Source organism: Parus major, chromosome 1 (genome assembly GCF_001522545.3).
Source record: "Parus major isolate Abel chromosome 1, Parus_major1.1, whole genome shotgun sequence".
Taxonomy (NCBI): Eukaryota; Metazoa; Chordata; class Aves; order Passeriformes; family Paridae; genus Parus; species Parus major.
In genome coordinates this window covers 80763301-80824248 of record NC_031768.1, presented here as the reverse complement: position 1 = coordinate 80824248, position 60948 = coordinate 80763301, and the positions used below count along the sequence as shown (strand labels likewise).

Genomic DNA, 60948 nt, shown 5'->3' with positions numbered 1-60948 from the left:
AGCTTCTTTGAGCATGCAGATACGTGTTTGTGCTGAATGATAAATGGCTCTGTGATCATTATTTAATGAAAAGCACACGTGACAAATTATCAGGCAAGATACTTTGTTCTTTGCTGTAGAACACATGAAACAGCCCTTAAGATCTGTCAGCCTGCTGGTGCTGTTTGTGTTTTTTTGGAGATGGCTGTATTGGTAACAGTTGGCTCCTGCTAGTCTAGGTTTAGCAGTTAATGGCTATCGAATTCCTTCAGCATCAGTAATAACAGCAGCAGACTGGGGCTGACACAGGAGACAGTGATTTGAAAAGAGGGAAAGTCGAGGTTAGTGATGCAGAAGCACGGTGGGTGCACGCACATGGGACAGCAGGCTTCCCAGAGCTTTTGCTGACAAGGGATGCAATTAGTTAGAGTCAAATCCACTGGGTTTTGCCTTGTTTGTTATCCCTAAGGACTGCTGTTTGTTCAGCTGCCTTACTACTTGTCTTCTCTTTTCTGTGTGAAGGACTGTCTGTAAGTCAGGCTGAAATGTTGAGCTGGCATGATTGCTGCACTCAGAGACTGAAGTCAGTTGGAAAATAGGTGAAATTCTCCAGCTATTGAAGCAGGCTGAGCAAACACACAGGATATGCTGCCCTTTGGGACCTGTGGTGCCATCAGGGTCAGATATGGTTGGAGCCGCTATCACAGAAACCCTCTCCTGGCTGTGGGGCAGAATGAATGCTACAGCCATTTCTGCGCTGGAAAGATGACCCTCTGGAGTAGAAAATGCAAGTAAAGAGATGGTTCCACGTGCTCAGGATTTTCTCTATCCCATCCTCTTTTGAAATTGCAACTATGGATTCAGTTTTGATCGCTTTGGGCTTTCATAAAGGTCTCCTTTGAAATTTAGTCTGAAATTCTGCATTCTTTTAGTGTCCAAGCACCCAATATCTTTATGTGATTGGCTCCTACCACCCCTACCAACAAAGTCCTTTTTTGAGTTAATTCAGTTAGAAAAAGATGTTTCTAGAGGATACTTTGTGAATTCCCAGTGAGCAAGTAAGGAAACTCTCCTTTTCTAAGTGTCTCTGTACATAAGGGCTCACCAGCAAATGCTCTGGAGCCAAAGGAAATACTCTAATCAATTCTAGTAGTGAAAACCCTGTTAAATCAAAATCTTTTCTTCCTCTTTTTATAAACTTTGTTGTCTCAACAAATTTGGGGTTTGACATCACCCTTTTTCCTTGCATCAGTTCTATCCTCTTGTTGCTGTGAGTAATAATTGTTGTAGCTGCTGTTCAAGGATCATCATTTTGAAGAACAGTCATGTCTTACGGTGATGAATGGTGGGGAAACAATAGCTTGATTTCTAATAAGCAAGTAGTGCATCCTAAGCATAGCAGCCTCAACTGGAACTGGTGATGTCTTTAAAATGCAATCATCCAGTTGAGCTGTAGCTAAATGTACCATAAATGTTACTGATCTCACATCTGCCTCAGTTTGGGATTTGTGTTGGCTGTGAAAGCAGGCAGCAGGGTAGTCATGCTGACCATGATGCAGGACTCCCAAAGCAGCACCCTGCCTTGCTCTGACTTACCCCTCTAATCACCACCTCACTCACCTGACCCAAAGTTGCCTTTGCTGTACTGAACCATATCCAGCTGGGATAGATCACCAGCTGTCATCACTCAGAGATGCCATCACAACCTTTCCCCTCATGTGAAGGAGCTGTAACTTAAACCAGAAGTAAAAACTATGCCATGTGACTCACAGGTGTGTGCTTATTTCCGACTGGGAGCCACATATCCAGAAAAAACCATCATCCCTAAAGCTTGCTCCTTCAGATACAGTCAGTGGGATAACTGGGGGAAGGTAACCCAGAGAGAGCAGAAAATGAGATGGCAATGAGTGTAATTTAAGCTCCAAGCGTGGTCAGTGAAAAATTGGCCTGGTTTTAGGAGCATAGCCAGGGTCAACAGCTCAGCTTATCTGTCTGGATGAACAGGAGCTGGGTTTACAATACTCTGAGATTGTCTCTGTTTTCACATTAATAACTTGCAATTGGGACTTGGTGGATGTCACCACATTTTTTTGAACAAGTTATCCTTTTCCAGTAAGTTCAGAAGATAATTTTAGCTCTGGTTAGTGCTACAATATTGCTCAAAAACAGATGCCAGTTTTACATTTGCACCTTTGCTTTTTCCACTTCTGCATTTCTTGGGATAACGTTCTCAAGGACATGCACACTCATGAGTACACAGTGGTGGTGTCCCTGGTGAGAATTTTCTGAACACTTGGTCCTCAGGCAAAAAATGATACGGCCAAAACCTGTGTCAATCATGGTTTTAGCTGTGCATGGTTCCCTGGGGCAGAGGGGATGTTAAAAGTGTTCTTATGCTTTCATGGGCAGCAGTTGAGTGCTCTGGAGTGTCTGGTGTCACATGAATGCAAACCTCGGCACTTTTCAAAGCTTGATCCCTGTAGTACCTCTCATCAATGAATCTGCTCTTCTCTAATTACTGCTCATGCCTCAAGCACTGTGGAGGGATGATCTGATTGCATGAAGCACTGGATCTGATTCCTGCTTTAGTTAGAAAGAAGAGCATCAGAGGCTCCTTTTCTGTGCCACCTTGAGCTTCTTACTATTGACATAAAGTTAATAATTCAATAAACCCCTTCCAGCCAGGACACCCTGTAAGGAATACTTCCCTTCTTACAGGACCAATAAAAGAGATTCAGACATTAAGAATTGATGGGAGTTTGGTGCAAATGAGCTGCTCTCTAGTGAGTAGGTGGGTGCTGCTGTCCATCCAGTGAGACTTGGGGCGGTGTGGAGGAGGAGCTGTGGCTGAGGGGGTGCTGTAAATGTCACCCAGGGCTGCGCTTGCATCGTTGGCACGGAGCTTTAGTAAATGCAGTGTCCCGCAGTGTCCCAGCAGCTGAGTCTTCACAGAAGGGCAAGCAGAGGACAGGGAATGCCAGTTTTACATTTTAATAGAGGGGGAATAAAATACTTGGTCTATGGTGGGGAAAGCTGCTATGCTTTACTGCCATTGCCTCAGTTCTTGCAGACTGTTGGGAAGAAAGGGTTACCACTCACCCCCACACAGAGCCAGCACTGAAGGGGGAAAAACTAACTTCTGAAGCCAACATTTTAGAGGAGAAAAAGCCCTCTAATGAGAGTATGGAGCAAGCCCAGCGCTTGTTACTATGCTGATTGGGAGTGACAAGTATATCTCTGGATATTAGGGAAGTAGTTTAAAATATGCCATAGTTTTTAGCATAATAAGATGCACTGCAGATATGTCACATCCATTTTATTCTCCACAGCTGTTTACAAAAGGGAAAAAACCCACCAAAATCCTGAGATTGGAGCAGCTGCAGTCACTCAGCTGTCAATATGGGACAAGGCTCTTTCTGCTCTTTTATTTCCACTTCACTCTGTTCTGTTGCACATATTTGGCTGTTCTGTGAATTTGCAGATCATGAGATTTTTTTCCAACTGCTTTTGATCTGTACAGAAAGACTCACCCAGCTCTCATTTGAATACATTAATACTTTGAGTAGGCATTTTAATTTTATGTTTACTGGCTTGTTTCCCTTTGTAATGTTATCTAACTGACAAGTTTGTCGTGCTCTGCATTACCTTAGACTTTTGAATCTAAAACATTTCCTCTTTCCTGAAAGCGATGATAATTTTTAGAGATGCTACAAAGGCATCTTCATTTCCTCAGGAGAAAACCTGAATTACCCTCAGCTTTGATTACTATAAAATCAACACTGAAGCACGTAATTTCTTTTACATCATGAACAAAGTATATTTTATGCCATCAACTGTAGTTTGAATTGTAGTTTAAAAATCTGCTTAAGCACTAACAGCAGCATTTTGTTTGTGATTTCCATGCCAGGGAAGTCAAAGCATTAAAGGAATTTTCTGTGTTGGAGTCTTTCCCACAAAGGTCTGCTGTCTTTTCCCCAACAATTGTGAATGTAGCACAATGTACAGAATTTTAGCAAGAACCCTGATTCCTAAACATTTGGCCAGAAGGATGAGGAGAGGATGTGGGTTTTGTTGATCAAGCACAACCATTTCAGTGGAAAAAATGCACTACATCTGGTCAGACAATTGATCTCGTTGGTGGGGTAATGCTGTCTTTGGGGAGGGTATAGGTGTTAGCAAATCACCAAACTGTGAACCATTCACTGTCAGAAGCATTTGGCTTGTGTCTTTAAGTTCTTGTGGTCAAGTGTGGTACGGTGGGCTTGAGAAAGGAATGTGTTTTGGATGACCAGGATGATGAATGTATGATGCTTCACGTTTATTTGTAATGTTCTTTTTATACTTAGAAATTGCTTACATGTGTATCTGTATGTAAATAAATGTTTAATCCTTTCCACTTGGTCTTTAAGGTCTTTCATTTGTTTGGTTTTTGGTTTGGACTGCAAAGCAAAGTTGCCTTAAATACAACACATTCAATTGACGTGATTTAACATTAGACCAGCAAACAAATGGCTACTAAAGATTTTCTGCTTGGGCTGAGCATATTGAGGCTCTTGCACCACTGAGACCTCACAAGAAGAGCACATGTAGAGCTGCTGCCCATGGGAGCCAGGTCCCTTTGAACTAGAAGAGAAAAAAAATTCCAAGTAGGAGAAATTATAGATGTAAGAAATGCCAGCATCAGGCACTAGAGGGTGGCCTTTGACAGAGGCACCATCCACTCACTGACCTTGCAAACCTGTTGCAGGTTAAACTCTTGTCCTAGCAAGATGCTGGATTTGTGTAGTATAAATACTGAATGATGGTTGGATGCTTTGGTCCAACATGTTGGACCAAATGTTTTATTCTTTGATCCAGTCATTTTTTTAAATTTTTTTTTTTTAATGCCATTCCTTCTGTTGGGCCTTCAAATTGCTGTTTTCATTCTCATTGAACTCCACTGGAGTTCCCCAATAACCAGCCTTCCTCAAGGCCTAGAATCCTTTTGGACAAGAACTCCCATTTTAAGATTTTTGTCTTTTGATGAATACATAAAGTTTGTGCTCTGACTCTTTATGGGGATCAGGTTTCCTCCCCTGTGCTCTGCTCCACATCAAAGATGACTCCTGCTAACACACTGAGAAACGAGCTGTGAGGCTTGAAGACACTATGTGTCTTTTATTGCCTCTTCCACTGACCTTGAAGCTCCTTCCTTGGTAAGTGTCTGACATGAGGGCTGGACCATCTGCTCTTCCTTCCCCAGGAAGTTGGCAATTTGAGTCAGTGAGATAACAGAGAGGTATTTGGATAGGGAAAAGTCCCAGTATGCTTCTAGGTAGCAACGAGGCAGAGAGGTGAAGGAAACATCCTTCAGATATTCAGACCTCTTAGGAAGTGAATATTTACTGAAAGAGAGGAAGGCTGGAGTGTGCTGCTTTTGAGGGGTGAAGGCTGGAAAAAACAGACCAAGCTCTTCCTGGGGAAAGGTAAGTGGCAGGTGAAGAGTGGCAGCTCTTCCTTCCAAGGAGTATGTGGGATGTGCAACCTTGTTCAGCAGGTGTAGCAGCAAGGGTACAGCCTGTGCCAGGCTTTGCCGAGGGTGAATAGAATGTGAGCTCACAAAGGCTCCCTGCAAAAAGGGAACAAGCTGCCCAGCAGAAGAAATGCAACGCCGACTAACTACAGGAGTGAAAGCAAGAGAGCTTTTTCTGCCCCTCTTCCATCCTCTCATGGTCAAAGCTCCCTATTGAGCATGTGGGGAGCTCTGCCCAGAAGATGTCACCTTGCTGACAGGGGCCTGTCACACAACAATACTTTCTGCTCTTCACTCTGTGTGCAGTCCTCTCGCACAAAGCACAGGAGATCTGAGTGCCCTGCTTTAATTTCAAAGGTATGGCACAGACAGTCCTGCCTAATTTAAAATCCAGTCTTGATTTATGGATTTCTATGCATAGGGAATCAATCACAAACCCACTATGCCTCTTCAGGAGTTTTATTACCCTCAGAATTAAACATGCTGAGCTTTAGACTTCTTGTACAAGCTTATAATTATAATCACATCAGCCTGCACCAAAGCTATCACTTACCGTAGGATGTGAATGAATTGTCTGCTGAAAAAAAATCACTCATGCTGGACCAAACAGTTCATGTCAAGATGCTGTCAGGTACATGATGTAGAAGCTCTGGCACTGTTTCATAGCTAGCTTCATCAAGTCTCTGGTGTCTCACTCAGATCAGTTCTAATTCCTGGTGACAGAGTGGGTATCTGTCCAGTTCAACACAAGGGAGTGTTTAAAGAGCCAATGATAACTGCAGTACCCTATAAGATATATGAGATATGAGATATCTATATGAGATAACTGCTCAATGATTTGAGTATGAGTAATGCTGTCTTTCACTTCATTTCTTCTACATAAGCTATATATACAGATTTATAATTTCCAGGCAGGTAACATTTCTTATTCCTTTTCCACTTGCCCAAAGAGTTCATCAAGTAGGATTTTTATTTTCAATACATAAAATCTTTTCAATAGGCACAGCACTTGGTAAATGCAGGCACAAGTCCAGACCTTTTCACTTGGCCTCATCCTGGAGCCCTGCCCTACCTTGATAGAAGTAGCCCTGGTGTGGTTTTGGTGCACTGATTTGCTGGGTAAAGCTCAGCTGGACAACTCAGCAGCAGCTTGCAAAGCCCTTACAACTTCTGCTCTTACCGCCTGTCCCTCTGGCTGTGCCAGGAGGCCTTGCATAGGGAGCTCTGTGTCCTTCACATCAGAGCCCTGCCATGTTCTGCAACAGTGCTGTCACTGGCACCACACTTGAAAGTGACTCCATGCACAGGTTACCATGGTCACAGAACCACAGAATGGTTTTGGGTTGGAAGGGACTTCCAAGATCTTGTTCCAATCCTCCTGCCATGGGCAGGGCCACCTTCCATCAGACCAGGTTGCTCAGAGCCGCATCAAACCTGGCCTCACTTCTGGGGATAAGGCATCCACAGCTTCTCTGGGCAACCTGTGCCAGTGTCTCACCACTCTTGTGGTAAAGAATTCTTCCTGCGTATCTAACCTAAATTTCCCCTCTCTCAGCTTAAAATCATCATCAGTTTATCAATTATACATTGTTAAAAATTCTGATGTCTAATTTTGCTCTGTCTCTCTCTTTGCTATAACAAGATGTTCCATTTTCTTCTGTTTATGTCTAGGGTTCAGGGACTGCAGGGTTGGACCTGTCAGAAGAAATCTTGTGCCTCTTTCCACTGCCATCTGCTGTTGCAGGAACAACCAGAACTTTTGTGGTGTGCTTGAGTAACTTGCTGGGGAGAGAGCAAGACGAGATTAGGTCTCTCAGTGATCTCCAGAGCTGTGCTCCATGTCCTTTCAGGCAAATCTTTTTGTGCCTAGATTTCAACAGTAAATAAGGAGGGGAAAAAAAAATAATAACCAAACCAACCAATGCTGACTTGGAAAAGCTTCTTTATAGAAGGAATTTACCTGTGCACCCCTGCTGCATAACCATGGTAAGATTTTCTTGGGTCGGCCTACAGGAATGCCTGCAGCCTCAGCACATCTGCACCCTTGGCAGGAGAGGCTGTACCTTATTTATACCCTGCTCATCCACAGGAGAAGCTTGTTTGATTCCGTTCTCCCTGCCATCCCTGAAAGGGAAAAATATTTGATTAGAAAGTGCAGAACTTAGGCTAGAGACTGAGAAACTGAGAAAGTTTACCTGTAGGTTCTGTGTTCTCCACACTAAAAATCACGCATAAGGAATGAGGTAGTTAAAGTACATGCCCTTATTCCTGAAAAACTCTTCTGAACAAAGAGGGAAGCTTAAGCAGGTGCTGTAGAAATTGTATGAGGCCTCAAACCTAGGAAGATAAAAGCATCCACCTTGCAGCTGAGAAGGAACCAAGTAACCCCTCCCTGTCACCAGTCACAGTGTAAATGGTTCATATTCATTTTATACCTCAGAAGAAAAAGTCACAGCAAGTACTTTTATGTCTGTTTCTGGTTCTATAAGTGTGGTGCATCCCCTCCACCTACCCAGGTCACACTAGGACCTTAAAGCACTCACTCACTACAAAATGTCAGCATTTTCAGGCTGCTTAGATCCTGTGCCACCAGATTCCCACATCCTTCTGCAGGACCTGACTTACACACTTACAAGCAGCAGATCCAAGATTTCTCTGTTCAACGATCCTAAAAGCAGCTGTTTTGTGTTGAGGATACTGAAGACCTTAAGGCAAGGAGAGGAAAGACACTGTCAGGAATCTGCCACTAGCAGTCTGTAACTTGAAAAAGCATGTAGGAAAACTGGGAGCTGCTACCAAGCTCTCAGGATGGCCCCCTTCACCCAACTCAAGGCTGTCACAGGATCCCAAATGGGCTCAGATACAAGGCACCATCAATCTTCAACAAAAACTTGGCCCTTCTCCAGAGAGAGTCATCAGGCAAGAATCTGGAGTGGACATGGATTCCAGTGCTGCTCTTGTGATAAAAAGACAACAGTGAACATTAAAACATTTCACCCACTTGTACTTTATGAAGTGAGATCTATTCAATATTCACACATTTATAAAAGTGTTTATTGCACATTAATTTTTAAGAAAATATAGTTATTACAAATTCTAATTTCCCTCGTCTCTGTGGTACAAAGGTCTGAAAATAAACCTAACTCCTCTTTGCAAGACATATGCCAACAGGTGTATAAACAATTTAACTTTTAAACAGCTCTTTTCTTCCACTGGATCCTTTCCAAACATTTTAAAAAATAATTAAAAAGAACATGGCATAGAAATTTATCTTTCTTAGTATTTTGGCTTATTGGAGAAAGGGATCCGAGCTTGGAGGAACAGCTCAGGAGACCAGACAGTTGGCCCTTCCAACACAACCTCTGAATAATTCCCACCTGAGAGGTGAGTCCTGCCTTCTGAAGGGGAACACGTTTTCAGGACTTCAGGATCCTTTTCAGTTTCATTTAAAAATAAGGTCTTGGTGACACTTGCAGATAAAGGAGATGTTAGAATCCTGGGTTTATCCCCAAGGCTTATTTTCTTATTTTGGATGAGATTGTCATCACTTTCACTGTTCTTTCTGCTTTCAGAAATAGGGTTCCTGCCAGTGTGCCCACAGGCAGATTGTAAGTCAGCAGCCCAGCTAACAGTTTTTAAATTTGAAGATGCAGTTGGTTTCAGCCCTTTGTTTGAAGATGGAGTGATCCACTCCTCCAAGCTGGCAGGCAGTTGGCTGTTAAGAAACTGCTGGGAAGCAGAGCTACCACTTTCTTTGTCTTTCCTGTTCCTTGGTCTCCCACGTTTCACCAACTTGCCGGTAAGCTGCTGCAGCAGAGTGTTCTGAAAGGAAGACCTGGATCGCTTGCATTTGGAATGGTTTTTAGTGGGATTTTTAGGGGTGAAGGTGGTGATAAAAGAGCTTCTTTCCCCAGCAGACCATTGTTTCTGCAGTGGTTTTGTCATAGGAGTTGACTGTGAATAAGGAACAAAGTCCTGAGCACAAACCGAACTGCACTCTGAATCGCAAAAGGAGTAAGTTACAGGTGTGCTGTGCTTGCTAAAAGCATGAGGGGACCTGTGTAAGGATGAGCTCAGTTTTGAACTGCTGCAAGGAGCACCTCCAGGAGAAAGCACTGATTCAGCTGTGACCGTCTCTGTCAGTGTATCTTCCTGTATTAAAGAATTACATGATTTATTTAAGAATTCTACAGGTTTTGCTACCTCTCTTACACTTGCATCAAAGAGATCAGCAGAAGCGTTGTAGCTGCCTTCAGGGAAGATGTTGCTACATTGCAGCTCTTTCCTACTAATGCTTCTGAAGGTATTATCTGACAGTTCTGTCAATGGTTTTAATTCTCTTTCATATATCCTTCTTGCATTGCTTGCAGTTGGTGGATCAGCAACCTGGGGCCCTGTGAGTGTAAAAGCCGTTTTTTGGCTTGGTGTAGAATAGTTTTCTTTATTTTCACAAGCAGCTAAACAGCTTTCACATGCAGAATGCACACAGGTGGCTGTCTTACTCTTTTTTAAGCAGGAGGTTTCTCCACGCAGCCCAATAAAAGACCAAGATGAATTTGCAGGGTCACTATTTGCTTCTTTGGACTGCATGCATCTGCTCTGAGAAACAGAAGGCTCTGGTGTAACTGGCGAGGATGCTCCACCTTCCTTGAGGGTTGAAGATAGATCACTAGAGGAAGACTCATATTGTGAGACATCACTCAGAGGGTCTGCATTTGACTGAAGGCAAGCAAACACTGTAGTCTCCCAGCTATTGCTCCCTGCTGGTGGCAAAAGCCTTCCTGAGACACTGGCTGTAGGCAAATCACCTACAGCTTGCCTGGAATACGATTTGTTAAGATTTACACCCAACTTGGTACTTTCAAGATGGACGTGTTTGCCTGCATCAAGGCTGGGTGATGCTACAACACTCCTGCCATCCTCTATTCTGGCTAACAATTCATTTAGGCTTTCTGAGAATGGGAGCTCTTCCCAAAGCATAGAGTCCATCTGAGACACTCTAGCTACATTTATGTGATTAGGAGCTGAGGCATCTTTCTTGCAAACAAGGGAGTTGTGGGATTTTTCTGAGTAACAATAATTTCTACTATTAGTTTTTGGGTAATAGTTTTTTACCTCAGATTCCAAGGGATGCTGTAACAACTTGGAACTGTTTCCATGTGAACACTCGGTGTTTGAAGAGGAAACTCTCTCCAATTTATCAGTTGCAGAGATACCGTCAGTCCGACTAAGCTGTGAACTTGATTCATTATCCTTCTCTTTATCCCCTTCCTTCACAGAAGAGATCAGGAACTGTGAGTCCCAAAGAGTTTGATTGTTGAGGCTTACACTGCCCAATTCTGCAGAGACAGGCCTCTCCTCTTGTTCATGCTGTTCACTAACCAGCTTTCCCACTTCCAGAGTGGGAAAGTCTTCCGCTGTTACCCAAGCAACAGATGAAGTCAGACTCAAGGATTGCTGCCAGCACCCTAAAAAACTTTCCCTGCCACTAGACTGAACAAAACAGGAGCTCCTGCTCAGGCTAGACAAGCTGCTGAGCTCACTGAGAGGTTCATCTATGGGAGTTGATGACACATCAGGTAAATATGAGCTGTTATTACAGCTCCTGAATTTTGCCGACTGCAGGAGACGATCTAAGTAGCTGATAACAGTAAAGCCAGTAACAGCAGCATTTGGCGGGAAAATCTGGCACGCTATGAGGTTTTTCGTACTTCTATTGATTCTGGAACACTTCTGCAAGATGCTGCTGGCAGCAGAATGCCCTCCATCTTCCCTTGCACAACCCTGGGGGAAGGAAGAAAACAAAAAAACAACCAACTTAGAGAAGAAAAAAATAACACATGTCTTCTAAGTCAGGCGTAAATTTCAGTCTCGCTTTTTGTCAGGATCTGCAGGGAAGAGAATACAAAACAGTCTGTCACACAAGGCACTCCCTGGGAAATAAATCCTGGCAAGGGCTGTAAAGGGCATCACAGTGAGAGGTTCTTTGCTTGTTGCAATTACAGAGTTTTGTGGCTGGAAAAACAACCAAGAACTCTGAGAAAGGACTTCACAGAAAATTTTTTCCTCCCTTTAGGGCACTGGATGCTTCCGGGCTTCCTCTAGTGCAGTTCAGTGTGAATGGCTGGCAGCCTAAGGCCAGTGCTTTGCTTTCATCCAGGAGGCACTGGGCAGCACTTGAAACAAAGCACTCTGGTACCAGATACTTGACTTGGCAGCTCAGCTGCCAAAGCCAGCATGGTACTTTCTGTGCACTACATCCGTGAAAGGGAAATAAGCTACAACCTTTATCTGGTCAGATTTTTTTAGAGAGCAGTGTTTGAAAGGTACTTTAACTGTAATTCTTTATAAAACCTGCTTCTCTCTACACAGAAATTACCTGTGAAAAATGACATTAAATGGAGAGGAAATTAGATCATATTTTAAGAAGTGGATAAACCCTTTCTCATCTACCCCTCAAGGTCTGGCAAAGCCAGAGAGGCCAAAAAGCAGATATAGTTATCTCCAACAACTGTCCTCCTCCCTGAGTCTGTGCAAGGTTTGAGGCTGAAGCCAAGGACAACACCCTCCTAGTTAAGTCTTTAAAAAGTATGTTATGCTGACTCTGAATATTATCTGGGATGGTACAACTGTATACACAGCTGAACGTGACTATACAGAAATGTCTGCAGCCAAGACAATTCAAACAAACAGTCTTTGAATGTGTGTGCAGGAACAGCCACAAGGCTGGTAATATCTAGGGTTAGTTATTTTTCTCAAGGCATCAGGCCCACAGACCTGGTCAAGGGTTCCACACAAGGAAACTTAATGGATTAAGTCCTCCAACTTCCATTACTTAAGATTCTGTACATCAGGAGAAGTCTCAGTTCAGACACAAACCTCATCACGCTTGTGGGAGAGGCAAAACACTTGCCAGGTAGGATTTAGTTCACAAATTTTGTAATATGAATGACTCACATAAGCACCACACAAAGAGAACTTTAAAGACTGTTTCTATAGAAATATGGCTAAGAACTAATATTTCAGAGTGTGTTAAACACATAAAAGAGCCACCAATGCAGATGTTGACCAGCTGTACTTTAACAACATTTTGAAAATGCTCTTATATCCGGAAATATTAAAATGCAACAAAGAGATGTGCTTCTCCTTACATTTCAGACTGGAAAGGAGAATACACAGCATGGGAAAGGTAGTGCAGTGCTTGGAAAGAGAGTCTGTTTCTTGCTCCAACCATACATGTTTTTTTTACAGACTCCAAGCTGTTACTGATATGCACAGGAGCTGGCATTGCTCAGGCTCTCCAAAAAGCACCCTGACAAGCTGTTAAGCTGACTACTGCCATTCAAGATGATTTTTGGATGTGACTCATTTTAAAAACCACAGGAGTCAGGAAAAAGAAGCAGAATCCTTCTCATGTCCTAGCCTTACATTTTCTCAAACTTCAAAAAGATGTTGTACATGCAGCTTTGATAATTCAGTTGAGACCTCTAACTGGCTACAGAAACTCACTAAAAGGCCATAATATAGATTAAAAGTTACCTTCACTCCAAATAGAAACCTTTTTCCAATGAAACAGGTTTCCACTGCTTGAACTAGTGCTCTTGTAGATGACTCTGTGTTTGTTTCTCCTGACAGCTGGTTAAAGTCTTGAAGATACCTAGAATAAAAACATATGGAAGTATTGGCCCCACAGAGGAAGAAGCCTTACACAGCATTTTAGCTGCATAATAGCGCTAATGAGGACTCATGTTAAGGAAAAGATTTTGTGGTAGCTTCAAATAAAGATAGAATAAGAACAGGAAAACCATGAACCTATAAATTCAATTTTTTAGTTCACTTAACTTGTTAGTGAGATAAAGTCAATGAAACAACCACTCTGAACAGGTTTAATACACAGATGACTTTCAGGTGTTCCCCACGTGGTTGTGATTTTTCTGCTAACACAGTGACTGTAAAATGCTGTCAAGATGCTGCTATTTCTTACACATCCTTCCTGCCCAGCCTTTACAGCATGGTAGTATCCATGTTAGACATGGAAATAACTGCTTTTCACAGCTGACAGCAGTACAGCAGTGTAGGGCAGAATGCCTGCCACGAGCATGTCATTAAAGCTGCTAATATGGCATTACAAACAATTCATCTTTGAGCCAGTGATAACACAAGGCATTGGAAAATAACAGACTAGAAAAGAAGCAGGGATCTGCTTCTGAATATCCCATCCAAGCAGCTTCACATTTCAGAAAATCTGAACCCTATACTGTGGGTGGTCAAGCTTAGAGAACTAAGAGACTTCCTTAGAAATCCCTTCTTTCTTCAAGAAAATTTGGTCATATTGCCAAATAGTCACAAGGTGCATTCAAACTGTTAAAAAAGAAAACCCAGAGGCTCTATGTGGAAAAGCCAACTTACTTAAACAAAGGAAATTCAATCATCTCAAAAAAAAAAAAAAAAAAAAGAGAAAGGACACAAGGAAGAAGCCAAACCAACCAACCAATGAGGCTCACTTAACAGGTAGTAGCTGCATTCAATAGACAAGTGGAGGATTTCTTCTACTACCTAGAAGTAATCCATCTCAAAACATCAAGATTTCAGGAAGAAACAAACTTCAGCACTTTCTCAAGGTGATGGGTACCAAGGAAATGCTGGAAGGGAGCACTTTAGCAGCTACTTTTCACTCATCTTCCCACCATCTAGGCTCATTGCAGCTTTTTAAAAAGACTGTATAAATAGCAGCAGCTATATGGTCAGACAATCTATTCCTTACCTCTGCAGATTTTCTGCGGTGACCCCAAAGAATGGATCTAAGCAACTTCCAAAAACAGTGATGTCAAACAAATCAGCAATGTCAGCAATCTTTAGGGACAATCTATATCTGTAGCTTGCATCTTTAGCTTCACCTGTGCAGCCACACTTTAGACAGTTGAACCTGACAAAAGACAGGAAAAGGATAAAAAAGACTGAATACGTGAACTTCTGTTAATCATTGCTGAGGTAAGAATTTATCTGCAGCCATAAGTATTACTACTATAATGTATCAAATATTCAATAAAAAACTTCAGGATTTTTTTTCTTATTCTTTACTCCTTGAGGCATTAATGTCACCAAAAGCTCAGAGATGTGTGTATAATGACAGAATGACTCTGGCTTCTTTCACTGATTTATTAAATGCTAGCCTGTTGTCAAATTGAAGGGACAGTGGGCTTTGAGAGACTGTTGGAGTGCAATTTTGAATTTCCTGAGCTCATTTTTTTCACATTTAATTCTGGTTTGGGATTTTTTTTCCTGCAGCTTGAGTATAAATACATAGGTTTAAAAAAATAATCAGGAAACAGCACTGTTATCTTGTACTTCGGCATCTGAAACAACAGATACCTTTGTTCTACAAAGTCAGCTCCTTCCATTTAGTGCTGACATTCATTGATTTACTGTTATTGTGTGTGTCAGAGATTTCACCCACCACTGCAATTAAAAAAGAAAGCTCATACATTTCTGGACATGCACTCAGTGAAGAGTCATACAGGACTACCAGGTGTGCTGCACATATAGGCTGAGATGGAAAAAATTAAAATCAGGATTTGATCTGGAGGGGCTGAATTTTTACCACTTTATTTAGTGTTCAGCTAACAGAGATCCCCAAGTTAATTGAAATCAGTAAATGATCCCCAAAACGGGACATACCTCCTGGAATCCAGTATCAGCCTAGAAAAGCAGTTTTGACAGGCAGGATAGATGAAGCAGGAATTCTGGATGGAAATCACAGAGGCAGCTAAGACTCCCTGCACACTATTCATGTGCTCACAGTATCACCTGAAACGAGTAAATCGAAATGAGATGTTAACATTAACTGCTTTCAGTTGAGTTATTTTAACATTTTGAATAGCAGTCTTCAGCAAATGATGACCTCTGTTTGAAAATAGAAATTCTATTAACTAACTTTTAAAAAAGAAGAAAAAAAAAAGATAAAGTTGTGTAATATGAAGGAACTGTTTATGGCATTTGCATGCCATTGCACACAGATGATGCAAATTCTCACTTGCATTTAGGGATTTTTATTAGCATTATCCTTGGGCACAGCACTACAGAAAATCACTTTCTAATTATTTTCCTTAATTTAGAGTGAAGTCAAAATGGGGTTAAAAACGGAAATGATTCTGCACTTGTAATTGTGAAAATGCTTCAACACCAATGCCTTGGAAAGAATACTCTTGGGAAGAAAAATCTTGGAAATGGCTCACAACAGCAGCAACTGTATTTGCTCCTATATTACATTCTTTGAGCTAAAGGGGAAGCTCCTGGTCAACAGAGGCTGTACAGATTTGACAAAAACCCAAAATATTTCAATAAATATGAATTAATTTTTATTCCAGATTGCTTCCCTGAAGATTTATTTTAGCTTTATTATACTCTACTGCCCAAACCATCAAGTTTTAGGAGACCTCCCCCATTTTAGACAGACAACTTTTTTCTCAGCAGGCGTCAGAAACATGTAGACAACAATAGTAGAATCTTGGAATGGTTTGGGTTGGAAGGGACCTTAAAAGATCACCTAGTTCCAGCCTCAATGCTATGGGCAGGGCTCCAACTTAAATGACCAAAATGTTCTCTACAGCTGAATCAAATGACTCCTTAGAAGTTCATACTTGCAAAAGCTCTTTTATCACAGCCTAGCTAAATATAATCTCTCTCTGATATAAACTGCAGAATAGGAAGGAATGCCACATCTTCATCCCAAAATTCTCTCTGAGAGACAAAAGACCAGAGAGATAGAGGATACTGAAGTATGGCTTTTACAGTTTAAAAAAGATCCCACGTTCTATAATCAACAATGATGTTTTGTTCATATTTTGCCACCAGGAAGTTAAACTTACAGGCTATTCCTTTTCCCTTTGGGACACCTTTCTCAGCATCCTGGTAAAAACAAGATCTGTAACACTGAATACTAGAAAAATGTGACTAAACTCATTACTCTGAGTAGTTCAGATGAAAAAAAAACCACAAAAAACAAACTGTAATAGGGGGCCAAACATAATGAGAAAAAACCATCTCTTTAGAACGCACACATTAACAGAGACTCATTTGACTCAGTATATTGAATGGTGCATGCCTTCAACTCTTACCAAAAGGGAACTGTTTTGTTCTGGTTACAAAGATTTTGTACAAGACAACAGCAAAAAGTACACGGAAAACACATCAATATATAGGAAAGGAGTAATAAAGTTAAGTCTGAGCTTTTTATTGCCAAAAAAGGTGGGCTTGGAGAAACTAGCAGGTGCTTCATTCCCACCTGTTTTCAACTCAGAACTCTAGAAACAAAGTTTAGCTTTTGTTATCTGCACTTTTAAAAGGCATTAAAAACACACAAAAAACCCAAAAAAGCCACAAACGCACACCCCAGGAAACAGAGAACACTGTAAGTATTAAATTGAAATACGGGAGATAAAGCACAGCGTGTAAGTTCTCACACAGGCTCTGTCAAGAGCGAACAGACTCGAGATCTCCACCTCTATTTCCCTTTGGAAGAAATACAGAAGTCACTACCCGGACTCAGATTGAAAGAGGCTGGCACGAATAGATCCCTTTTACTTGAACTTTTTGTAATAAAGCAAACAACCCAAACCTCAGCGGCCGGACGCGGAACCACAGAGCCCTCCGCGCTCGCTGCCTGTCAGCGGCCCTGCTCCCAGCGCGGTTCCTGGTGCCCTCTGGTGCTGCCTCGCTGTCTCCCTAAGGAAAAACAAAGCACGTGTCGTTAACACATCTCACTCCTGTTTAGCCCCCTGAGCCTCCCCAAGGCCGATAGCAAGCGGCCGGTGCGGTTCGACTCACCCGGGCGCGGGCCGGGGGTGCAGCGGGGCCTCAGCGGCCCGAGCGGTCCCGCAGCCTGAGGGCAGAGCGGAAGGGCGGAAGTTCGACTACAGAGGGCTGTGGAGGGGGCGGGACGAGACGGCGCTCAGCCAATCGTGACGCAGTCCGAGGGTCGAGCGGCCCCTCTCGCCCAATCACAAACCGATAAAGTCTGCCGCGCCCCCGGACGGCGCGGAGCGCCGAGACGGGCAGATCACGTGCTTTGGACAGCCAATCGCTGCCTCCCCGCGGGAGGCCGCGCGGCCGAAACACCTATGGAAGCCGCCTCGGCCAACCGCGAAGGCGCGCGCGAGGTAACGGCCGGCCGACAGCCAATCGGAAGGCGCCGCTGCTTAGAGCCCGCCCCTGCACGTGTGGGGCTGGCCCCGCCCCCAGGACCCCGCCGCTCCCTTCGGGGCCACTCGGGGCAGTCCCGGGCGGGGGAGTCGGGCCCCTATAAAGCCGCGGGGCCTGTACTGCTCCTGTTCCGCCTCCCGCTCCTCCAGCTCCTGCTGCCCGCGGCGATGCTGCGGCTCCTTCTGCTCCTGCCGCTCCTCAGCGCGGCCGGCACCCTGCCCACCCCGCTCCGCCGCCACCGGAGCGCCTCGTTGCTCGTCGGCCCCTACCTGACGCGCTACCTGAGCCAGCAGGTGGGAGCCGGTGGTGGAGGGAGGGAGTTTCCTTGGGAAATTGGGGGACGTTTTCCGCTGTCATGAGTCTCACCCGAGCCACAGTCGGGACACGACTATTCGAGGTTTTTAAAGAAACCCTGAATTCTGGATCCCTTTGGTAAAACATTCCAAGCCTTGAGTGTTCTGGTTAAGTGCAGCTGTTTAAATCATCAGGTCGTTTGCTCTCTTTTGTGTCCCTGTATTGTGCCCTGGCCCTGGGGTCCGTATTCCCGCACACGCTATACCCGTGTCAGCAGCCGGGGGCTGCGCTCCGCCGCTGCACCCGATGGTAGTGGCAAACAGCAGTCGTGCGGGGATTTTCTTGGTTGGTTGGTTTGTTTGATCGCGGAATGGTTTGGGTTGGGAGGGAGCGTAAAGATCCATCTAGTTCCACCTTCCCCCCCTGCCATGGGCAGGGACACTTTCTCCTGGATAGTGCTGCCGTTTTGGTTTTTGCCTTTTTGTTCTATATTGTCTCTATATATTTGTAGCTCTGTAGCCTACTGCTTTAGTGACTAGCTTTCCCAATAGTTTGCCATGGTCTTTCCCTAGGCAAAAAGACAAAACAAAATCCAAAGCTCACAGCTCCAGAGGTACGAGGCCCCACTCCTATCTTGCTTCTTCCTGGGAGCCAAGGCTGAGAACAGCTCTTCGAGATACATTTCAAGGACAAAGTACAACTAATGCAGAAGAGGGGCTCCAGAGAAGGGGCTTGACCTGGGGGGGAATTGCGTTGCCACTTGTCCTCCTAATTAGTGTTTTTTATCAATTATACTAATTTCCTAAAACTTAAAAATGTACTCCCCAATGGGGAGGTGGGCTTTTGTGAAGCTCTTTCCATAACTGTCCTGAAAACCTTCAATAAAAATTTGCTTCTATATTGCCCCTAATTATATTGCCTCTAATAATATGCTATTATTTAGTAAAACAGATCCCTTGTTCATAGGTTTTCATGAAAACAGTGAACAGCTCCTTTGGTGTGTCAAGGAGTGTCTGCATCGTCCCCTATTCTGTACCTGAAACCTTCTGGCAGGTTTCTCAGGGGAGGCAGTGGTTCTTTTCACTGGGAGGCATAGTAAGAGAGGAGGTTTTTTCCTAGTATTGGTTTGTTTAGAATCAGGCTTGTAGCATGCATCTAAATTTCATGCCCTGGTCTAGTTAGGGAGTGGGGGAAAGGAGAAGGTGTTTAATTTACACACATAGAATTGTTTAGGTTGGAAAAGACTTTTCAGATTATCCATTAATCCAGTACTGCTAAGTGCACCACTAAACAATGTCCCCAAGTGCCACGTCTACACCTCTTTTAAAGCACCTCCAGGGCTGTTGATTTGACCACTTCTCTGGGAAGCCTGTTCCAACAGTGAATAATTTTTTTTTGTTGTTAATATCCTGTCTAAACGTCTCTTGGTGCAACTTGTGGCTGGGCATCTTGGATGATGTGTGGATTGAATATCTCCTCTTTCAGCTTTGTACAAAGTGGAGTTATGATGGAGTGAGCAAAATAGGAAGATTATGCTGAGAGAGAGAATAGACATGAAGAAAACAGATAACCCTTGTAAGATTATCCTGAAGAGCTATGGAATAATTTTAGGGTCAGGATCCCTGTCATTTGAGATGGGAGATGGGAAAGGATTTTAGTGAGAAATCCATCCACTGAGATTACAGTCTTCCTTCCGTGGACAGTGTTACTGCTTTTGGGAATCCTTCTGTTCCAGGGGTCTCCCTGCATAAATCATGGAATTTCTGCATCTTGAAAACATTTCTGCCTAATGTTCACTTGGTTAATGATTTGAGATTTGTGTCCCTGCATTAACTCCTCTATCAGCCCTGGAGCTTGTATTGTGAGCATACGGCAGATACCTTCTGCGGTGTGTGGCCAGTGTTGGCCCGGATATCAGTCCTGCAGTAGTTGTGTAATTAACCCTAATTGTTGTGGCACACTGGTTGTTGCACATTGTTATCATAGTATCAGTGATACTAATTCTGTGCTGTGGTCTGAACCACCCTTTGTTACCATCTGTTACACTTCTGTCCTCATCTCCTCCCGGGGCTGTGGCTTTTCTCCTCAGCTCTGGCACAGACAGCCCGGGTGTCATCCGGCTGCCAGCCAATCTGTGGATTTTGGGATGTAGATAGGTATTGAGAGAAGGGAGGAAAGAGTCACAGGAACAACCTATTGTAAATATTGATGCCACATCTTTTTCACCCCTCTGTCTCTTCCTCTCATGCTTGAAAGCAAAATCATGCTGGCTGAGTGTCTGCCTCAGGAAAGAGGGAACCCATTCACAGGCCTGGAAATCCTTGCTTTCTTTGACCAAAGACTTACTAGCATTGTTGAACAGAATCTGAGAGGTGTGTTCATCAAAGATTTTAATTCTGCTGCCTGGATCTTGAAAGATACAGAGGCAGCATGAGAGGTCTAATCACATGGAGAGCATAGGACGCACTTAACAGTAGCGCTGTGTGTAGAACTGATAGCATTCAGCCCTGATGAAACATGTATTCAGTGCTGTTGTCTGGGAATTTGTAATTGCATTATTATTCTGTAATGCAACATAAAAACTATGATTAACATGTTAAATAAGGGGTGGTGATACTTTGCCACCTTTCAGGATTGTTGAAGTTTAATTAATTACATTCTGTTTCTGCCTGTGTTCCTTGCTGCCAAAGTCTTTATTCTTAGCTTAGGTTCCTGTTTTGATTCTTGTTTCTCTCTTTGGTGGTTTTCATCACAAGTTGAAATAATTTATCTAAAACCGTTCAATATAAAAAAAAAATACTTCATAGTACAATATTCTAACAGCAAAATACTGTGCTGTCACAAAGGAAATGTTTTTTATACCTATTAATATTAAAAATACCTTTAAATAGTCTTTAAATATTTAATATTTCTACAGAAGAAAACTCTGTAAGTGTGATTAGATTCCTTCTGTGATTTGTTGCCTAAAAAGTTACTTCTTGATCACTGTGAATAATTTATTATTGCTGCACAGTGGAACCTCTGGGAATGACAGTCTGTAGACATGTAACATTGTTTGAGGGTTTAGTGTTAGCTTTTACTGTGAATCAGTGACATTTAAGTCTACTTTCATAAAAATGGAGAAATAACAGGGTCAGAGTTTAGCTCAATGCTCATTTGCATTAAACTTCCTCCTGTTTAGCATTTTAAGTGTCAGGCATCTGTGATGATGGGGCTAAAGTCTAGAATATTGAGAAATCAGTCAAGCAGTGCTTGTGTCAGTGTGACTAGCATCTTAGCTTGTATGCTGACCTGTGTATGTATTTAATATCTTTTATTTTTTTGTCTTAGAGGTGAGATTTATTTTCCTCTCCCTTCAAAAGTAACTGATGTATTTCAGCCCTCTACTCCTCCTATATATGAGTGAGATTACCCCAGTAAAAAAGTACCTCATGCAGACCTAGAAGAGATGGCCCTTGGGGGGAGAAACTCTTCCATCACCCATGTCTTTAATACATTTTGTCTGTTTTGGTGATGATGATCTCCTTTATAGCTTTTTCTGATGTACTAATGTGACATTTGAAGGCAAGTCTGTGGTAATTCGTTTGCCTGCTAAGCAGCTGGTTGTGATTTGTGTGTTAAATTAATCCATCCAAAATGGAACTTTACAGAGAATGATGTGTAGAATGTATAGAGCTGTATATGGAGCACCACTGTTGGGATGGCTTCTTTGTAAGCAGCTGTGTCTGTGACCACAGTTCAAATCATTGGAATGACTTGGTGAGACATCCGAGATCCATCTAGTTCTCTTTACCCAAGTAGAAATAATCTTACAGCATACTGAGGAGGGTCTGGAGTCAGTCAGTCCTGACATTTGGGGAGCCTTATCTTGTACCTTTGTATCTCTGCCTTTGGCACACATATCAGTGTTGGAAAAACCACAGCCTGAGAACTTGTGGTGCTTTATGTGCAGGACTGCTGAGAGCATGATGCCTTAAAATTCCTGATATTTGAAGGCTTCTTAGTGATAAACTCATCTTAGAAAAGAGTGGATGTGCTATCTCTTCACTCAATTTGATAATTGATGGTTGTGTGAGACTCTGTGCTGGTGAACCCTTCACCTCAATCATAATTGCTATGAATTTGTCTGAGAACCAGTGTAACAAGTACAAATTAATTTTTGTTTAGGAACTTACTGAGCCTGGTTCTTCAATCAGATTGTCATTTGTCAGATTGTCAGTTGTGTCACCCCTTGCAAAAGAAGGATTCTGATTACATTTCATAACTTCCTAGGTTTCACACCTATGTCAGTATCTCATAATAAATTCACATGCAAGTCCTTGTGCTCAGAAATGCATCCACATATATTGTGTGTACATAAAAGGAAGATATGTTGAAGCTTCAAAGTGATGAAGTTTAAAAAGCAATGCAATTTGATCCTTTCTGGCTTTATCAGGGGTCTTTAATACCCTATTTTCTATTACAGACTGAAATTCTGAGGTATAGAAAATAAAAGCCCTCATTGAAAATGTGAAAATTAGAATGGATATGAATTTTTTTTAAACCTAATGAAGCAATTTTCAATCATTGGTCGAAAACTTGATGAGGAAGATATAGACATAGATTAAGGTTATAATTTGTAATTCTGGTTAGCATATTATTTAGCATCTTATTGTGACTCAGGTTGGTGTCTCAGAATAGTAACAGATGTCGGGAATGGTTAAGATGGGTTTGTTTTTTATGCCTGGCACCATAACACAATAGCACTTTTGGCTTCTGGTGAAGGAAAAAACAAAGTGCTTTTTACAGAGCCCCTTGGTACCAATTAAAAGTTATGCCGGTGTTTAGAGAAAAAGTGATGCTGGTGTTTGTCTCTGAGGTGAATTACTTGGAATATGTGTTTTACTCATCAAGTAGTACAGGAGTACTTGGCAGCTCTTACTCTGTGATTTCATAGCGTGATTTAAAATTGGAACTATAAGCTATAAACCAGGTCCACAAGCAGGAACAATAGCTCTTACTCAGGGGACAGGAAAACAGGGAAGTACTTGTTAAAGCTTGTCAGTGAATTTTTATTTTTATGCACTGCTTATCTGTGGGGTCACAATGCAGACATCAGCTTCTCAAATTAAGCAGGAAACAATTTCCTCACAACTTGTAGCCTCTTCCTTCAAGTGAGCAGTTAATAGTAGTGACTCAAAAAACATCAATGCTCACTACTACCTCACTGGAAGTTAGCATTTCACATCTCACTAGCTTTAATCATTAAAAGCTCTAATAGGCCACTGGGAGATTTCTGGTAAACTGTCTAGACTAAAGAAAGTCCTAAGAACAAAACAGTAAGCAGAATTGCATTTGGCTGAAGTAGCAAGCTGTTTACAAGCCAGATGTGCATGAGAACTCCTGTTAACTTCATTGAATTTGGCTTGAACCATGAGATTCTACAAGCTGAAGCAAAGTCTTAGAGCTGATTTATTTTTTATTTTTTTTTGTGGTGGGGACTGGGTGGAGAGATATGGAGGAAAATGAAGTTCAAAATGAAATTTTATGCTAATGAGTTCTGTATCTATTTCTTCATCTGACCTGCAGGAGATCAAGACCAGCCATCAACATAAGAAGTTGTAGATCATGCAGATAATTTGTAGCATTTTGCCAAGTTGGTGAGAGACCAGAAGTCAAACTTGATTTTTTCATTTTAAGCTTTCAAAAACTGATTTACCTTAATTTATTTCATACATCCTGTAATATTTGGATTTTGTATCTAAAGCAGTGAAACTTGTAAGAAATTTAGTGGGGCAAACCAGGCATTACTGGGCCATTTTACTAATACTTTGCAAAATGTTTAATTTCTTTGTTTTCCAGGCATCTCAATTCAGAGAATTAAACATAGACAAAAGAATGGGAATTGCATTTCTTTTAAGCACACTCAGTAGACACCCCTTGCCTGTGGTATAATGGGATAATTTCCTTTCTTTATGTTAAATTTCTTGTTTCTGTCTCCTATGCTTTTGTTCAGCTCTAGCACGCGTGTAGTATGTTCTGATATTTGGTGCTGTTATGGTGCTGCTGTCAGGTGTGCTGTGTGTGATTGTTGTTCTCTAAACACACACAGAGAACAAAGAACAAATCTTCTGATCCTTGTGGGCTGTTGTTTCTAACTTTAAATTGATGTAACAGCTTTTTCCATTATTCACGCCTGCAGCCAAGATACAGAGCTTATGTACAAGTTCACCCTTGTGTCAGGCTTAAAGCCAAAGTGATTAAGTGAAAATTAGCTGGAAAAGGTGCCCATAGTGGAAAATTTGAGATGTGTGTCTCTTTTCTGAAGAGGAGATGGCTCACTGAAAAGCCTACCTGCATGGGATACCATGGTGCCATGATATACTGTGTGCTGTCCTTTCCCTCTGATCACTGGTATGGACACACTTGGCGGTGCAGGGAGCCGCAGATGGTATTTTCCCAAATGCTGCTGGTTTCCCCATCATCCTGTCTACCAACATCTTGCAGCTCTGCAAGCAGAAGTTGTTCCTTGGTGTTGCAAGCTTGCCAAGGTAACAGTTGCTATGTGGTATTTTTGCTATTGCATCAGGGTTGTAGAAGTAATTGCTGCTTTCCTGCTTTGTTTTCTGAAATTTTCTCTCCCCCCACCTCAATGTTCATCATGAATTGCTTGCTACTAAATACGCGATCCCCAGTGGCACTTGTAAAATACTTAGCCTTTCAATACTGATAAGCTGCCATCCCTGCACTGAGCTTTTGTCATTTTGTCTGTGCTCTGCCTAATTAGAAGACTATCTGGATAGATTACAGGACAGTTTTCCTATTAGCTGCCACTGTTCATGTCTACTTCCTTGGATCCTCTGTTGTAGGATTAGCAATAGAGAATGAAATACAAGTAATAGTGGATGAACTAAGACTGGGAGAATGATAAGCAGATTTATTTGTAGGTCTGAAAACCTGGGGAGAAAAAAGCAACCTGAATTAAACCTTTTAAAAATATTTAGCAAAGTAGACAGTTCTAGACCTTTTTGAGGTAGTGGTACACCTGGTTAAAATATTTAATTTGACTAAGTAAAAATATTATATTGGATCTGAAATGCTGTTGTTCCCTGTGTCTTTGTTTAAAAAAATGAATTGAGGAAGTCTTTTAAATGAAAACTGTGTTCCTTAGAGAAGATGAAACTTTGCAAATTCTTTTGCTTAAACAATTAGTCCTACACAGACTAATTAGTCCTACGTGGTCCTACACACTAGAACTTTGGGTCACTTCTAAAAAAAGCTCTGTAATGCTTTTATGCTGCTTAATCTGTGACATATTGACATTTCACATCCATTTTTTTCCTCTCCTCTGAAGTTAATCCTCTGAATGTGATGTATTTGTAATTCAATCTGGAAGGCACATGGAAAAAATTACTGGCCTTTGCCTGTTAGGGGTCTGAGAGACCTTTTACAAGGGTAACTTTGCTCTTACTGGTGTAGTACGTCTTCTTGTTTTTTCAGCCTTGTGAAATCATACCTTGTGAAGTAGGGCTCTGAGCTGGTTTTTCTCAATGCCTTGCCCCATTCCTTGTCCTGTGGAAGAATTTCACCTGGAAAATAATGCCTTGAATGGAAGCATTAATGATGTGAACATTTGGGGTGTTTACTGCCTTAGTAGTTTATTGCAGAGTTGTGGAGTCTGGGCATCTCAAGCCCCTTCACTGCTCTGAAAATAACTGGTTGCAGGGGAATGGAGACTGGTTAAGGAGTGACAGCAGTAAAGCTGACTGAAGAGAATCCTGCCTTGGTCACCCATTCTTACCCTTGTGCTGGAGCTTTCTGGCTCTCATGTCTGGGACAGAAAATGTTTGAGAATGCCTGTGGTACTTCTCCTTCCAAATGGAGGAATTTTAACAGACTAGCATCTTCATTGTGTCTGCTGGAGGATTTTACTCCTAAGTAATTAAAGCCTAAATGTGCTTATGGACTTCATTTTTACATGGTAAGCAGAATCTGAACGTTAAATTGCAGCACAAAACTATTAATGGTTTGTGGAAGTAGAAATCAATTTGTTTGTGTTCTCATTAGCTGGTTGGGCTTCCGACATAAAAATAACCTTTTATCATGTACTGTTTGATTCTAACAAGGGCTGACCTGAGTACTCTGGTGCTTTCCTACAGCATATCCTGTAGCTGTTTAAATTTTCTTTAAAGAGCCTGTCCAAACTGTGTGACTCAGGGCAGAGGTAGAGTTCCTGTCTGAAGTTTTCCTTGTTCGTGTCTTTTAATCACTGAAGGGATAAATCAGTGCTAAAAATCAGACTTCCTTAAACAGCATTGCAAGAGCAGCTGCTGTGATTTCTGCAGCGTAAGAGAAGCTTCTGGAAGATACATGAAGTGTAGAATCATAGACGACATATTGAGGTTGGAAAAGACCTTTAAGATCATCAAGTCTATCTGTAATGTTACACTGCCAGGTTTATCACTAACCCATGTGCATTGTCAAAGGACATTCTCAAGGACACAATTGCAATGATAGATTCTTTCTATTACAAGGATCCTAAGCCTGCATTTGCTCTGGGGGCATATTTGCCTGGAAGCTCATTGCAGTCCAGACAAACTTGGTAACAGTTGCCTTCGACCATCTCCACTGTTAAACAGAAATTAGAAACAAAAATAGTCAAAAAGCCTGTCTATTGTTACCTGTATGGTTTGGTAAATGTGATAGATTAACAAATAAAATTAAATCTGGTGAACAAAACCTCTGAATTATGGAGCTTGTGGAAAATGACAATGACAGAGTCATTCTTGGCTTGGATGAGCGTACTCTTTGCTGGGTGGAAAACTGGCTGGATGGCTAAACCCAGAGAGTGGTGGTGAGTGGGGTTAAATCCAGTTGCTGGTCTTCTGGAGGGCAGGAAGGCTCAGCAGAGGGATCTGGACAGGTTGAATCTGTTGGCTGAGGATAGTTGTATGAGGTTCAACAAAGCAAAGTGCTCAGTCCTGCCCTTGGGTCACAACAACCCCAGGCAGTGCTACCAGCTGGGGGAAGAATGGCTGGAAAGCTGCCCGGGGTAAAAGGATCTGGGTGTGCTGGTCAACAGTGGCTGAGCATGAGCTTGCCTGTACCCAGGTGGCCAAGAGGGCCAGTGGCACCCTGGCCTGTATCAGCAATGATGTGGCCAGCAGGAGCAGGGCAGTGATTGTCCCCTGTACTGGGCACTGCTGAGGCCTCACCTCAAATCCTGTGTTCAGTTCTGAGCCCCTCACTGCAACAAAGACATTGAGGGTCTGGAGCGTGTCCAGAGAAGGGCAATGGAGCTGGGGAAGGGTCTGGAGCACAAGTCTGATGAGGGGTGGCTGAGGGAACTGAGGTATTTAGTCAGGCAAGAGGGAAGCTGAGGAGGAGAGACCTTAATGTTCTCTACAACTTTGTGAAAGGAGATCATAAGGAAGTGGGTTTCTGTCTCTTAAGTAACAAGCAGTAGAATGAGAAGAGATGGCCTCAAGTTGCAGTGGGGGAGGTTTAGATTGGATAGTAGGAAATATTCACTGAAAATCTTGTCAGACACTACAACAGGATGTCCAGGGAAGTGGTGGAATTGCTGTCTCTGGAAGTGTTCAAAAGGTGTGTGGATGTGATTTAGGGATGGGCTTGTTATTGCTAGATTAATGATTGGACTCAGTCTTAAAGGTATTGCTTCAGCCTAAGCAGTTCCATTATTCAATTATATGATCCTGTCTCTTTTAAATTTCTGGTATTATTTAGGTCTAAGACTTTCCAGTTAGTGGTTTACACAGCCTGATGCAAAAAGGTGGAGTTTACATCTCCCTGCTCTTCCACAGAGCACCAAATGATTATCCATTTCAACAGAGGGGTGCAAATCTTCAGTCTCTGCTGTTCCTTGCACAACTATCAGCCTTGGAAGCAAGGAAACACCTCATTCCTTACATTTAAAATTAAAAAGTTGAAACAAAGTTAAGCTTGATTTTCTTGTCTTTTTTTTCTCCTCCCTTTCCTGCACAGAGCAGGGTCTGAGACCCTGAGCAGGTACTGGTGGGACAAAACCTCAATCCTGGAAACCTCAACAAAATCTTTCCCCAACCCTGTCCTCCTTTGTTGCACAGATATGACAAGAAAGTCCCTGCCCTCATGAACTTCAAATTTGAATAGAGGAAGCCAAGGTTATAAGAGGAAAGAAAACTAACAGGGCCACTGACTGAACTGGAGTCCCCCACAGCCCATCAGGAGTAAATGCAGGAATAGAAACACATCAGTGAAATCCCAAGGAGGCTAAGGTCCATACTGCCATTCACACAGGAGGATATCCTCAGGCTATCCTGTATCTTCCTGTCCTCAGGAAATAATTCAGACAGGATGAGCCCTCAAAACAGCTCCATGGACATGTGGAGAGTAAAGCATGACTTAAATCCCCTGGCTTCTCACCAGTAAAACAACTGGCTTGATTTCACATGGAATATCCAATTTGGGAAAATAAAGCTATTGCATAGAGGATTGAAATTCAAGGCATCAGTGAAAGGCTTTCAGACGCTCACAATCTTGCCAGAAACCCAAAAGCATAAAGCTATCAGGTGCTGATTTACCACCTGAAATGGTATCAGATGCTTTTGGTTAAAACTGCCCTGTGAATTATAGTCTTTTTTTGGTAAAGGCTTGGCTTTGCTGCCCTGTCTCTGTAGTTACTGATGACCTTAAGGTCCTGCTGAGAAGGAAGTGGGTTTTAGCCCACATGTCCTGTTTTGTCTTTGTATTCTACTTATTGCCCGATTTCCTGGATACTTCCAGAAGTACATTAAGCAGACTAACATCTGTACATTAACTAACATCTATTGTGCCTTTTTATTTTTTCATCCCCAGGGCATGTGTGTGGCAGAGTAACTTGTTTTATTTTAAATGGAGTTTAAAAATAGTAAAAAAGCACATTACCAAAAAAACACCTTGAGATAAATAGTCTTTGAGAGCTCAACAAAAGCATATAGTACATGTGCACATATAAGGTAAAGATAAAGGTGCTGTATAGTTCAAACCCCAAGGTGGGGTTTGGCTATTCCTCCCAGTGTGAGTTGGTTCAGTAAACCAGTGTGGGGAAGGTGGCTCATCCTGAGCTGATGAGCTGCTCTTCTCTGTAGAAAGTTTTCTGAGCTGAAGGATCAAAGCTGCCGACTTGAGCCTTCAGTCTGGTGCTCTCAGCCTTGTGGGCTCAGTGCCGTGTGCTGCCCACTGACATTTGTCATCCAGCTCAGGGAGTGCAGGTCCCAGCAGTCCTTCCTTGGGTAGTGCCTACAGTCTTACATCAGAGCTGCCTGCCTCACAAGCCTTCTGCTGTATGTTTGTTTTTATTTTCCCCAAATGCTTTTGTGAGTCTTTGGGCTCAAAGGTGTGCAAGAAAGGACGAGGCTTTCTTAATCAAGCAGTGTTCACAAAGGTTTTTGAATGTGGAACTGAAATTTAGGTGCTCACTTTGCCATCCTGCCTGCCTCAGCTGACAAGATTTTCTTTTAAAAACTTACTCATAACTTGTGAGTTTCAGTGCTGCTTTTTCTAATTTTATCCTTCCTCTTATTAGTATCAGAATGACTGTTCTTTTGTCAGTAGATCATACTTTCATATGTAAAACATTTCTGTTGCATCATTGATGATGACTGTGTTTTATTTTTTTACCAAACTTGCCAGATAGTCCTGTTTACAGAAGCATAGAACTTTGGGCTGAGTAACTGGTTTACATTAATTCTTGAATAGTTTTGTTTTAGAAGAGAACCTTGCCATCATGTCTTCACACCTCCCACACAAAGCAGGGCCAGTATCAGAATAGTTTAGGGTTGCTCAGGAGGACCTTGTACTTACTGCTGACATTCTAGACACAGTTGTAATATGAAAATTTTAATTGGAAAAAACACATATCTGCTAGTATACCATTACCATTGTTTTAACCAGCAGTTAAGGTATTTTAAATGTGCACTAAATGGATTGTTTTTCTTTTTGCTGTTGTGGTCTGGTTGTAAAAGTCATTGTTTTTATCTTACTCCTTTTGTGTAAGAGTGGGGAAAAAAACCTCTCTGATTCAACTTGCTAATGATGTCTGGCTTAATGAAAAAAAAAGCTATAAAAATTTCTGGTTGATTTGAGTACTACAGTAGGCTTCACGCAGTTGCTGGGGTTTGTTACCTGTTTGCATGCCTGTTCTATCAAGAATGGTGAAATAAAGCAATTGTTTGAATGAGACCCAGCAGCTCCTGTGCACAGCCCTGCACATTCCTGCTGCACACTTTGGCTACACAACAGCTCCATCTGTCGTTCCTGAACTGCAGCTTTCCCTGTGTGTCCAAACCGTTCACCTCACAATTTTCTATTGATTGGTATCTTGTGGTAAGATACGCTTTGGGGTACCTCCAGACAAATGTTGAATACTTTTTGGGGTGTAGTCCTCTAGCTGGCACTCTGGCTTCAGGCAGGAAGGATGCAGAATCAAGTTCTAAATCTACATACCTAGTTTTAGATGATTCTGTAAAAGGCAAGCAGGACACATGGGCTTGTTTTTCCTATTTCTGGCAAGCAGTTTAATAAGAAATTTGAAATGGAAAAAGAATTTCTCCTGTTTACAAACAGACATGGAAGAAAAGATGTGTTAGTTGTACTTTCTAATAGTGTTGGAGTTTATCAAACTATACAGTGACTTTTTAGATGTGCTTTAACTGATTGTTCTCTTTAATTGTCCCAAGGTCTCATGACCAGAGGCTTATTCAGTTGCTCACCTTGTTCTGCCTTTCTACATTTAATCACTCTTAATAGATGAAACTAAAATTAATAACTGTGCAGGTGAGTTGTCAATGTGAAGCAAGCCCAGCATGTGTTGTCAGTACTAAAGTTCATCGAAAGAGCCCTTAACTACACACGATAGCATCTCCATGTACTTATGAGTAAGGAGGAAATGGCCTCCCTGAGGAAAACGGAAAGTACATAAGACAGTTTTATTTGGGTCTGGAAGCAGTCACTGAAGTTATTTATTGAAGGCAAAGACTTTGTCTCTCATGTCTGTCCACACCATGCACAGACCTTCATCTGCTCCTGCTGTTGCAGCAGTGAGCTGCAGCACACATGTCCTCCCACTTGAGTCCAAGAGAGATTAACCTCTGAGGGAGTTCAGAAACGACATTTTTCAGCAGGCTGTACATTTGAAATAAGTTTCTGTGCTCTCTTTGACACAAAGCAAATATAAGTACCTGGTGTGGAGTAGCCAGATCCTGCAGGTCAAGCGTTAGGCTTTTCTGAGCTGCCTAAAGGAATCCGCCTAGCAGATATGTTACTGTGATAACAGCAAATGTTTGGATTTGGGTGTGATCTGCTGCTTTTCAACTCTCACTTACAGACTTTCATAAAATAGGGAATGTGAAAGTTTGTTTCCTGTAGCATCTGAGAGGTGTGGCAGAGTTTGGGTGTGAAGGCAGAGGGATGAGCGAGCAGAGATCCTCAAGCCAGCAGATGTCAGGCTGTTACCACCAGCAGCAACTATGACAGGAAAAGGTGGATTGATGCACTGATGGAAGTCAAAGTTGGGAAGCTACAGGTCATCTTCAGCTGATAAATCAAAGCAGTGAAGAACTGTGAATATGTGGTAATGAAGTAGGATAGGTCTTCTGGAGTAATTCTGTGGTTTGGTTTTATTTTTTTTAATACTTCATAGTAAAAGCCTGTATGGGTATTCCAGAATAAGATTATGCTTATGCAGGGAGTTACCTGTTAAACTCTCCAGTGTGGATGAATTCTAGGGGAAGGGTCGAGATGGATGGTGAATACAAAGCAGTATGAGTAAAAGCTGGAAAAAAATGACCTTAGGAATTAAATTTCGAATGAGAGAATAAATCTAACACTATGGAGTTTGGGTTAAGGGGTATGAGGTATATAGGCTGGCAATATTTGTAGAACAGTGGTAGGCAATAAACACCCACTTTCTAACAAAAATGTTTAAATTTAATTCTTATGCCAGAAGAAGAGAAAGAAGAGGTGGCTTTTTTATTGATTTTGTTTTGGAGTTCTTATTTGTTTAATTTGCTGGAGTTTTTTTCAGTGTTTTTTAATAACTAGGCTAGTAAGGTATTCTTGAGACTCAGAACATCCTGTGATGACTCTTTATTTGTTGATAGTTTTGTTGCATGAAGTACTTTGTGACCTCTCAGCAGGTTTGTCTGACTTCCTAAATGTATTTAGAATATCTGGTGTTAAGTAGGGTGCTATAAAAGGGGCATGGATTTTTATTCTTAATGGCTGAAAATAGCATTTCTCCTTCAGTATACACACCTGTATTTTAGACTTTTTTTTTACAAAGCAGAAATAATTTGATGAATTAGGGATATAAATTAATGACTTTTTTTTTTTTATCTGTAAGTAACTGTCAGTACTCCCAGTGGGCTCCAGGATCAGTTCCAGCTTTCTGAACATGCTGCTGATGTTTGTTCTTACAGATTGATCACTTTGGATTTGATGAAAATCGTACATTCCAGCAGCGGTACCTGGTAGCAGATCAGTACTGGAAGAAGGGCAGTGGGCCAATACTGTTTTATACAGGCAATGAAGGAGACATCGAGTGGTTCTGCAACAACACGGTACGTGTGAAATACTGGGAGTACAGTCCTACCTGCCAGTGCTGGCATACTGAAAGTGAGGAGGAATGAGATGGCAGTCATAGAAGGTCGTTGAAAGACAGGTTTGTAATGATTGCTGGGATTGTTACAGGAGGAAGAGGAAGCTGAACAAAAGCACATAAAAAGCTTAGGGGGGAATGTTTCAGGGTCCTATTTGAAGCCCAAACAAACCAAAGGGATACACTTGTATTAAATTCCTGGAGAAGTGAAGAAAAGTTTTAGAGGAAGCACCATAACTGCCCTGAGCTAACAATTCAGAATTTTGGACCAAATTAAACTTATCCTAGTACTTTAGATTCCCCAAGTAAAATGGAAGGTTTTCATGTTTGGAATTTTGTTTCTCTATTAAGAAAAATATGAAGGGACCTGGAAATCAAATTGTTCTCTGCAGTACCTGTGAAAATTTTTGCTTCCTTGACTGGTACAAATGCAGAATGGAGTGTGTGGGTATTTTTCAGCCATTTCAGTACAAAGTCCAGTAACATGACAGGAGGTGGCATGTGCTGAGCTCAAAGTCACCAGGGACTGCTTGCATGCTTTGTGCTGCCAGCAGATGATCTCTGTCTGCTTTTGCTCATAGCTGCTGGTAACAAACTGTTACCAACAAGTAATAATAAGTTGTACTTATTTATGAATTGAAAATAACTGTATTGCAATGCTCTAGATTAATACTTATTGACACACAAGTTTTGTATTTTCTGTAATGTGATCCTAAGTCAAATGCATGCTTTTCTCCTGTAGCCTTTTTTATTTCCTGTGGATTACGCTCGTGCCATAGGAGTTCTGTTAGAATTGCCTGTGTATAGTCACGAGACAAGGATACTTAATATTTCTCAGCATTGAAATACACATACTGTCTTTGTATATATCGCTTTCTCTGGCTTGGTATCTGTTTTCTGTGTTTTCTGACTTAAGTGATTCTTAAAAAACAAATTTAATTCTGTCTTTCTAATGGCATTTTGATAGTGATATCTTTCTGATCAAAGAACTGGAATACACTAGAAAAAATAGAAGCTATATGAATGAAACTAGAGACTTTTAAACAAGTTGATTCAATTATTTTCTGTGTCGTTTTCCTCCAACCAGGGTTTTATGTGGGATGTGGCTGAAGAACTTAATGCCATGTTGGTATTTGCTGAACATAGATACTATGGAGAATCTTTGCCCTTTGGGAATGAGTCTTTCAGCGTAAGTGTCATCTTTTGTCTTCCTAATAAATATATTCCATAGAAAAAAAATTCTGCGTATTTTAATTCTTGCCAGGGCAAGTTAACTTGAGTGTTAACTTGAGTGTTAACTTGAGTGTTAACTTGAGTAAGATGTAACTTTTTTGTAACTATCAATTCTAGGGGGAAAAAAACCCCAAACAACTAGAGGTCTTTTTTTTTATATTTCAAAGGACACCTGCGAAGAATATTTCATTTGTTCTCAGGCACAAATTTACACCTGTGATTTTAGCTGTAGACCTGATTTTAGCTGTAGCTGCCATGGGGAATAGAAAAACTGCTGCTGGAAATCACTCGTGCTGTCCATAACCTGCCTTCTTTCTCTCAGGATTCCAAGCATCTCAATTACCTGACCTCAGAACAAGCTCTGGCAGACTTTGCAGTACTTGTTGAGTACTTAAAGACGACCATTGCGGGAGCCCAGCACAGTCCAGTCATAGCTATTGGAGGGTCTTATGGAGGAATGCTTGCAGCCTGGTTTAGGATGAAGTATCCCCATGTGGTGGTTGGGTGAGTGTGCTCCTCCTGCTTAAACAGAGCAGGCATATGTTACTTCTGTGCTATAAATGTTTCTGCTCTGGCAGAAGTACCATAATTCAAGCTGGCTTGAATTTTTCAGTAATGGGAAAAGGAATCAAGTTACTTTGAACTTGGGAAGAGGCACTGTTTGCCTAAAAACGGCAGCTGTAGGTCAGCAGGTATATTTTGTCAGAATTATCTATTAGATTTGTGAAAACAACATGTGAAAACTGACTTGGCACCTGATTTTTTTTTTTAGGGTCTCCAGACTTCCTGATTACTTTAGGCAGGTCTTTAATATCTTTGATAACCTAGTTACCCTCTTGCAAACAAGCTAGAGAGCTTATTTTCACTGACTCCGCCTCTCTTCATTTGGGTTCACACAATGCCTGGTGAGAAAGACCTAACTGATAGATAAGAATGAAAAACAGTAAAGTAATCAAGTCTGAATTTCTACCTCTACTATTTGCTGATATAGTTGTACTGCTGTCCAAGACTTATATCCTCCAGCAGCCTTTTGTATACAGACCTGTGTAACAATTTTGCAGCATTATGGTTAGCTCACCTAGAGCACGGTGTCCAAGCTGAATTATAAATGCTGCTTAGATAGTGGCTGTGGGGAGGGTATGGAAGTCCATTTTGCAGGGGTTCAGGATCTTTTTATGTCCCTTTGCAGAGCTCTGGCAGCCTCTGCCCCAATCTGGCAGTTTGGTGATCTGGTTCCATGTGGCACATTTTTCAGCATAGTGACCAATGATTTCAAAAAGAGTGGTATGGGCTGCTCAGAGAGCATCCGGAATTCCTGGAATGCTATTAACCACCTTTCCTCAACAGGTAAGACCTCACCAGTGCTTCTTCAAAGAATAGTAACAATCAGGAGAGTGTTATGACTTTCACCTGTGTATGTCTTGGGTTTTTTGAAACTGCTCCAGTACTGAAAATTGCTTAGTGAACCTAGTACTGCTTTTAAGTGCCTGTTTTGTTGTATCACAAACTTCTTTCAGGCCTGGTGGGATGCAGAATCCAGGTCCAAATGTTCCTAAGGTCAGATAAGAACAGACTTAAGATCAGAACCTCAAGGCTTATATTCTTTCTGACAAAATAGGCCAGATAGATTACTATAAAAAAAAATACTTTTCCAACTGAGGCATTCAGGGAGAGAAAATACTGTAGTCATTATGAACTCAGTGATAGGGACTTAGTTGGACTTGGGGATCTTTTTCAACCTAAGTGATTCTGTGATTATACAACTACCTGAAAAGAAGTTGTAGTGAGAATGCTGACTAAAAATTGATCTGCTGTGCTTATATGTGTGGAATAGTTTCACTAAATTAGTTAGGCTGAGCAAAAATAGTTTTTAGTAGCAGCAAAACTGATGTATATGTTAATGGTACAATTCACTAAATATTATTCTATCCATTTATTTTTATTAAAGATGCAGGTTTGCAGTGGCTTTCCAACGCATTTCATTTGTGCAGCCCCTTAAAAACTCTTCAGGATGCTGCTGTATTGAAAAATTGGCTGAGTGAAACATGGGTAAACTTGGCTATGGTGAATTATCCCTATAAAGCTGACTTCTTACAGCCTCTGCCAGCTTGGCCTATACAGGTAATTTAGAACCAATATCTTGTAGAACTGACTATTTGATTTAATTAATTCTCTCCTCCTCTCCTAGCTTGCACCATTTCCTTTGTTTTCTTGGCTCTGTAGAAGCAGTGTGCTGAGAAAAGACAACCAAGATAATAACTTGTGCATGAGCTGGTTTGTTGCCTAACTGCCACTTGTAGGTCTAATAGGTTATACCAACAGGCCAGGAGAAAAAGTGCCAGGGATGACTGAGAAACCTTAGCTGTCCTGCAGAGCTGTTCTTACACAGCAAAAATACCGCACAATAAGCACATGAGTTTCTGATGTGAGATTTAGCTGACGGAGCTTGCAACTGAAAAAGTTTTGAGCCTGTGTCCTTTTGGATGTGGGAAAACTAGTGAGAGAGAAAATGTGGATCACCACAAACATTCCTTGCTGGGTCCCTTTTCAAAGCAGAACCTCTTTTTACACTTGCAAGCCTTCATTTGTGCAGTTCTGTTTATCTACAGTGCCCTCTCCAAGATTTCTATATCCTTGGAGTGTTCTTATTCTTTCAAGACTCTGGCTGAATTTCCCTGCAGGACTTTGGGTTACTGTGTAAGGCAGATGAGGCAGGTAAGATACAAGTATTTTAGGCAGCAATTAATTATAAAATAAAATCTTTTCCTTGTATAGAGCTGTATGCTTGAGGAGAGGGAAATTCATCTGTCCTATGTGGCTGTCTGCAAAGAGTAGGATAAACACCTTGAAAATAATTTCTGCTTTTTTATCAGTCTGAAAGAACCATGAAACATGCTTACCTCCACCACTGTCCATGTTACCTCTGTTTAGCTGAGGTATAAACCTAGCCCACAAGAGGCCACTACTCATCTGGACAATACTAATGCATGAAATCTGATTTATATAAGCTGTTTAGATACTTTCTTTTCTGAAACAGTAGCTCTATTATGACTCTGAGGGCAAGAAAGGTAGGGGGAAGATGTGGACTTGATGATCTTGGAAGTCTTTTCCAACCTTAACAAGCAGCTGGGTGTGTGTGTATATATATATATATATATATACACATGCATGTTGTTTAATCTGTTCTCTCTTGTGAGCTACCTACATCAAACTGCAGGGACTAAACCCCCAACCTATACCTGGAGTTTCTGTGTTATCTATCTGTATGTGCTGTCTTTAATTACAGAGGTACTAAATACTATTTATTAAATATAATCTATTTTAAAATATGGGAAATGGATTGAAAAATTTGGTGACAAAAACATTACGGTGGTACTGTTGGGTTTTTTTTTTTTAAATAATCAGGAAATAAAAAGTTTCAGGTTCTTCATAGCAGCACACACTGCACATATGTGGTACTGCTTTTTCTGATAATCAGGGTATATAATTTCATAGACAATTTCTGGAAGTGGTCTGACTTTACTTGGAAAATAAATTAATGTTCTACCAGGTGTCATGTATTAATATTTAATTCATATAGATTGAGACTACTTCTCTCTTTTTTGCAGGAAGTCTGCAAGTTCTTGAAGGATCCAAGTCTCTCTGACAAATTATTGCTGCAGAATGTTTTCCAGGCAGTAAATTTATATTACAATTATACAGGAGAAGTCTCATGCTTAGATGTGTCGCAGACTGCAACGAAGAGTCTGGGTGAAATGGGTTGGTACTACCAGGTATGCTCACTAATCTTTATAAATTGCAAGTCAGTTGTGGTTTTTTGATCTAGAGCAGATGAGAATTGTCATTTAGCTGTCAATATATTGTGCCAGATGTATTAATGTAGTGATGACAAACATAGTCACAAAACAACGATTGTAGTGGGAAAGGCAAGGCAGAAAATAGAAGCAGCTTTCTCAGGGGGTTTAGATTGTATCTTCATTATCTAGCTACTTGTTGAGTTTCAGCTGTTGATATAGGCTGGAATGTACAGCAGACAACTGAAAGTTGTGTACGGCAGTCAGTTGTATGAGGTCTAACAAGGCCAAGTGATGGGTCCTGCACTTGGGTCACAATAACCCCATGCAGGGCTAGAGGCTGGGGTCAGAGCTGCTGGAAAGCTGCCTGGTGGAAAAGGACCCGAGGGTGTTAGTCAACAACAGCTGAACCTGAGCCAGCAGAGTGCCCAGGTGGCCAAGAAGGCCAGTGGCACCCTGGCCTGGATCAGCAGTGGTGTGGCCAGCAGAGCCAGGGCAGGGATTGTCCCCTGTACTGGGCACTGGTGAGGCCTCACCTCAGATCCTGTGTTCAGTTCTGGGCCCCTCACTGCAACAAAGACATTGAGGGTCTGGAGCGTGTCCAGAGAAGGGCAACGGAGCTGGGGAAGGGTCTGGAGCACAAGTCTGATGAGGAGTGGCTGAGGGAACTGAGGTGTTTCGCCTGGAGAAAAGGAGGCGGCTGAAGAAAGACCTTAATGCTCTATACAGCTCCCTGAAAGGAGATTGTAGGGAGGTGGGTTTCTGTCTCTTAAGTAACAAGCAATAGAATGAGAAGAAATGGCCTCAAGCTGTACCAAGGGAGATTTAGATTGAATATTAGGAAAAATGTCAAACACTGAAACAGGCTACAGAAAGAAATGGTGTAGTCACCACCCTGGAGTTTTTAGAAAGATACTGTGCACTTAGGTACGTGGTTTAGAAGTGGATTTGGCATTTCTTGGTTTATGGTTGAACTCAGTCTTACAAGGTCTTTTCCAACCTAAATGGTTCTGTAGTAGGTTAGGCAGTAATTACTGATCAAATGCTGTTTGAACCTTCTTTTCTACACACTGCAGTAACAGCTACTGGATGTTCCCCATGGCATATATTTTATTGACCTGCCCTTTCTTTCAGGCTTGCACTGAGATGGTGATGCCCTTATGCACAGATGGTGTCCATGACATGTTTGAGCCTCAGAAGTGGGACTTTGATGCACTTTCAGAAGAGTGTTACAGGATGTGGGGAGTGAGGCCTCGCCTCTCTTGGATCCTTTCTATGTATGGAGGAAAAAACATCAGTTCACACAGCAACATCATCTTCAGGTAAGCCTTGTTTCAACGGATAGTCTTCCACCAGTTTGGGTTTCCAGTGTAGAGAATCTGCCCCAAGTAGCGAAGGGATCTCTCTCCAGCACTCCAGCTGAATAAATTATGGGCATGCTTTGTGTTGCTTTTGAGAGTAAAATGGTCAGTCTACAGTGGCCAAAGAAACCAACTGTTCTGTTATTGCCTGTGTGACTCTAAAAGAAAAATCTGGGCTGGGATTCTGCCAAACATCATCTTTCCATGTGGATTCATTCTTATCTTGTGGTCAAAATTCAGGTTTCTCCTGCTGGCAAATTCCTACTTTTATGAACCCAAAGCACTGTTGCTTACACATAAAAGGAACGTTTAAATAAGTCCTAGCTATAACACAGAATCTTGGTCACCAAAATTATTGCTCTGAGTGATAGCCTTGTGAAAGGGCTGGCATGGCATTCGTTTTTCCCTTTGATACAGAAAAGAGAGGGAAGTAACTTTGGGAGTTTTTCTATTACTGCCAACAGCTTTTTCTTTTAGTGGCATTTAGGCAAGTTTCAACAAACTTGTGTAAGGTCCAAATACAAAGATGTTTCTATTTTTGTAAGGAATACTGGTAATACAACAAAAGTTTTTCTAAAACACCTTTGTATGTGGACAAAAAATGAAAGAAATGTTTCAATCTAGCACAAAAAAACTGGTCCATGTTGCTTGTTCTCTATTCAACCTTTGGTTCCCTGATTTTTAAGATTAAACTGCTGTCTTTAAAGGGAAATTCATGTGGTTTTACTTATGCTGTGAGGTGATTTAGGTGAGTACTGTCTATCCATCAGGTTTTTATGTGGGAGGGAGGTGTCCCACAAAACCCACTGAGGCCTCAGGAGTCCTGACTGTCTATACCCACTGTGGGAAGCTCCTGGATATGTATTCCTCTGTGTTCTGGTTAAAATTCTGCAAAGTCTTTTCATAAAACACCTTGCCACTTCTACAAACCAAGCCTGGAATTAGTCTTTTGGATGTGTTAGATAGGTATGCATTTTAAAAGTAGAAAGTTCTCACTTGAATTGGGTATTATTTTCTGGATCACAGCTGTTGGTATCAGTCTGTTTGGCTGCAAAGGCATTTTGCTTTCCTCTTGTTTGCCTCTTGCTGTTTCTCTCCCAGCATGATATCTACTCTGGAGTAAGAAATCCCACCCTTTTTTGGAAAACTTTTTAATAAAGAAAATTTGTTGGTTTCACTTAGTTTCTGCAGAATGTTGCTTATTTCCAAGGCTGCACAGCTCTGTACAGTAGAAATCTGCTTTGTAAGCGATAGACAAGCAAACAAATCTAAATAAGTGTTTAAGAATTTATGCCAGCTGAAGGAGCTGGAAATGAGAAAAGCCTGAAAGCAACCAAATGAATGTTAAAGTAGTGCTGTACACACAAAGCTTTTGGATCTCAAGCTGGGATGTTTCTCTTCAAACAAATACATTGTCAACACTGTACATTTTATATAAGAGCCTTTTATTCTCAAACACTGCAGAGTGCTTTACAAAAAACATCCCAATGTTTACCAGGGGATGTGGCTCCCTGTGGGGTGAAAAGGACTGCGTTTCAAGTGACAGGCAACTTGCACAACAGTGTAGTGCAGGAAGGGAAAAGTACTCCATCTAAAGAGAACCACTGTAGGGTGGATTTATCCAGACACAGTAGGATTTGGCCAGGATGCTTAAACTGGTGCTGCTGCTTCTCCCTGTGTGAGCAGTACATCACTCTGCACAGTCACACTGTTGTTTGTACTGTGTGGGATTAATGCAGGGAATTCCACTGCCATTCTGCTACCTTCCTGGAATTACCTAGTGTGTAAGCGGTTACTTAGGCTGTGGGCAGGTGGCATTTGCCTGTCCTGGGCAGTACATCTTTATTAAAACTGGTCTGAGGAAGTTGGGGGTTTCAGAACCCTGTTTCCCCTTTCCCTTCCAGCAATTTTCACTCTTCTTACTGGAACATGCTGTGTACTTGATGTGGAAGTGCTGCATGGCAGTGGCAAGTGACATTTTAACACTGTTCATACAGGTGGTGGCAGAGAGCTTGTAGCAGTTGTAGTGTCTCATCATCTACTGTAGTAGTCAAAATCAACCCAGGTTACATCAGACAGTATGAAATTTGGTGTGCAGAGTCTAAAAATGTATTTTTTTCAATCTCAGTGAATCGCACATAAGTTGTAGGCTCCTAAGTCAGGGCACCCACATACCCAATCCTGCACTGGCACGGGAGAGGCAGAAAGTGAAGGCTCTGTTTTAAGAGATTTTGGTGCTCTGTGCAGAAGGGAGAATTGTTAGCACTAAAGAAGGGAATGGAGGCAAAGAAGGGAAGGCAGAACAATATGTGTCTGAAGAGAAAAAAGTTAACAGGGAACATGACAATTGTGGAAGGTGGTCATGTTATAAAAGGGTGCACAGACAGTGCTGCTACAGTTGTGTAAAACTTCTGGGCAGGGCAGGAGGGATGAGGAGACTGAAGAGAATATAGGAATGGGAACTGTGTGTTGTGGGATATGCAGAACCCTGTGTGTGCTGTCAAGGAAGCATATGAATTGAAAACAGGGCTAGCATGCTGATTTTTGCATTAGTTTTTTTCAGAAGTCCTGCTTGTCTGGCCACTTCTAGAAAGAAATGTCTGGCTTATTCTTTCTCTTCTTTTGCTTTGGGCAATTCCTGTCCTGTGAGATGGGCAACAGAGTACTTACATGCATGCTTAGTTTTAACACATAAATAATTCATTCCAGTTGGAATGATCTTAATCTGCAAAAACTGTTAAGATTTGTGATTTTGTGGTGAGACCTCCATCTCCCCTCCCATCAAGTTTCACTTCCCAAGCTGTGTAAGTGCCTCTGGTGCTATCCTTTGGAAGGAGATGCAGAGGATGCAGCCAGAAGCTCACAGAAAAGGCTGTGGCATGCTTAGCTTCCACATGACTAGGACCAAAGGATCCAAGTTCATCTGCATCATGGGTCTCTCAGCAACTCATCCCCCTGTTGCCAAGGTGCTCTGCTGATTCAGGTGACCTTTTAAATCCAATGCTTTTGGCTTATTGGGCAGCTCTCAATGTTTTTTGTTTTGCAGATACAAAATGTTTCTCTTGTCTTAGGTTGTATTTAGAATCACTGAAAGTAAGGAACTACAGAGACTCAAGATACTTAGTTGTTTGGGGGTTTTTTTTTCAGTGGTGAAACAAGAAAAATATTAGGTTTCTACACCAGATTATTTCTAAAAAAACATTTTTTATTTTTTATTTTTATTAATTATTTTACTGCTATTTTCTGGTGCTGCCATTGTGGTATTTTTCTAGCTCCGTGTCTCTGTGTCCAAGGATGTCTTAATTTCTTAGCTCCTTCTAGAAATTTACTCTCTCATACCACAGCCCATCTCTGACATTTCCTTTTGTAGGCAGGTCCAGTGTTTTAAGTGAGAAACAGATCTAGGTTTGTGTAGTTCCACAAGTATATGGATATTGTTTTCTTTGTGCAGAAAGGTGGGCCATTTGTGGGAAGGACATTGCAGTGAAGGAAAATAAGATGTAGTAGGGATTATTGGGCCAAGCCCTAAGCTAGGACTTGAAGGACTAGGAATGAGAGATGGAAAGCTCTTTCCCAGCTGGGTTTGCTCTATAGACTGTTATTTGGAGTAAGGAATTTTTAAAATTGATTTGGGAGGAGGAGGAGTGAATGGTATGAAGTTGTCCTGTCATAGACAAAGAGTCATTTTTGACAGTTTAAGGGGAAAAAAAAAAATCTTCATTTTCATATGGTTGTTATTGACATCAGCACTAACAAACCATCCAAGCATTTCTTTGCAAAACCACGTTGGCACTCAGCTGAGACACGAAAAGGTAGAACTTCCTAAAAATTCAGCTCTAGAGGGTCCAGTAATTTGTTTATGGCAGACTGTGAAGAAGGAAAGTGAAGTGCTTTGATTTGGGAACTTTGGCATGTTTTGGTAGAGGGAAACCTGAAACTTTTATGACAATTACAGGTTGCAGCAGATTTCTCTTCTGAGGCTTTTATACTGTTACAAGTTATTATCTGAGTTAGCAGATAATGAGTGAGAAGTGTAGCCTTGCTTAAGCTGCTGATAGCTCCATATCTCTGTCAAGAAGGTGCTTCTTAGCAGAGGGGTGGGCACAAGATATTAAGACAGGGCCAAGCTCTGCTTCTGCTGCTGCACATGCAAAGCTAGTAGAAATGCTGATGTGAGCTGCGGCTGTGCACATGTACCCTGATGAAATAGTCTTTCCTTACAGCAATGGTGGCCTGGATCCGTGGTCTGCAGGTGGGGTGACCCAGAACATCACCAATTCCCTCGTGGCAGTTGTGATCCCAGATGGAGCCCATCACCTGGACCTGCGCAGCCGTAACCCTTTGGACCCCAAGTCTGTACAGCAGGCTCGAGCCATGGAGATCTGCCTCATGAAGGAGTGGATTGAAAAGGCCAGGCACAGCCACTGAAGTGGAACTGCAACAACTGTGGCCGTTACACCTCTCTTGGCTTTGTTGAGAGCAGGACCAGGCCTTGTGATATGGTCACTGGAGCATTTCCCTCCTGCTTCCTCACCTGCACTGCAGTGGTCACCATTATCCATGAGAGAGGCAGGCAGCAGATGGATGGAGAGCATCCTCAGATGATAAACTCCAGTCAAAGTGCATGGATTGAGCTGCCTGCTCTGGTTTGCTTTCCTCTTCTGCTCTGCTCAAATGCTGTACTTTACTACACAGTAATGGGTTCCTGTTCTAGGCTTGTAGCCCTTCTCCTCACTGCACTGAGTGATTGTTCCAACAGTGGATTTCATGGGAGTGCTGTTGATGGTGAAACTCCTGCTGCCTCCAGTGTGGTTTAATTTCAAACATCCTCTGCTACTGGAGATAATGAGTGAACAGAAATCACATCTTTCTGTGATGTTTGGTGGAGAGGTAGGCAAGGCCTGAGGAAACTGGCTGTACTGTTTGTAAGGAAACTAAACAGCCCTTACCCTTTTAGAATCAGTGTTGGAGAATAAATAAATATACAACTTTTTTTCTACCTAGTTTTCCAGCAGCTTATTAATTGACACATTTTTGTATTCTGTGCTGTACTGAATGGTCAGGGCTGGGCCCAGACTCACTCTGCTGATAACTGTCTGAGCACACAGAATCTGCATCAGGATTCTGTTTCTTCTTTTGCTATGAGTCCTAATTCTGAGATACCTGTCAATATCTGTGATGATGGTTACCAAAGAAAACTGGGCATATTTTGTGTGTGTATATGTTTGTACCCCTCACAAACACATAGCTTGTTAAACTCAGAAAGCTTTTGAAGCTATTCCCTTGAACAGCAAATGTGACACTTGTGCTGGCTACATCTTATGAAGTGACAAATAATTGGGGCTGTGCCTTGTGTGGGTTCTTCCCTCCCTTCCATTCTGTGTATTGTTCAAATTCTGCATGATCTGTTTGCTGATGGCTCTTCAATAAAAGCCTTTTAAAAAAGAAAATGTTTGCTGGACAAACTATTGAAAACACAGAATGCAGCTATTCCCTTGGATCAGCCTAAAGTCTGATGCTGAGCTCACCAAGCCAGGTGCACTGTGCTTTCTCTAAGGCTTCCAAACCAGACAAACTGCCCTGATTCATGAGACAGCATATTTGACATTAATAAATGGCTGGGGCAGTCCCCTTGTTTTCCAGCTTTGGCTTCATTCACACTGCAGCCCTTCTTCAGAAAGGATTCTTTGCAGTTTAAAGGACAACTCAATTTTAGAATGACTCAGGCAAGCCCTCATGTCCCCAGACTCTTAAAATTCCATCTCTGTTGAAAAGTTCTCCCAGCTTTGATGATATGCCTGATAGTTGAGTATTTTCCTAAGACCCCAGGTGGCCTTTTCTATTTCCAGTCTCCTCCTGTCCTCTGGGAACAAAGAGAACCCAACACCGAATTTTTATCTTTTCAAACACTCCTGTGTTTGTATCTTCTTTCCAACTGATTGTCTTTTTCCTCATCTAGTGTTAAACATGGCATTTATGTTCAGACTCTGCAGTCTGAACATCTTATACTTTTGAGCAAGGCAGTTTCTTAGATACTCCAGAGAACAAGGCCAGGTAAGAACTACAGGGTTAAAGGATGAGCTGTGTAGGATTTGCCTGAAACCTGTTGACTGAAAAGTGTTGGTGTTTCTCTTTTCCAATAGTTCCAGTTTTTGCTGTAAATACACTCTAGACTCTCACTCATGGACTTTATAACATGTCCTTTATTCTTTTGAAATAAGTAAAATCTATTGTTTTTTAATCAATTATGTTACAGCAAAGTTTTTAGGAATACTGTTGTGTCTTCTTACACGTTAATTGATGTGTGGCAATGTCCTGGTTTACTGCAGGGTATGGAATGAAACCTGTAAGAGTTAATATAAATTTGGGGATCAAAAATTATTTAATTGAGCAAGCAAGATCCTGGTGCAATTGCTCCCACTAGCCAACTGATTGCTCAGGATGCTACTCCAAGTGAAAATTTTGGGATAAGCATTTACATAAAGATGTGAACAGCCAAAATTAACAGCTACTCTATATTATTAGTCAGCTTGTGTCTCCTCTCTCTCCCCTGCTAGTGAACTTACTGTCTCAGGAAACAGCTGCTGCTTTGTTGTATGGAAAACACTTTTTAATTTCAAGCAGCAATTTCATTCTTCTTTCTCTTTTCATTCCTTTCATTAGCAAAAAAAAGTTACCTTCAGCAACATTCAGGGTAACATGCAATTTCTCAACTTTAAGTTTTGTGAAAAGACACTTAAAATATTTTCAGAGGAGTTTTGTTTGTGTTTTTTGTTTATTTGGGGGAGGGGGGATGTTAATAATCTTACTATTCCATACAGTTTCTTTCTGTGAGACTGATTCAAGTGTACTTTGGATCAGGTTCTTATTGGTTGGACCAGCTTATGAATTACGTGACTTGTTTTTGATTTTACTTTTTTTCCCGTCAAGCTGAGTAGTCAAAACTTTAGGTCTTATCTCAAACATTCAGACTTGATCTTACAATCCATGTACACATCTGTGAATGTTACAGAGGGACTGTCTTGTGGTTTGGCTACCTCATCTAAATGTTGGCTCTCCTGTGTTTCATACAGGAGAGAATGAGTTGGGCCATAACAAATGATTGATTTGTCTTTCCAGGCATATGGTGATGGGCCATACTTCATCTCAGGCTTATGTGAGTCTTTGTCTTGTGTTAGAAATTACAGGAATTGAAGACTGTATGTTTCCTACTCACTGGGGAAAATGCAGAGGGAAAAAGAGTTAATATTTTCCCCAAAGCATGAATCTTACTGCTGAGCCTGCAGTTTGCATCAATAAAAATGCATTAAAATAATGTTGAATTTCTGGAACTGGATTTTGTTTTGCAGGGACATCAATTTTTATCCTTTGTCAGATTCCAAGTTCTGCAAGTGACATTGTCTAGTTTGTACCTGACTCTTGAGGAGTGAGGGGAGAGCTGGTTACAGGAATACTTGAGTCACACACATGGCAGTCAGGATGACAGATGGTGAGTCTGCACTCCTTTGGGAGTTTCTCACTTCAGAGCTTTGGCCGTGGTGAGGAGCAGGTGTATGAGCTGGTTGTTCTCTGTGGGTGACCACACTGAATGCAGTCAAGCTGCCTATAATGGGAAAGGTCCATTTTCCTTTTGAAAGCTTTCCCAGGCAAACACTCATTTCCCCCATGTCTGTACTGAGGAAGGTTGTGGGGACAGATCTGTAACGTCCCCTGACCTGGCGAGGGGAGGTTTTAATCAAATAGTTAATAGGGTATAGCTATGGCTTCAGACTCTTGGGAAGGAGCTAAATAAGTTCTGCATTTTGTTTGGTCTCATTTTTTCAATTTGTAGGATAATTTTAATTTTGAAGATGATCAAATATTTCATCATCAAAAGAGTGATGAAAAGAGTGATAGAAATGAAACTCCCTCCTGGAGCATAGATTCTAACTCACAGGAAAAGTGAGTTTTGTCTCCCATGATGTCTGCCCACCAAGGATGATACAAAAAATGTCATTATGCTTCAAATAAAGGGATTTCTTTTTCTACCTCTGCTCTTAAAAGGGGGTATTTAGCTGTTGTGAATTGAATCTCTAAGGAATAATGATTGACCTAAAGAGCTTTATGTAGGTTAAAGACAGCACATAGACACTTGGATATTTTAGCTCCTTGCAGGACTAATGGTGGAGTCATTGTGCCTTTCTGGCAGTCAGGAGGACACTATGAGACCACTAAACCTGGGATGAAAGAATACAGGGGATTGTATACTCCAAGCCTCTATCTTTAGCTATCCCCTGTTGATTCAGAACATGATTGTTATGCCTTAAGTGGCATCTTACTGGATGTTTCTACTGTAGCCTCTAGGTTTTGGGGTTTTTTTTAAATCATCTAATTTCTGTTTTTGAACCAAAGCCTTGGTCTTACAAATAAGACTATAAATCTGTCTTTTTTAAAGACTGTCCCTGTCAAAAAACCTAAAATGGTTTGTTTTAGCAGTGCAGGTTAGCAGAAAATGTGCAGTGAGGCAGCGACAAAAATATGAACTGAAGATATCTGTAAATTAACAGTGCTTAAGTACTTTTTAATTTGCCCCTTCTGTTGTTAAAAAATTATATTTTATCATTGAAAGATGCTGGGCATTGGAGCTTCCACTGGTCTGAGCAGACTTGTGCTCCTATACTGTTTGGATATCTTGATTTGCAGCACTGCCTCCAGCTGCAGGAACATAATCCGTAGTTTATCCCCCAGCCCAATTTTATTTTACTAGCAAATCCAAAACCATTTGATCCACATGCTTTAAGGCAGTGTCGGTCTCTATCATTTTCAGTAATAGAAGCCCGATGAGTTTACAGCAGAGTTAGATTGCTGACAGCTGATTGCATCCCTACCCTGGGCCCTGCTGAGGTGGGCACCTGCTTTGCCCTTGCTGCACCCCCTGTGGGGATCCCGTGGTCCTGGGGTGTGATGCAGGGACAGCAATGCCCTCAACACCCACAGCAGGGAGCGGTGAGGATGTGCTCCTTCAGCAGGGAGCGGTGAGGATGTGCTCCTTCAGCAGGGAGCGGTGAGGATGTGCTCCTTCAGCAGGGAGCACCTCACAGCAGTGCTCTGCCAGGCAGTGATCGGCTCAACCTCAGCTGCTGCTCATCTTGCATTGCGTTTTGGGTGCTGGATAGTCAGCCGAGGAAAATCAGCTGAGGGGGTGCTTTGGGTGTAACCTCTGGTCATCTCCACGTGTAACAATGTTCTCTCCAGAGTCCTCTGTGCTGTACCCAAGTGTTTCCTGGGTGGGGAGCCTGGGCTTCCCAGGGTGGGTGGGGGCTGCCCAGGTGTCCGGGGCTTTTCCCTCCGCTGGTGATTTGAAAAATCTTTTGGTTCCATCCCCCAGTTTAGAAAGTAGGGGCAGTGAAACACTGAGACCGGGAATAGCAAATCCCTTCCGTTTGTCTTGTTGTTTTCTAATGTATGCGACCTCTCTGGGTGGTTTAAGCGGTTTAGGTACTTTCTATAAAAGGGATCTTTTAATGACAAAACTAATGTGATTATCTTACCAAGTGTGAGAGGCGTATTCAAGGTTTAAAGAAAATCTGTTAGAATAGCTGAATGTATCTGCTTAATCCTTTCTCTAATGTGGGTGGACAATGCTCTGGGAAGCAATTGGTCTTTCTTTCTTAGAGTAAATGCCTGGTCTCCAGAGGTAGGAACTTGTTTGCAGCTTTTTATACCCTTACGCTTCACCTTCTAGAGAATACAAAGGCGCAGGAGAGAGCTTTGAGAGGCCAAGTTTTACCTCAAATAGCTGGGGGTGTAACCAATACAGGGCCAATTCCGGCAGGCGGCTGAGCACTCTCTGCTCCCTTTGACTGCCACCTGAATAGAGAGTCCTCCTTTTTGCCGTCCTGCAAAACCACACTCCCTGCAGCATGGAATACAGGAATGTGTTCTTCTTTCTGAGTGCATGGTGTGAAGTCGCCTGCAGTTACTTGGATGACAAGACCCTGTCTGGTTTTGTGCTTTGGGTGAGCAGCCCTACCCCTGCAGGTCCAGGGCTTTAGACCGAAAGGTCCAGTTTTCCATATCAACCCCTTGGAAAGGTTTGCACCTTCTGACAAGTTTTTGCAGGGTGGTGCCTGTGCCAGGAAGGGAGGACAGCACTAAAGGGTGGTGTTATGGGATGCAGCCACAGCTGGACCTTGTCTGGCACCAGCCTGGTCGTGTTCAGCTTCTCTGCTGTTCACAGGCTGGTGCTTGTGATTCTTTGGTTTCCCCATGTCCATCTGAAAGCACAGATCTTAGACACATCTTCTCCAGAGCAGTTAACAAGACAGGTAGAACCCCCCATGTTGCTGAAGCATTTAACAAAGCAAGTAGTGGCTGTGGGACTCTTTAGCAGATGGATTTGGCTTTACAGCAGAGACAAACAGGTTGCATTTTCTAATTTGTTTTCTGAGCATCCTCAAAACAGCACATCAGGAGGAAAAGGATACTGGCTATTGCCTTTCTCAGTTGGAATGAAACACAATCTCCTCTCACCACCCACTATAGAGCAACACAGGAAAAAGAGGTACCTCAACATCAGTGTGTCTTCCTCGTGAACACAGACACTCAGCTATTCTTGTATATCTCATCTACCTGCCTTGACTGTGGACTTGGTGCTGGGTTCTCTGTTGTGGAGAGAGTATTCAAGAACTTAGTGCACCATCTAAAAACCAGTCCCAGATCGTATTAAACTGAATATTCTGAGGGAAGGAAAAGCAATTCTGCACCACTGCAATGAGTCCTTCCTTCCCAAAGGGACAGGATTTTGTACTTGCTCTCAGTGAATGCCATGAAATTCTTGTCTCCTTTCAGCACATGTATGAATGGCCACCCTTCCTTCAGTTTTTCCCTCTAACTTGGTGTCATCTGCAAGGCTAAGACATTCCAAAGAACTTGAAATCTGAGAACAACATAGCTTCTTCATTGTCTTTTTTGTAGAAGATATGCTCAGACTAGTTTTGAAAACACTTTTTCTCTAAAACTTTTGCAGCACCCTGAAGGCTGACCACCTTCTTGCTGTCTGCATCCCTACATCAATCCTGTCATGGATTCTCAGCTGAGATCTGATCAACTGCCAGGACAAGGGAGGAAAAGCTTTGGCTGCTCTGAGCTTTACAAGTGATGTTCAGTCCTCACAGCCTCCATGTTGCAATGAAAACAGGGCCCAGTCATTTCTGACAGAGACTGTGAGACAGGTTTAACAGTCAATCACCATCCAAGCAACCGGGATGAGGAAGAGGAGCAGTGTGGGCTGCCTCCATTAAAAGGGTAAAGGATTTCTTTTGGAGGGTGGTTCATAGGGTCAAATGAGTCTGAGAGCGATTGGGATCACCAATGTAATATAACCATTTCATAAGTAGGGAATTTGGACCAGAATAAGACCAGTCATGTCTTGACTATTTTCCTTCAGAAGGAATTATAAACATTTTAATGTGGTTATCTCTGTCCAAATCTTGAGCGGTGCTCCAGGGCTGCTCAGCATTCCCTAGGAAGCTATCCAGTATATCTGGGCAGATGCTTAGGAGTCATCAGGAGTGATGGCTGGCACAGCTCAGTGTGTGACTATTTCCAGGACTGGTTCCCCAGAGCTCTGCTTCCACACCTGCTCACCTGCGTCAGTCTGATATGAAGCAACCCAACTTTTCGCAGTGTCTAATGTCCCTTGGTGTTCCTCCAAGCCTCTCACAGATCCACCAGCTGCCCTCAACTCCTTGGCTGAGGCAGGCTCTGGTGATGTGAGCCCCATTCCTTTGGTCTAAGGGGAGGACAGTGGGCTCCCCTCCATGGAACTGGTATCTGTGTGAGCACACAGATGAGGCCAGTGCTTGCTAGGCAAACGAGACTAATAAATGTCGGGGCAGCAGGAGGTGAGTGCAATCAACTGTGAGAGCCTGAGTTATAGCGGTAACCTGCTGAATTCCTGGGTCACAAAGTAATTTACAGAACAACCCCAATGTCATTCAATAATTACTCTGACAGCCCGGACCCCGGGGGGTGCAGCCTCCTGCCGCGGGTGTTATTAATACCATCAACAAGCAGCAGGATGTTGGTGTGAAGAAAAGAGCCACAGCACAAGTGTGTGAACCTAAGGAACAAATGGAAAATGGTATTAGTAGGATATTGTACCAGACTCTAAAAACAGATCTATCTTGTCCTAGCAAGTCATTCAGCGAAACATGAATGTGTCCCCTATGGCAGTGGAAATGGCTGATGGCAGTTTGCAACAGAAGGGGAGGAAGGATCGGTGTGTCAGCGCTGCTCGTTTCTATTGCCCAGCCTCTGTGATAGTCCCCATGGAGACTGAACGGGAGCAGGGGGAGGAGGTGGTTTCCAAGCACCCCAGAATAATTTAAATTAATATCCAGTGAACAATGTAAACCTTCCCTTTGACGTGGCGTGGGAATAGGCAGTCACAGTGCTTGGAGTGGGTCAGCTGAAAGGGAAGGTAATGCCGCAGCCCGGGATTTGATCAGCAGAGTAAGCCAGGGGCTCGACCTCTGCTACCTTGGTTCCTCCCTTCCCTTCCCACCCCTGTCCTCCAGAATGTCTAGAAAAGGCAGCAAAAATACCTTTCGGTGAATGCAGAATTTCTGGATAGAAAGGTTGTATAGGAAACCTGCAAGTGGGTGTAGAAGGCAGCACCTTCTGCAATGTGTGTGCACCCTGGCATGCAGGTGCTGGAGATGCAAGTGCCAACAGGGTGGCATTGGCACAGCTGCACTTTCAAATCATTTCACAACACTGCTTTGGGTTTTCTGAACTTTCCTCCCACCTGAAGTTCTGTGTGCTCTACAGGTGACTGCAAATGCACAGTAAGGAATTATGTGGGCAAAGCCTGAAGGGAATCAAGGCTGAGTTGTTTCTCAGCTGGGAAATGACAGCAGAGAGCTACTTGCTACATTCCTTTGATCTGGTATGCATGGCTAATAAACAGCCAGGCAGAATCCTCCTGGTTCTGATCCTTCTTCATGCAGAGGAGCACACAGTTTATTTAAACGTGAGGGCAAGGGATTCTCCAGGGCTTTTAGAGCACCAGAGCCATTCCTGTCCATTATGTCAGGGATAAATAGTGGACACTGGCCTATAGCAGAAGATCCTTAGCCCCAGGGCTGCTCTTGTAACAGTGATGGAGCTGGGCTGTTACCTCAGGCACTCCCTGAGGTGGTAGATCCATATCCTTGCTTGATCCACCCACCATGTGTGTGTGGGATAGGTCACCACAGCTGATGGGAAGTGACCATCATGCCTGAGGTGCCCTGCTCTGCACAGAGCCCTCCTGGAGCATCTCTGGCCACAGGGTCAGGCTGTTACAGGAACAGTAGCATCAACATTTGACTTGGGGTATGAGATGAACTCAGTGTTCCTTTTTGCCACTTAAAAGTGCAAAATGAGTAAGTCTCCACAAAATTGTGTAGCAAACAGAAGTTGGCCAAGTGGAACTGCGCGGTGGTTGGCAGTACCCTGGACTGGTGCACTGGTGGGCATGTCTGGCATGTGATGCGTAAATGTGGCCAGTTCACTGCTTTTTCATAGGTTGGATAGAATCCAGATGTCTATGTAACTAAACCAGAATTAAGCAAAGGTCCAGCAGCTGATAAATGTTCATTTGCCAAGGGGAAGTGCCCAGGAACCTGCAAAACCACCAGGCTGGAGAGAAGCCCAGCAGGCAGTCATTTTATGACTTGGGCAATGCAAGGAGGGACAGCCCTATATCTGTGTGGATGCCTCATTCCTAAAAATGTTGAAGGCTGGGTTGGGTGGGGCTTTGAGCAATCTAGGGAAAGATGCCCCTATCCATGGCAAGGAGAATGGACTAGCTGGTCTTTAAAAGCCCCTTCCAACCCAACTCATTTGATCTAAGGAAACATGCTGATGGGATTTCTGGCTGGGTACCAGGGGGAAGTAGGATAGATGAGTGTGTCCTACACCTATGGTGAGTGGTCACTGCTTGAGGTTTAAGGAGCAGTTTAGCCATACAAATTGTTCCATTGGCCACAAATGACTTCTTTCTGTGATCTTTTTCAATATTTGACCAGCGCTCTTTTTCAGTTTTCACTTCTTTCACTTTGCTTTTGTGCTGCCAGGGCCCATCAGGCAGACAGGAGGTCCACAGAGCACTGCAGGCATTGGTGACAGGAGGTGTGGGGGCTTTCTGATATTAGTTTTAGCAGCTAGTGACCTTCCCCCATCTAACCTCTCCTTGACTTCTACACAGCACTGCCAGAAGTGACTGCAGTTTTGTGCCTGTGCTGCTTCTCTTGATGATACTCAGGAAAAAGGGGTGAGAGATATGTTACTGTGATGTTATCACTGTAACTGCCTAAGAGCAGGATTACCAAAATACTTCTATTTCCTCTATTTCCCCTTTTGTGCTCATGCATGGATGTTGCTACTGATATTCCCTGAACTCCCTTGAAAAATAAAGAGTTTTTTATCCGTATTCCCCAAGTGCCCAATACAAATGCAAATCAGCCCTGGGCCATTGGTTTGTTGGTTTTTTGTTGTTTTTTTTTCCTGTCTGGCCAGAATTGCTTGGCAGGTCTTTTCTCACTTGTTTCTTTCCCCGCCTTTCCTTTAGCTGGTGTGTCCAAAGTGAGGTCCCCAGGAGGCTTCATTCCCACATCTCTGCGCTCTTCTTCCTCCTCCTCCTGGTGCCCAACTTCTGTCTTTATTAACCCTTCCTGCAGAAAGATCTGATGGGCTAAAAATAAACCAGAACTCACTCAAATTCCCTAAAATAATTGTCAGGTTTCGAGACAAGAACATTTGAGTCATCATGTTCCTGCTTTGTTGCTGCTCTGCACAGCTCATCTCTTGGACAAAACTGAGTAGAAAATCACAGCTCTGGGGACCCAAGATTAGAGGGAGGAAGGACTCTGAACTTTCCCATCACTTTAAATTAATCAGTGGTTTTTAGATAATAAACTACCTAAATAAGTGACTCTTGTATCCCACAAGTGGGATTTGAAAATGGGGGTTTTAAACTAGCAAGGCTGGTGAGAATAACCACTGTTCTAACCCTTAGGCCAAAGCAGGTGCCTACTCACTGAGAAAATTCATTTTGTAAAAAATCACAATTTTTTAAAAAGGACAAATAGTAGACTTGACTGCCAGATTAAAGCCTTGCCTGCCCTTTCTTCTTCTGCAATTGGCGTATTTCATTAAGTGCCCATATTTCAGTCTGATGTTGACTCTGTGTCCTCAGTGTCTCTTGCCTATTTTAAAATAAATTACTTTTAATTATACTTAAAGCTGCAGTTGAGCATATTTACAGGTTATGTTTGATATGTACAGGATAACTACAGGGAGAAGTTAAAAATGGGACACCAGCATCAAAATATTCAGCTCTAGCAATCCAGCCAAAAGCGGTCTGCAGGTCCTGTGATCCTGAGCTGAGCATCACTGCCAGGGGCAGCCATGGACTTGGTCAGGATCCTCGCCTTCCTCCCATGGGTTTCAGATCAACCAAGCACTTAAATGCACACTTTTCAGACACACTTTAAATACACACTAAATACAGACTAGTGGTACATGAGCAGCTGCTGCCTACCAAAATGTTCTTGCAATGGGCCTAGCATTTGGGACATCCTTAAACCGCAGCAGAGGGCTGGTGAAGCCCAGGTGGGGCTGAGGGATGTGGCTTCCTTCCCTGCTTGGGTCCACAAAGGGGCTCAAGATCCCACAAATCTGCTGAGCCTGTGGGCTTGGCTTCATGTTGTATGTTGGGGCCCATGGAGACCAGGAGCTGTCTGCTGAGAGTGAATGAATTTGTGTGGGAAACATGTGGGACCCAATATAACTCCCTGCATCCCTTCATTGCTATTTCCCAGGTGCTGATACCAAGCAGCTTGTTCTGCCCTCAACGCTGCAGCTGAGTTTGTTCGTAAAAACAAAAAAAAACTCAAAGGGAAAAAAATAATTTGTGTGGGTTTCCTTCTTCCCTTTTCATCTTCTTTCCTGCTGCTATTCATTTAGCATGAAATAACCCTCCAAATCAATCCGGAAGAGATCATTTGCAACTGTTGCTGTTTTCCCATTGCTAATTGCTGGTTTGAAATCCCATTCAAATCGCCCTGAATACACAGTCCAATGTTCCTAAGCTAAGTGCCTACCAGGTATTTTTCCCGATGGGCTTTTATTTCCTTGCAGAAAACCCCACAAACAACCAGTCCTGGATCACTGGTTGGATTTAATGAGACAATAGCATCTCCATAGTACATCTTGTTTCCGAAGCAGAGCAGTGTTTTGGCAGGAACCGACCTCTGCTGAGTTTCACAGGCCTGGCGGCATGTTTTGGTACTGGCAGAGCCAGAAATGAAGCAGTTAATTGCCCTACTGGGAAAGAGGAAATTTCTTGTAAAAATCCAGAATCTGGTTGAACAATGTGGCCTTTTATTTTTCAGCCTTGGAATCAAGCCTGGCTGCCCTTGTAAACAAAGAAAGGAAAGAATCACTGAACCAACCCAACACATAAAAACTGACCACGTCCGTCTTTGAAGTTCCCTTTATGTTGTTTGGAAAACTTGGGATTATAGAGGTTTTTTTTTTCTTTTTTTCTTTTTTTTTTTTTTTTTCCTTTTCCTTCTTTTTTTTTTTTTTCCCCTAGAAAAAGAGGGATGGAAGTTAAGGGAAACTTTTTCTTAAACAGAGCAGAAGTCATTAATTAAGTATCCCATTCATCGCCGAGGCACCGGCTCATCAATCAGATTTCTTATTAGCATTCTGATGACCCGCCTGACCCCCTGTCTCTGCACTGTCTGCATGACGACACCGAGAAGCAGACCACACACCGAACGGCGGAGGATTATTCGACACTTTTCTGTGCTCCAGGGCGGGGGCACGGAGCCGGGAAGAAGAACGATGACGGACGTTGTTGTTCTGGGTTGAGGCGAGTCAATCAGTGGCTCCCAGAGAAACGGCCCTGAGAGCCTGGGAGGGTGACTCGAGAGCTGTCTGCTGCGTGCACAGCGCTGATTTGGGGCTGGAACCTATGTCTTGGTGCTATCACAGGGTGTCTGCTCCCACCGTGGTCACAGGGGACTTAAATCCAGAGGGGATAACAGGATTTTAACACAGTGACTCTCGGGTAACCCCTGTCAGGGAATGATTGGGTCTTGAAAATGTGCTGGTGGCTTCAGGCTCCATAAGTAGGCTGTGTCCTCAAGGTGGGTAAAGGAACCACATTACCAGTCCTCCAGCCTTTCTCCTTCCAGGTATTCTAATTACAAGCACTTAGCTGATCAAATCTTTACACAACTGCTTTTGGGCAAGGTTTTATGTTAAAAAAAGGACAATGACAGCAGCAAGCTGTGAGGTGTGCACATCTTGAGAGAAAATGCAACTGCAGCAGCACCTTGCTTAGAATGGGAATTTACACGTGCACACACATGCTCAGAGCACGCAGCCAAGGGTCAAAGGAGTGTTGATTTAGATTAGGTATAAGAAAGGAGTTCTTTACAATGAGGGTATAGAGACACAGGTTGCCCAGAGAGAAGGTGGATGCCCCATCCTTGGAAACATTAGAGGCCAGGATGGGGCTCTGAGCAACCTGACCTAGTTGAAGATGTCCCTGCTCATTGTATGGGGTTGGACAAGGTGGCCTTTAGTGGCCTTTTCCAACCCAAAATATTCCATGATCCATGATTCTGTGATTCCATGATGGCCCTGACCAGGGAAGACCGTGGCCAGTGGAGGAAGGCAGCAGTGGCAGTGTGAATGATGTGCCCATGTGCCTGCCACAGGAACAGAACCGGGAATATGGCACTATTCTTAGGGCAGCTTGTTACCAAGAGTTGGCTGAGATTGCTAAATGAGATTTGTTTTGCCAAGTGTTCTTACAACCTTTTGACTATTTCTTTTTAAGCTGGGGGTGCTGTTTTCCTATTTCTTCATTCTTTCTGTTTTTATTTCTCTTTTTCAAAAGCAAAAGTACAGTAATGTGTGTGGTAGATGGAGAAGGAAGACTGGAAAATGTGAATGAACTCCAAAGTTTCTAAAGTATAGCTGGCTTGAACCTGACCAAGTGTCATATATTCTCCTTTAAGTCTCACAGCCCTGGAGAGTTACCACCACAGATCATCTCTGGCCTTAGGCAACATTCCCTGAGACATGCTAAAGCTGGTAGGGATTAAACACCTTTAGGAGTCTGAGCCTCAAGGTTTAGCCTAACAAGAAAAGTCCCTCTGGGCAGCAAATTGCCTCTTCTCTCCAGCTAAAACCCCAGTGTATAAAACATCCTTTTCTTTGGGGCTCATCCTCAAGGCAGAGGGTTGCTGTGACAACTAAAGGGAACACAGAGGTCCTTCCTGGAGATGCAAAGATGTACATCAGTCTTTGCTGATCGAGGAGGAAATGGAGAGGATGGAAGTGAAAGTGGGCAGCAGTTTCATCTGTTGTGTTTAACACCAAAGCAGCACTGGGAGCCGATACCTGAACCCAGGGCTTCACAACCCATGCAGTGCTTTTGGCACAAAGCTACAGGAACTGTTCAGTTTGCTGTCCCTAGGGATCCTCAATTATTGGACACCTCACCAGTGTGAGGGGTGCAAGTCAACTTCTGCACTGCGTTCTGAAATTAGCATTTTGGTGCAGTTTGTGCCCAGCCAGCAGCTCAGCCCCACATAGCCATGCACTCATTCTCCCCCACCCCCACAGCAGCACAGGAAGAGAATAGGAAGGATAGAAGTGAGAAATAATGAGAGTTTAATAGGTGAAGAGAAAGCTGCACACACAAGTAGAGCAAAATAAGGAATTCATGCTCCACTTCGTATGGGCAGGCAAGTGTTCAGACATCCCCAGAGGAAAGCAAGTAATGGTGACTTGGAAATGTTTTTTTAAACATGCTTGAACATCCCAGGCAGCCTCTGAGTCCCCAAGTGTCCAACTTTGACTAATATTATAGAGGTATAACTATCCCCTCCTTGGCAAGTAACTGTAGACCATGGCCAGCAGGATCAACTGCAGCAAGGATAAGGGCAAGTCAGGTATCAGGCTATCAGACAAAGTAGCTGGAAACTGGTTCCCTGGGCTACCAGCACAGACATATCTTCTGTGTGCTCAGAAAGGGATCTGTGTATCCCAGACACTTTTAAAAAGGCCATGTTTTCTCCTGGTGATGGGAAGAGTGCCTTGACAGACAGCTGTTAATGATGGTGCCTGACCCAGGGCACCCTCCCAAAGATGCTTCTGGTCTCTGATCCCTAGACTGATACCCCTTTGGGTTATTGCTGGACCTCTCTACCCAGAGACTACATCATGGAGCAAATTATGGATCAGACTGTGAGGCTCATCTCCACACCTCTATAAAGCTGATTACTGCTGTGTATTCTGCAGCTGGGAAACACAGAAAGGAATTAAACCCATCACTTTCTGAAATGCTAAGGGGGTTTAGATATTGACAATGAAGTCTAGTCTTCATGGTCCTTGTTAACCTAAGCAGTGCTTGATCTAGTTCCTCTCTGAAGTATCAGGTCAGGAGAGACTTCTGTATGGAAGATCAAAGAATGCACAGAATTGTGAGGAAGAAGGCTCAAACCCCTTCCAGTCTCTCTCTGGTGCAGCAAACAAGGAGGTGAGTTCAGCTGGGTATCAGTTTGGGGCTGCTGTTCTGATGCTGGGCCATCTCACACAGCTGTCAGGTATTGTTGGCAAAAATGGCATAAATTAAATTCCATGGAAAAAAAACAAAAACCAAACTGGATCTCTGGTGCCAGCAGCTCCTCTTATCATTCTGTAGCCTGCTCACATTCGCTGGCAGATAATCACCATGACTAACATTTATCTGACACAGCCAATTTTGCCACCAAAATCTGTTTTCTGACCTTAGCTGACTGTTCACAGACATGACAGCTCCTCCTGCAATAGCATAAATGCTGACAAAGCTCTCCTAGAAAATAGATGGATTTTGTGAACAGTACAAAATCAAAATAAGATAAAAAAATAAGCTCCCAGAGAACTGGCTGGAGGGGCTGAGTGCCTGTTATTTCTCTGTCTTAGTGGTAATTTCCTTCATCTGATTTGTTTATTCTGCTGTTGTCTGTTGTGTCTTCAGATCCAGGGGGACACTGCACAGTTAGATGGCCACGCTGGAGAATGAGCTGCCTGCTATACTCTTCATGCCAACTTGAATTTTGAGCTTCCTTCCTCTGTGATTGTCTGCATTTCCAAGAGGTCTGTAAGGTAGGAAAACTGGCACAAGGGCTTGGCAATGCAGTGAAGGGCCTTGGGGATTCGATCAGGGTTCAGATGAACCTGTCAAAGTTGAAAAAGGACAGCTTTATCTTTTAGCAGCCATTTGGGCTGTTCACCATGGGGCTGTATGTGATGCTGGCTACAGACAGTGGTGGGAGCTGGGGTTGAGACAGGGAAAAAAGGAAGGACCATGACAGATGTGCACAGGTCTGCCTGTGGTTCATTAGCAGATTTCTAATCTAACAAGATTCTGCTGCCCTGACCAATTAATTCCCTGTGAAACTGACCCAATTTTCCATAGATCTCCACTCAAGTCATGTGCATTATAAACCCCAAGTTTGTCCTCTGGGACACAGACTGCGCAGGATCTCAAGGAACCCTTGCTGGATAGATATGGGAACATTTAATCCTCAGTAATTTTTTTTAACCACCTGATAGTTAAGTTGTCTTTCTCAAGAATTAAATTCTTCAAGTGAACCTGCCCACCCCTTCCAAAATTCTGTCAACAGTCCTTTTGCCCTCTTTCTCCTGCTGATTCTTCCTTCATGAAGCCCATAGCATCCCATGAACCAAAATCATGCTTCTAAGGAAAACCAACTTTAAATAGTGCATCTAGGTCATGTGTTAACTCTGCAGTTGTCCACACCTAGTGATCGCCACCTGAAGATCAGGCATGAAGGCTCCAGACTGCAGAGATGGCTCAAAGATGGTTTCTTCCCTAAAAAATATCACCAGATGTACTCCAAACAGGTATAAATAACTTCCTCTGGGCAAAATTGAGTGCATACTGTTTGTATTTCCATACCTTTGTGTCTGGCTGTTTGTGAGGGTGACAGGCTCAGAACTGGCTTGAGTCATTGGCAAAAGTGCCCACCCTGTCTGTGTCTGAGGATGTAGTCTGAATCCTCTTACCCCTCAGGGTTTTCCAGTGGATTTTATTCCTCTTTGTGATGCCACTAGAAGACCGAATTTTGTCAATATTGGTGAGTCTCCCCATCCAAGCTGAATGACTGTTCCATATTCCACTTCAGATCCTTCTTAAAAGTCCCTTTCATAGGCCTGCAGGAAATAATTAAAAGTTGTTTGGAAGATAATGCCTTTCCGAACTTTCATTTTCCTGAGCATCCAGTCATAGGAACAAGGCTTCCTACATCTGGCAACTATTTGTTGTAGTGTCTGTATGTTCTTGGCATGAGGCTAATTATGGATATTTTGATATATTAGTAGACTTTCTAAGCCTAAAAGTGTGAGTAGGACGGATTAGATGACTTGGAGATTTTGGAGAGAGGGGTGCTCTGTGTTTTTTCCCATTCCAACTTTGGTCCCAGTCCAGTTTAAACCTGCAATGAACAAAAGTTACTGGATGGGAGTTTCCTCCTCAAAAAGGAGTGTGATGACCTCTGAATTTCTAAAAACCATTTTCAGGACATTATGGGCAACTGCCTGCACTGATTTGACACTCCAATGGATGTTGGGACAAGTTGGCTGGTGCCCTGAGTTCTTCAGATCTGGTTGAGATTAGTTTGGTTAGGTTCATAATGGGGCCTTTTTCTAGGTCAGCAAGAAAACAAGGTCAACAACATCACTGAAATAGGGCAGGGAAGTTACTCTGGAGCTGCCTGCTGCTCCCCATGAATAAGAGATTAGGGGTGAGATGATGTGGGGTCCTCTCTGACAACCACAATCAATGGCTTCTGTGTATTTCTTGTTTGGTTGTCAGTGTCTGTTTTTGGCAATCTAGTGGGCAGG

General features: G+C 42.6%; 2 protein-coding genes across 25 annotated transcripts; one reads left to right on the top strand and one right to left on the bottom strand.

Annotated features, from left to right (window-relative positions):
- Positions 1-3282: 3282 nt before the first annotated feature.
- Positions 3283-17422, bottom strand: DDIAS (DNA damage induced apoptosis suppressor). Of its 24 annotated transcripts, none has more exons than XR_001522743.2 (9): positions 17318-17422; positions 17109-17215; positions 15170-15298; positions 14256-14417; positions 13031-13148; positions 10607-11275; positions 8117-8196; positions 7452-7615; positions 5933-6277 (listed from the first exon to the last, which is right to left on the bottom strand). XR_001522743.2 is itself a non-coding variant. In XM_015634414.2 (9 exons), the coding sequence occupies exons 3-8, from the start codon at positions 15280-15282 to the stop codon at positions 7717-7719; spliced, it is 1254 nt and encodes a 417-aa protein (XP_015489900.1). In that variant the 5' UTR covers positions 15283-15298; positions 17109-17215; positions 17318-17422; the 3' UTR covers positions 7509-7615; positions 7687-7716. The 24 variants fall into 24 exon arrangements, 15 of the variants coding, with proteins under 15 accessions (XP_015489831.1, XP_015489840.1, XP_018862904.1 ...); XR_001522745.2 differs by adding an exon at positions 8288-8447 and having other exon boundaries at positions 5935-7828; positions 8125-8196; XR_001522742.2 differs by having other exon boundaries at positions 5935-7357.
- Positions 17423-17719: 297 nt separating this feature from the next.
- PRCP (prolylcarboxypeptidase) lies at positions 17720-44441 on the top strand. Its single transcript, XM_015645974.3, has 9 exons — positions 17720-17985; positions 32425-32565; positions 33691-33792; positions 34159-34340; positions 35026-35183; positions 35785-35957; positions 37445-37609; positions 38765-38952; positions 43215-44441. Exons 1-9 carry the CDS (start codon positions 17860-17862, stop codon positions 43417-43419), a joined length of 1440 nt encoding a protein of 479 aa, XP_015501460.1. The 5' UTR covers positions 17720-17859; the 3' UTR covers positions 43420-44441.
- The last annotated feature ends 16507 nt before the right edge of the window (positions 44442-60948 follow it).

Coding starts and splice junctions, on each gene's coding strand:
- DDIAS (XM_015634329.2), bottom strand. CDS start 15,282: ATGAATAGTGTGCAGGGAGTCTTAGCTGCCTCTGTGATTTCCATCCAG. Junction 14,418..15,169: donor CTGATACTGGATTCCAGGAG/GTATGTCCCGTT, acceptor GTCTTTTGTCAG/GTTCAACTGTCTAAAGTGTG. Junction 11,276..13,030: donor GGTTTCTATTTGGAGTGAAG/GTAACTTTTAAT, acceptor TCCTTCCCCCAG/GGTTGTGCAAGGGAAGATGG.
- PRCP (XM_015645974.3), top strand. CDS start 17,860: ATGCTGCGGCTCCTTCTGCTCCTGCCGCTCCTCAGCGCGGCCGGCACC. Junction 32,566..33,690: donor AGTGGTTCTGCAACAACACG/GTACGTGTGAAA, acceptor TCCTCCAACCAG/GGTTTTATGTGGGATGTGGC. Junction 38,953..43,214: donor CACAGCAACATCATCTTCAG/GTAAGCCTTGTT, acceptor CTTTCCTTACAG/CAATGGTGGCCTGGATCCGT.